This window comes from Homarus americanus, unplaced genomic scaffold (assembly GCF_018991925.1).
Source record: "Homarus americanus isolate GMGI-L3 unplaced genomic scaffold, GMGI_Hamer_2.0 scaffold7626, whole genome shotgun sequence".
Lineage (NCBI taxonomy): Eukaryota > Metazoa > Arthropoda > Malacostraca > Decapoda > Nephropidae > Homarus > Homarus americanus.
Window position 1 is genome coordinate 17,778,192 of NW_024718273.1, and position 72,089 is coordinate 17,850,280.

Consider the following 72,089-nt stretch of genomic DNA (forward strand, 5'->3'; position numbering starts at 1 on the left):
CTAACCTAACCTAACCTTACCTTACCTTACCTTACCTTACCTTACCTTACCTTACCTTACCTTACCTTAACCCCCCCCATAGTGTCAGGGTGGCTAATCTTTAGGTGAAATAAACTGGGGTGGAGATTCTTCAGGTGTAGAGTGAGTGGTGTGAGAGGGAGGGTGTGGCAGGCAGGACTCAACATTCCTGGGTGACTCTTCATAGCATGTTGTTAGCCGTTTTTATAATGTGTGCACGTAAACCTCACCTGTGTGTGTGTGTGTGTGTGTGTGTCTCTGTGTGTGTTTTCCCTTTTCTCCAGGGCGAGACTAGAGGCAGAGAGAGAGAGAGAGAGATAATGATGGGTCAGAGAATGGGTGTGAGAGGCGTGTCTAGTGGGTGGGTGGTCTCGTCCCAGAACAACCAAGGATACCTCCGACCCTCATTCTCTCCCCATTCTCATTCTCTCCTCATTGTCTCCCTCATTCTCTCCCCCCATTCTCATTCTCTCCCCCCATTCTCTCACTTCACCAAACTCACTCCATACCCTTCCTACACTCTCCATACACGCTTCCACACCCTCAACACACACTCTCAACACATACTCACTCCACCCCCACTCTCCCTATTCTTCCACATCCTCTCCACACTCCCACACTCTTCCACACCCTCCCTACACTCTCCATATACTTCCACACCCTAAACACACTCCCACACTCTTCCACACCCTGCCAACACTATTCCACACCCTGTAATAATAATAATAATATTGTCCGGGGAGGTTAGGAGATCGGTTAGAAGGCCAGGAACACTGCTAAGAGGTCAGGAACACTGCTAGGAGGTTAGGAACACTGCTGGGAGGTCAGGAACACTGCTAGGAGGTCAGGATTCGGCTGGGAGGTCAGGAACACTGCTAGGAGGTTAGGAACACTGCTGGGAGGTCAGGAACACTGCTAGGAGGTCAGGATTCGGCTGGGAGGTCAGGAACACTGCTAGGTCAGGATTCGGCTGGGAGGTCAGGAACACTGCTAGGAGGTCAGGAACACTGCTAGGAGGTTAGGAACACTGCTGGGAGGTCAGGAACACTGCTAGGTCAGAATTCGGCTGGGAGGTCAGGAACACTGCTAGGAGGTCAGGATTCGGCTAGGAGGCCAGGGAGAACCGGGAGGACAGCTAGGACGGGCCAGGAGGACGGTTAGGGCGGGCTAGGAGGACGGTTAGGGCGGGCTAGGAGGACGGTTAGGGCGGGCAGGAGGACGGTTAGGGCGGGCTAGGAGGACGGTTAGGGCGGGCTAGGAGGCCGGGAGGAGGGCCAGGAAGCCAGCTAGGAGGTCAGGAAACCAGCTAGGAGGCCAGAAGGACGTCTAGGGAGGACACCTGTGGGACTATCCATATCATTGTCCGTCCCTCCACTAATTAACCTGCGGCGTGTCTCGTGGCTACCTGTTACCTGTAATTACTGGACCAGAGGAACCACCTACCACCCACGCTTACAACCACAACAGTCCTTCCTCCTCCTCCTACCTCTTCTTCCTCTTCCTCATTCCTCTCCTCTTCTCTTCCTCCTCCTACCTTTCCTCTTCCTCATACCTCTCCTCTTCCTCCTCCTACCTTTCCTCTTCCTTATACCTCTCCTCTTCCTCCTCCTCCTCCTACCTTTCCTCTTCCTCTTCTCTACCTCCTCCTCCTCGTAATCTATACCTCTCCACCTTTCTTCCTCTCCTCTTCCTCATTCCTTTCATCCTCCTCCTCCTCCTACCTCTCCTCTTCCTCATTCCTTTCATCATCCTCCTCCTCCTACCTCTCCTCTCCCTCTCCTCCTCACTCCTCTCCCCCTCCTCACTCCTCATTCCTCCACCTCATTCCAAACGTCAGCAAGATTATTGGCGACGGTGTTAACGTTTGGGTATACTGGACTACATAGAGCTCTAGAAACGACAAGTATAGAGCCCTCTCAGTCAGCCGTTCCCTCTCAGCCAACACAATCTGAACAGCGGCGAGTGGTGGAGGTATTGACGGAGTGGGGTCTCGTTAGTGTGGTGTTCCTGTGAGTGGTGGAGGTATGGAGTGGGGTCTCGTTAGTGTGGTGTTCCTGTGAGTGGGATCTCGTTAGTGTGGTGTTCCTGGGAATGGGATCTCGTTAGTGTGGTGTTCCTGTGAGTGGGATCTCGTTAGTGTGGTGTTCCTGTGAGTGGGATCTCGTTAGTGTGGTGTTCCTGTGAGTGGGATCTCTTTAGTGTGGTGTTCCTGTGAGTGGGATCTCGTTAGTGTGGTGTTCCTGTGAGTGGGATCTCGTTAGTGTGGTGTTCCTGTGAGTGGGATCTCGTTAGTGTGGTGTTCCTGTGAGTGGGATCTCGTTAGTGTGGTGTTCCTGTGAGTGGGATCTCGTTAGTGTGGTGTTCCTGTGGGATCTCGTTAGTGTGGTGTTCCTGTGAGTGGGATCTCGTTGGTGTGGTGTTCCTGTGGTGGGATCTCGTTAGTGTGGTGTTCCTGTAGTGGATCTCGTTTCTTAAGGGAGGTAGTGGGCCTGTCTCTCTGTCTGTCTGTCTCTCTGTCTGTCTGGTGGCTATTTCCTCCTTTTATTGTTGGTGTTGTAACCGACCAATACCCTGCAGGCCATGACGACACCCACCACCATCACCACCACCATCACCAACCATCACCATCACCATCACCCCACCACCACCATCACCAACCACCACCATCACCAACTCACCAACCACCAACCATCACCAACCACCAGTACCATCTACCTTTTACCATTTACCTACCATCCCCCACCTCCTCGACTACCATCCCCCATCACCACCATTTTTACTTAACGCTACCACCACTACCACCATACACCATTACCACGTCCTCCTCTACCATACCACCCTTTGTGTATGAGTGGGTGTGGTCATGGGGGGGGTGGTTGTGGGTGAGGGGTGGTTATGGGTGAGTAGAGGAGGGAAGGGAGGAAATTAGACAATGTAGCCAAGAGGAGATGAGAGAGAGAGAGAGAGAGAGAGAGAGAGAGAGAGAGAGTTTACTGTGTCAAGATTACTGTGAATGGACCTATTCTCTCTCTCTCTCTCTCACAGGAAAGGAATGCGATGCTCATTTTCTTCTTTCTTTACCCCGGAAGATGTGTAGTGGAGACGGGGCGTTGGAAGGGACAAGGGGAGGTCAGGATTTTACGAAGATTTGTACAATAAATTTCCTCTTCCTTTACGTGCTAATGTGAGAAGGTATAAGGTTACAGTAGTACAGTATGTCAGGGTAGAGTTACAGTAGTACAGTATGTCAGGGTAGAGTTACAGTAGTACACTATGTCAGGGTAGAGTTACAGTAGTACAGTATGTCAGGGTAGAGTTACAGTAGTACAGTATGTCAGGGTAGAGTTACAGTAGTACAGTATGTCAGGGTAGAGTTACAAACGTTATTTTGGGGTTTAATCTTTGTGGTGTTTTGTGAGAGAGATGTGTGGTGGTGGTGATAGTGGTGGTGGTGATAGTGGTGGTGGTGATAGTGGTTGGTGGTGATAGTGGTGGTGGTGATAGTGGTGGTGGTGATGATGGTGGTTGGTGGTGATAGTGGTGGTGGTGATAGTGGTGGTGGTGATGGTGGTTGGTGGTGATAGTGGTGATGGTGGTTGGTGGTGATAGTGGTGGTGGTGATGAGTGGTTGGTGGTGATGAGTGGTTGGTGGTGATGAGTGGTTGGTGGTGATGGTGGTTGGTGGTGATGGTGTGGTGGTGGTGATGAGTGGTGGTGGTGATGGTGGTGGTGGTGATGGTGGTGGTGGTGATGGTGGTTGGTGGTGATGGTGGTGGTGGTGATAGTGGTGGTGGGTGATAGTGATTGGTGGTGATAGTGGTGGTGTTCTGATGATGGTGGTGGTGGTGATGGTGGTGGTGTTGGTGATAGTGGTGGTGGTGATGAGTGGTGGTGGTGATAGTGGTGGTGGTGATGGTGGTGGTGATGATAGTGGTGGTGGTGATGGTGGTGGTGAGTGGTGGTTGGTGGTGATAGTGGTGGTGGTGATGTGGTGGTGGTGGTGATGGTGGTTTGGTGGTGATGGTGGTGGTGGTGGAAGTAGTGGTGGTGGTGATGGTGGTTGGTGGTGATGAGTGGTGGTGGTGATAGTGGTGGTGGTGATTGTGGTGGTGATGATGGTGGTTGGTGGTGATAGTGGTTGGTGGTGACAGTGGTGGTGGTGATAGTGGTTGGTGGTGATGGTGGTGGTGGTGATAGTGGTTGGTGGTGATAGTGGTTGGTGGTGATAGTGGTTGGTGGTGATAGTGGTGGTGGTGATAGTGGTGGTGGTGATAGTGGTGGTGGTGATAGTGGTGGTGGGGCTGTACGGTGCACATCAGTTCCCGGGGGCTAATTAAGAGGAAACCTGAGACGGAGCCAGACCGCACATCGGGCCATTGAGAGGAGGAGGAAGAGAAGAAGAAGGAAGAGGAAAAGAGGGAGGTGAAAGAAAAGAGGGTGGAGGAGGAGGAAGAAGGAGGAGGAGGAGGAAGAAGCAGAAGAAAAAGAAGAGAAGGAGGAGGAAGAGGGCTAGTATGGTCTCCTCCTTCACCCAGATAATATTTTTACCCTGATGTGATGTGGTGTGGCGTGGTGTGTGTTGTGAGGTGTGGTGTGGTGTGGCGTGGTGTGTTGTGGTGTGGCGTCTTGTGTTGTGGTGTGGGTGTTGTTTGTGGCGTGTTGTGTGTGGCGTGGCGTGTTGTGAGGTGTGGTGTGGTGTGGCGTGGTGTGTTGTGGTGTGGCGTAGTGCGGATTCTTGGTGTATCGTCCATCTGACGGTGAAGGCATCAGCTCCTGGCCCCCACAGATAAGCTACTGAAGGAGGAGCTACTGAAGGTGGTGACAAGTCCTCCACCTCACCACATAAAGGCTGAACTTGTTTGATATGATGATGATGATGATGATGATGATGATGATGATGATGATGAAATATACAGGTTAATGTTTGGTTAAAGTTCATTGTTTGCTCTCTCTCTCTCTCTCTCTCTCTCTCTCTCTCTCTCTCTCTCTCTCTCTCTCTCTCTCTCTCTCTCTCTCTCTGAACACTACCTAGAATGTGTGTTGCCAGGTGTCACTTGTACCTGGATTTAAATAACACTTGTTTCATGGTAAACTAGTAAAAATACCTGGCTTAATTAGGTTATCTTAAGGGGGTTTAACTGGTACCTGTGCTTGTGATACTTGTCTGGTGGTGCGTGGTTAACTTACTTGTAATGAGGTTAACTTGGCATCCACCTCATGTGAGTTAACTATCATACACACCTGGTTAACTGTCATACACACCTGGTTAACTGTCATACACACCTGGTTAACTCATACACACCTGGTTAACTGTCATACATACCTGGTTAACTGTCATACATACCTGGTTAACCGTCATGCACACCTGGTTAACTGTTAATCGTACCTGGTCAAATCTGAGGTGTGTGTGTGTGTGTGTGTGTGTGTGTGTGTGTGTGTGTGTGTGTGTGTGTGTGTGTTACTGTGGCCAGGTAAGTTGGCCTCGGGAACCTAGCACGTGTTCCTTGTCAGGTAACCAAAAATGGCCAGGATGGATGAACCGGCCCCCTGGATGAACCGGCCCCCTGGATGAACCGGCCCTAGTATGTGGTGTTGTAGGGTGTGGTGGAGGGTGATTGGTGGTGGTGAAGGGTGAGTGGTGGTGGTGGAGGGCTAGAGGGATTCCCACCGCCAGCCACACACTCCCACACAACCACACACACTCCCACCACAACCACACACTCCACAACCACACTCCTCACAACCACACTCCACTCCACAACCACACTCCACCACAACCACACACCCACAACCACACCTCACACACACCTCCCACAACCCTCCACACCACAACCACACCACACCACAACCCACACACTCCACACCACAACCCACACTCACAACACACACTCCACACAACCACACCACAACCACACACTCACACCACAACCACTCCACACCACAACCACACACTCCACAACCACACACTCCACAACCACACACTCCACTCCACAACCACACACTCCAGGCGATAACACACTCATAAACAGAACTAACATTCATTATATTCCAAATCACAATAACATTCACGGGTTATAAATCACAATAACATTCACACATAGTAAATCACCAGAACGTGCAGGGTTAGGTTAGGGTTAGGTTAGGTTAGGTTAGCAGCCAGCACATGAGGGAAGAAGACCCAGGGGCACCATCACCACCTCCTGTAGGACGCCGCCAGGGGGATGAGGTAGAGACGGTGTATCGTTAAACAAGCATGGGGCGTGTCGAGGGCTGCTGTCTCCTGGGGTGAGGCTGTGGGGAGGAGAGAGAGGTGGGTGGCATCTGCTTTCCAACCTCTCGTCATCACTAGTCCTTCCGCCTCGTCGTCACTACCTTCTTCCTCCTCGTCGTCACTCCCTCTTCCTCCTCTTCCTGACAACATCTTCCTCCTCCTGGGTTAACGAAAATTAGTGGTGGACGGTTTTCATTACCGTCCTCCTTGTCCTTTTTTCCTTCCCTTCCCCTCCTCCCACCCCTCTCCCCTTTTCATCCTCCTGACCTCTCAAAAGGAAGAAAAAAATATTGACCATTCGGAAATTGAAGACATGAGGAAGGAGGTGGCCATCTTGTTACTAACCAGCTAAGGCAGCGATCAAGTGGGGTGAACGACTGAGCGTAAACATTGGGACGGGTTAAGTGTAGATAAAAGGTGTTGGTGTGTTCCTGTGTCCTCGTGGTCGACTACACCTCGCTACGAACGGGGGTGTAGGTTAGGTTTGGAATGAATGAAAGGTGAATGTAATAATCTAGTGTGTGGTGATGAAGGGACTAGTACTATAGCTGTGTAAGTTTATGCCATATTGGTGTCAACAGAGGACCCACCTGACGAAGTAGGTAGCGAGACTGTTATTTCGTTCATCTGTTGATTTGGTTCATAGTACGAGTAGCCTCCTGCCCCATCCACCCCCAGCCCACCCCACCACCCACCCCAACCACCCCAGCCCACCCCAACTATAATCATCAGTCCTGAATAAACTTAAGTTGGAGGGAGGGATTTCGTCAACTCACCTACTTTGATGGTTGAGCTTTGTCCAGGTGGGGAAATTTTCTCATGTGATTTTTTTCCCCTGGAGCGGGTTGGTGGGGGGAATTTATTGTCCTTGTACCACCGCCGTTATCATCCCCCTTCCCATTCTCCCCCCTCCCCACCAGATGACCCCAGGGAGCACCATCACGCACTCGGCCAGGAGAGGATAACAATGATGCCACTACCCAGCTGATCATGGCGGGGAGGGAGGAGGCGGGGAGGGGCGGTGAGGGGGGCGAGGAGGCCGGGGTGAGGAGGGCTGAGTGAAGAGGCCGAGTGAAGGGCTGAGTGAGTGAGAGGGTTAAGTGAGGTGGGTCAGGCATTGTGGGCCGAGTGAGGTGGGCCGCTGAGGAGGGCCAGGCGAAGGAGGGCCAGGCGAAGGTGGGCCAAGGTGGTGAAATCATACTGCAGTGCTGTCGAAGGTTTACGTTCCCAGACACTCAGACGTATCTAAAGGACAATGAGATGTGAGTGACTTAAGGAACACACACCCATGTAGCTCACGTAACCTGTAACACACACCCATGTTGCTCACGTAACCCGGAACACACACCCATGTTGCTCACGTAACCTGGAACACACACCCATGTTGCTCACGTAACCCGGAACACACACCCATGTTGCTCACGTAACCTGTAACACACACCCATGTTGCTCACGTAACCCAAACACACACCCATGTTGCTCACGTAACCTGAACACACACCCATGTTGCTCACGTAACCTGTAACACACACCCATGTTGCTCACGTAACCTGGAACACACAACCAATGTCACATAACCTGTAACACACACCCATGTTGCTCACGTAACCTGGAACACACACCCATGTTGCCAACCGGAACACACACCATGTTGCTCACGTCCCGTAACAACACCATGTTGCTCACGTAACCTGTAACACACACCCAGTGCTCACGTAACCTGCCCATGTTGCTCACGTACGCAACCTGTTGCTCCGTAACCTGTAACACACACCCATGCTCACGTAACCTGGAACACACACACCCATGTTGTTCACGTAACCTGAACACACACACCCATGTTGCTCACGTAACCTGGAACACACACCCATGTTGCCACGTAACCCGGAACACACACCCATGTTGCCGTAACCCGGAACACACACCCATGTTGCTCACGTACCGTAACACACACCCATGTTGCTCACGTAACCCGGAACACACACCATGTTGCTCACGTAACCCGAACACACACCCATGTTGCTCACGTAACCCGAACACACACCCATGTTGCTCACGTAACCCGGAACACACACCCATGTTGCTCACGTAACCTGGAACACACACCCATGTTGCTCACGTAACCTGTAACACACACCCATGTTGCTCACGTAACCTGGAACACAAAGACGGGAACCACAGTAACGACGACCTTGTTACTGGACTTTATTGTAACATTCTTCTTTAGTCGCTGTAGGGTGGAGGTGATATAGGAGTGTGAGAGTAACTGTAAATAGACTGTTAGTTTGGTTCACTACCTGACTGTTTGAGGGTTATGTTGGCAGCCAGACACTCATACTATCGACAAAATATTATTTCTCCCCTATTGCTTTCCTCCCCTCCTCCCCCTTTCCTCTCTCCTCCCCTCCCCAGTCTCCTCCACCTATTTTACTCCCCCTCTCCCCATAATAACAACAACAGCACACAGGTAAGTCTGAACAGGTTGAGACAGGTGAGGGGTCAGGGGTCAGGTCAATGCTCTATTGTTTACGTCTCTCCGTCCTTCATATCCTCAACAACCTACCACACGTGAGGGGGTTGATGGTAGAGGGGTGATGGTGGTGAGGGGGGGAGTGATGGTGGTGAGGGGAGGACGGGAAGGATGGTGGTGGGAGGTGGTAGGAGGGGAGGGAGGTAGAGGGGGATGGTTATAGGTTTGGAGGGTTAGGTTGGGGGTAGTGGTGGTCTAATCCTTCTGGTGGCCCTTATCTCGTTCCCCCGTGATGGCAGATCAGTACTAATCCCGTTAGATTAAATCACAGTGAACAGTAAGCAGCTTTTGTCCCCGAGGTGATGACTCATCCAGTACAGATGTTTGTTCAGTAGCAGTTCAGTACAGATGTTTGTTCAGTAGCAGTTCAGTCAGTAAGGGTGTTCAGTAGCAGTTCAGCAGCGGTGTTCACTATGTTATAAAGGCCAGCTCCCCAACAGGCGTCGAGTTGTCCTATGCCCAGTGTTCACATTGTAACCCAACCGAACCTAACCAAAACCCAACCTAACCTAACCCAACCTAACCTAACCAAAACCCAACCTAACCCAACCAAAACCCAACCTAATCCTAACCTAACCTAACCTAACCTAACCTATACCTGGTGTCACCACGAGATGAGACAGGTGTGTTTTACCTCGTCAGCAAGGTGGTGGTGGTGGTGGTGCAGAGGTGTGCGGTCAGGGAAGGTGATACAGGGGCGGCCACACCACCACCGCACACACACACCAGGCAACACACACACACACACCCAGGCAACACACACACATACACACACACACCAGGCAACACTCACATACACCAGCAACACACACACACCAGGCAACACTCACATACACAGGCAACACACACACACACCAGGCAACACTCACATATACCAGGCAACACACACACACCAGGCAACACTCCTCACCAGGCAACGCTCACATACACACACACACACACACACCAGGCCACCTACATCACCAGGCAACACACACACACACACACACACACACACACACCAGGCAACACCATACACCAGGCAACACACACATACCACACATCCAGTACCAGGCAACACGTGTTGTCCTATCTGGAGGTGTTATAGTTCTTCGAAGATGTTGTTGATGAAGTGTGGTGCTTTGTGTGAGGTGAGGAGAGTGAGAGGTGAGGAGAGTGAGAGGTGTGAGAGTGAGAGGTGAGGAGAGTGAGAGGTGAGGAGAGTGAGAGGTGGGGAGAGGGAGAGGTGAGGAGAGTGAGATAAGAGGTGAGGTAAAGAATGTGACACGTGGTAGTTGTACATCCATCATCCTGTAAGACGTGAGTGAGTAAGTGGAGTGAGTGAGTAAGGAGTGAGTGAGGAGGAGTGAGTGGGGGTGAGGAGGAGGCGTGAGTGAGTGAGGAGGATGGAGTAGGAGTGTGTGTGTTTGTGTAAGGTGGGGAACCCTTCATATATCATGAGAGAGGGGGAGGGGGGTGTCACACACCACACCCCACAACGCCACACCACACCTCGCTGGCCGTGATTTACCACATGCTGCGTGACAACAACCACTCACAATTACGGTCAATTAGAGAAAGTGTAGTAGTTTAGCTTGAGAACTGTCTGTACTGGTTGTTAAGTAGTGTCAGACGGCTCTCATGGTGTACTCCCCTGACTGTGGGCTGACCGGAACTGACTCGTGATGGTAAATGGGTTGTAATTTTTCGTGGAATTGGTAGTGATTCATACTGGCTGGCTGTCTGTCTGTCTGTCTGTCTGTCTGTCTGTTGTAAATTACTTGTCAGGACACTTAACTGTGTGTGTGTGTGTTATAGCTGTAGAAGTTAATATATCTTCCTTATGTTGACAGTTGAAGGAGGTAGGATAGTGGTTAGGAGAGAGAGAGAGGGAGAGAGAGAGGGCGGGGCCTGACAGTAGTGGATGAGTTCAGCGAGTAGGGGACCGTGGGACACTGGGAGTGGGACGTGGGAGGACCCGGAGGAGGGCAGCCACCACCAGCACCAGGCAGTCAGTCGTTCCTCAGTCGTGGTAGAGAGAGGATGTGTGGCTGGCGCTCCGCTGTGAGGCTGTCTTAGTGTGTCGCGTCACGGTGCTTCTTGCGGTTAACTCCTCTTGTGTTTCGTTAATATAATTTGCATCATGACTCAAGGAAGATGATTGTGTTATCACCGTAATAATGTGGTTAATTAGATAAACATCGAGTCGTAACAAGGATGAATTTATTTTAATAGAGAGGAAGAGTTGTGTGTTGACAATGGATATAACAAAAGGATTCCTGTGATCACGGAACAACAGTTGTGGTAACAGTGTGTGCAATATACTGAGTGGAGTTGTACCAGCGTTATTAATGGACCTCGTTGGCAAGTGAAGGGTTGTGATAAACATGTTAAGTTCAGAGTGTGACTAAAGTGAGTTGTAGTAGTATGGTGTACCTGAGCGAGGGTGGGCAGGGCGGGGGGCGAGTGGTGCTGCCCTCTCCCGGCTCAGAGCCCCGCCTGCCACCATACTCTCCCCCGCGGGTGCCTCATCACCACCACTTCTTCCCTCAGGGCTTCCCCCACCACCATCACCACCACCACTTCTACCACGCCATCTCCGACTATTACGATCTCACATCCTCACAGCCCAGCAGCCTCAATAGTCAGGACACGGCGCCCATCAAAGATCCACCTCCACCCTACCCGCCCACTACTAACCTTAAGGCCGCCCATGCCGCCCTTAACCACGGGCCCTCCAGTGCCTCTCCCCCACCCACTAAGACCATTAAGTACTTACCCCCGCCCTACACGCCCGCAGACACTACCAGCAGCAGTGGTCGTTTGAAGGTTCTCCCGCCCCAGGTCCAGCAGCCGCCCGGACCCCGTGCCCCAGGCAGCAGGGACCTCTCCGGGCACGCCACGGATCCCCGCCACAGGACACGACGTCCACACTCCCACAGACACCAGCCAGAAAAGACCCGCCCTTGGACCATCGCGACGGGAGACAACGTGAGCCGGGGGCAGACCACAGGCCGTCCAGCGGGTCTCGGAGGGTGCAGGCCGGGCCAGACCGTCACAGTAACAGTCACTCCGGCCAGAATGGCTACCTCGGCCCCAGCAGGTGTGTCACGGGAAGCGGCCACCCGCGGGGGCCACTGCTCAGAACAGGCAAAAGCTTGGAGCTGCCCCACGAGCGGTTGTCACAGCATCACCCGCCTCCCACCGCCCACACCCCCCCCCACCCCCGCCACCCTCATCTCAGTCATCATCACACCAAAGACATAAGTCAACATCACCGCACCAAAGAGCCTCTTGGCACCAGTACACGTTCTAAGTCAAACCACTAGCGTATGTGGGTATCCTGCCCTCCAAGCCCTCCCAGGGGCGTGAGAGGCCCCAGAAATCCAGGCCACCCGCAGCCTTGATGACCTCACTGAGCCCCTGTACGAAAATTTTGACATCATCCACGCCCACGCCCGCAGAACACACGAGAGGATCGCCCACAACACCAGCGTACCGGACCTGCTGGATCCACCTCCACGACCTCCCCGTCAGCGCAACAGTTCGCTGTCATCTTTGCTGGACGACATGAGCAGCGGTGGCGCAGCAGCCTTGTCCCGCGGCCCTCAACACGAGTGTACCCGACGTGCTGGAGGGCGGAGGGTTGTCCTGGGGCTCCCCGACCTCCACCCTCCGCTCCTCGGCCTCCACCACCGCCCCAGTCTGTGACCGTGACACTACCAGTGACATCAGCGTCCAATTGCAGAAGATACGGGAGGTGGCGCGGGTGCTGGGGGTTAAATACCGCAGAGGGGAACTATCATCATCTTCCGCCAGCAGTAGTGGTGCTGGCTCCACCCACACCAGCCCCCGCATGCCCTCACGCCCTCAACGTCCTCACTCCCCCCTCACACGCCCCTGGAGTGCCTGCACGTGCTCCCGTCATCCACGACGTACTGAGGGATGGTCGGAAGGTGTCACCCCAGCACCAGCCGCCAGCCACCCACGACACAGACGCCATCAGTCAAGAGAGCGGCTACAGCTCCGTAGACTCGAGGACCTACAGGCAGCAGCAGCATTACCTCCAGCAGTCTCCGCCTCAACCTGGCAAACCCCAACAAGAGCAGAGGCCTAGAGATCACCCGCAGTTAAGTCAAGTTAAACAACCACTCCTGAAAAGTCTTCATCAGTATAAGCCAAGTCAAAAGGAATGTGTGCAGAGTGTATCACAGCTCCAGCAGAAACACTGTCAGAGACTCAGTCAACCCAACACCAAAGGTCAACAACAACAGGCAAGAGACTCCCGCCAGCAGGCTGACGTCTTCCTTCACAACCATTATAACCAACACCAACTTGACAGTCTTCAACAACACAACCGACAACTACAACAACACCAACGCCAACAAAAACAACAACAGCAACCACAACAGAAACTGCATCAACAACAACAGCATCATCATCAACAACAAAAACAGCATCAACAACAGGAGCGGCATCAACAACAACTAAGACAACAGAAACAGCAGCAACTCCAACAGTCTGTTCAACAGCTGGAGCTACAGCAGGTGTGTGAAGCTGTAATGTTTATCTGATAGTAACACTTGGCGTCTCCTGGGTTTCTATAACATTGACCAAGCTGTGTTTCTCCTGCAGCTGGACCGAGGCCTTTGTTGTTACACTTATACTTAGTATTCAAGTAGAGGCAGCGTGTTAAATGGCGGGGCCCAGAAGGTTAGGTTAGGTAAAGGTTAACAGTTCATCACGTCTTGTTTCTCCTGTTCACTCGACCAACATAAGAACAGCGCTGGTGAAGGTAGTGTGTCTCCTAATGTCAGGTGTGTGTGTCTAATGGCAGGTGTGTGTGTGTCCTAACGGCATGTGTGTGTCCTAATGGCAGGTGTGTGTCGGGTATAATATCGTAAGTAAAACACACATAATCCTCCCTAAGTCATTTTTCTTGTATTTCTGATGGAACATGAAGCCACGAGTGTCTTTGCTGACTCCAGTGTGTGTTTTAGATTCGGTTAGGTTAATGTTAGATTACGTTAGGTTAATGTTACCTTACGTTAATGTTACGTTACATTAATGTTACGTTACGTTAATGCCAGGGTGGTTAATCTTCAGATGAAATAAAATGTTTCCCCCTCACACTACACCATTGGTATTTGACATTTCATTTACCATTTACAACGCAAACTCGGCAGCCTACACGAGTCTGTACTGCCCTCTGGTTTAACAGTTAGTCACAGGGAGCATTATGACTGGGCGTGTAGAACCGGTATGGTATTGTGGTCACCGTGCGTCTGACTTGAGAAAGAAGTGATCCCCTGAAGATTAGCCCCCTCCCTGCCTCCCTTAGTTTGTTTTACCTTATGATTAAACACTCTAATGCTACTTGGGGACTACTTTAACGTTGGGGTGGTAATCTCCAGGTGAAATAAACTTGGGGACTAATCTTTAGGTGAAATAAACTTGGGGACTAATCTTCAGGTGTAATAAACTTGGGGACTAATCTTTAGGTGTAATAAACTTGGGGACTAATCTTTAGGTGAAATAAACTGGGGGACTAATCTTCAGGTGAAATAAGGTGAGGTTAGGTTAGTAAACATTGTGTGAAGTGAAGCTGTGTGTTGACGGTGGGGGAGGGCACAAGGTTGTACTGCAGGGTGAAGTTCTGGGTCCTGGCTCAGTTCATTGGAAAGTTGTTGGAGCTTCCAATAACTTGCTTAGACATAAACCATTGACTCTTCAGGCTTCTACGCCATTGACTCTTCAGGCTTCTACGCCTTGACTCTTCAGGCTTCTACGCCCTTGACTCTTCAGGCTTCTACGCCCTTGACTCTTCAGGCTTCTACGCCATTGACTCTTCAGGCTTCTACGCCATTGACTCTTCAGGCTTCTACGCCATTGACTCTTCAGGCTTCTACGCCCTTGACTCTTCAGGCTTCTACGCCATTGACTCTTCAGGCTTCTACGCCCTTGACTCTTCAGGCTTCTACGCCCTTAACTCTTGAACATAAAGGCAAGCATGAACTTAGCATGCTTCCCTGGGCGCTGTAAACGCTTCTGCGCTTCACCTTAACACGAGGATGTTGGGGGGACAATGATAAAAAAAGCTTTAACATGGTGTTGAAGAAGTGCGTGTGTATGTATGTGTGTGTGTGTGTGTGTGTGTGCGTGCGTGTGTCTTAAAGAACTGGCGACATTATTGTGTAAGTGTCATTGTTTTTGTTAAATGGCACCAATGTTGATTCATCTCTCTCTCTCTCTCTGTTTACACACACACACACACACACACACAGAGGATCAACAGGGTAATATTGTATTGAGGTTGATGGCGTAATGGTGGATTGATGTGGGTATCATGTGGGGTGTGGGCTACCCTCACCCTCTGTTACCTCACGCATTGTATATATACGTCTATACATTAGGGTTAACAAGTGAGACAAACACCATGATAGATCCTGTTACTCTGATAAGCACCATGATAGATCCTGTTACTCTGATAAGCACCATGATGGATCCTGTTACTCTGATAAGCACCATGATGGATCCTGTTACTCTGATAAGCACCATGATAGATCCTGTTACTCTGATAAGCACCATGATAGATCCTGTTACTCTGATAAGCACCATGATAGATCCTGTTGACCTCAATTACAGTATGTCTTGCCATTGAGGAGATAGTTAAGGCCTTTGTCGTGACTAACAATACACTTGTTTGGATGTGGCGCAACAGTGACTCACCATAGTGTTATGTACGGCTCTGTGGTGTCGCGGTGGTAATGGATGGCGTAGGTTAGGTTAGTAGTGGATGAGTGGAATACAATTAGAAATCACCCAACAATGTCATTAACTCGAACACGCTGGGAAGCTTCAATTAATAAGTTAGACAGATATATGAGTGATGAGGGTTAGGTGTACACAGGGCTGCTTAGTATGGACCAATAGACCCACTGTAGTTACCTCATGTCTTGTGTTCTTACCGACCCATTACATGCCTCTAACTACCCGGGTATCGTATTTTAATAGTTCTTATTTATTTATTAATCTACGGTAAGGTCGTAAGTGGATAATTGTTTGGCCAGTAGTAGTCATTCATTACCTGTAGGAGACCGGGCTAATTACTCGCGTCACGATGGACACCAGGTGAGGTGTACGTCTGTTTGTGGTGCCTTAGGTGACTGAGTGGAGCTGTGGTGGGTACACGCTTGGCCGCCTACAGCAAGCCAACACGTTCTTTGGTTAATGATGTAAAGGTTACTTAGTCCTGGACCCGTTATAAAAGATCAGATTGCATGTACACACTCTAGCCGCGGGTTACTGTGTACAAGATAACGAAGCATTTACCTTAGGGAAGACCTTAGTGTTTAGGGGAGACCTCAGGTTACGGGTGTTTAGATGAGAGGAGCCATACGATGGTTTATGGCAACAATGGCTCGCTGGCGATGTCTTCAATCGTGGGAAGAGAACTCTGAATTTTATAAGTGCGGGAAGATGAGCCGCTATTAGTTAAGACGTGAGGTGGGTGTTGTAGCGAGTCACGGCGGGAACTGGTGCGCCGGATGGTGTAGGGGGAGGGTGTGTGGTGAGGGGGAGGTTGTGGTAGGGGGTGGGTTTAATGATGCTTATTACCAGCATCCGCCCACCCTCTGCCTCCCCTCCTGGCCTAGACGTCATCGTATTGTTAGTTATCTCTCAATGAAGACAAGATTCAAGGGGATAATTAAAATACTGAATGTTGCAAATTGTCTTTGTCTTACCTGTTCAACATACTTGGCTGGAAACTGATCAAGGTTGTGTTACAGAGAGAGAGAGAGGGGGGGGAGGGCAGGTTGCGGCAGAAAGTTGAAGCATTGCAGGTTGCCATTTGCTGTGTGATGGTATCTGGAGTTAGCGGCCATCTTAGCGACTGGGCTGTAATTAACCTGGGGTTTTTATTGTCCTCACCTTGACGCCTTCCTCCACACGTTCCCACGCCGTCGAGGGCCGCTGGAAAGGAAAGGATAGCGGAGGTGTAGGAGGAGTGAAGGCCTCCTCCCCACTCAACACAGTACAGCACGACACAACACAGTACAAGGCGACACAACACAGATACAGCAAGTGACACAACACAGTACAGCAACACAACACAGTACAGCACGACACAACACAGTACAGCACTGACACAACACAGTACAGCACGACACAACACAGTACAGCACGACACAACACAGTACAGCACGACACAACACAGTACAGCACGACACAAATACAGTACAGCACGACACACATAGTACAGCACGACACAACACAGTACAGCACGACATACAATACAGTACAAAGGACACAACACAGTATGCACACAACACAGTACAGCACGACACAAATACAGTACAGCACGACACAACACAGTACAGCACGACACAACACAGTACAGCACGACACAACACAGTACAGCACGACACAACACAGTACAGCACGACACAACACAGTACAGCACGACACAACACAGTACAGCACGACACAACACAGTACAGCACGACACAACACAGTACAGCACGACACAACGCAATTACAGCACACAACACAGTACAGCACGACACAACACAGTACAGCACGACACAACACAGTACAGCCGACACAACACAGTACAGCACGACACAACACAATTACAGCGACACAACAGTACAGCACGACACAACACAGTACAGCGACACAACGTGGTGCAATACGACACAACACAGTACAGCACGACACAACACAATACAACTGACACAACACAATTACAGCACGACACAACACAGTACAGCATGACACAACACAGTACAGCACGACCTATACTGGTACAGCACTGACACAACACAGTACAGCACGACACAACACAGTACAGCGCGACACAACACAGTACAGCCGACACAACACAGTACAGCACGACACAACACAGTACAGCACGACACAACACAGTACAGCACGACACAACACAGTACAGCACGACACAACACAGTACAGCGCGACACAACACAGTACAGCACGACTAACCTGAAGGACCTTAACAACCTCACATTACTTTTATTCAAGGTGGAGTAACATTTTGTCTTGCGATGAGATTGGTGTGACATGAGGTGTGTGACATGCAGGGAGGTGTGTGGACATGGGGTGTGGTGTGACATCAGGGGGTGTGTGTGACTGAGGAGGTGTGGTGTGACATGCAGGGAGAGTGTGTGTGACCAGGGGGGTGCGGGAGTGTGTGCATGCAGGGAGGTGTGTGTGTGATGCTGAGGGAGGTGTGTGTGACATGCAGGGTGGGAGAGTTGTGTGTGTGACAATGCAGGGAGGTGTTGACATGCAGGGGAGTGTGTGTGACAGGGGGGTGTTGACAGCCAGGGATTGTGTGTGACATGGGGAGGTGTGTGTGACATCAGGGGAGGTGTTGTGTGGACATGCAGGGAGGTGTGTGTGACATGCAAGGTGTGTGTGACATGGGGATGTGTGTTGGTGTGTGTGACATGGGGAGGTGTGTGTGACATGCAGAGGTGTGTGTGACATGCAGGGGAGGTGTGTGTGACATGCAGGGATGTGTGTGTGAGCTGGGCTGTGTGTGTGGGTGTGGGAACAAATAGAGGTATGTGGTAGTGGTGAGTCATGGGCCCCTAGGGTGTGTGTGGGGTGTGGGAGCCGCCCTTTCTGACTCACCCTCACCGCCCTGCACACCACCCTACCCCTCCTTGGTCTCGCGTATGATAATTGGTGAAGTTGACGATTCATCTCTTGTGACGCTGATGACTCTGTAAATGTCTCAGGCTCTTGTGACGTATACCTAGAGAGTGGACAAACAGTGGAAAGTATACAGAGTGGGATATAAACAATGTATACCTAGAGAGTGCGGGTATATAAACAATGTATACCTAGAGAGTGCGGGTATATAAACAATGTATACCTAGAGAGTGCGGGTATATAAACAATGTATACCTAGAGAGTGCGGGTATATAAACAATGGTATACCTAGAGAGTGCGGGTATATAAACAAGGGTAAACAGTTGGTATGTGGATTTGATTGAAGTCTTCCATGAGAGTTAAAAGGTCCCCCATGACGCCCTGCCATCATGGTGTGTGTGTGTGTGTGTGTCCGTCCTTGCATTGTTCCATGTTTATCACGGTGTCGTGGTGTATATTACCACCACTACTGCCAGCCAACACCACCAGCCAACACCACCAGCCAACACCACCACCACCACCAGCCAACACCATCACCACCACCACCAGCCAACTCCATTACTACCACAACCACTGCTACCACTACCCCCAGCCATCACCACCACCACCAGCCAACCCATTATCACCACTATTACTACCACCAACCACCAATACCCAGCCATTACTACCACTACCCATCACCACCACGACTACCACCACCCATCACCACCACGACTACCACCACCCATCACCACCACGACTACCACCACCCATCACCACCACGACTACCACCACGACTACCACCACCCATCACCACCACGACTACCACCAGCCATCACTACCACGACTACCACCACCCAGCCACCACTACCAGTTCTACTACCACCACCACCACAGAGAGTCGGCTTTAACACTGTCCACCTTTGATCAATCACCCGTCCTTACCTGTATCTACACCTAGACTTCCCTGGTCACTCTACCTGGCAGCTCGTGTCCCACACTGAGTAAACTAATGTGTTGTGATCACCTGAAGAATATACACCCCAGCTTATTTCACCTAATTATACGCTGCTAACTAACCACCCACCCCCTTAGTGTTTGTGTGAGCTAGCTGGAGCGTGTCCCAGGAGTGTGTGTGTGGGTTGGGGGGTGTGGGGGCGGTGGTTGGTGTTTGAGCAGGTGGGTGGGTGGGTGTGTGTGTATAGAGGCGGTCTAGCTCGCCCACCTGCGCCCCCCATCACTCCACCTTTTGTTCCTCTGGTCTGGGCTGTTTGTGATCGTGTCTTCCGTAGGGACGTGCGCGCCGCCGACCACCAGCAACTGAGAAAAGTTTACTGGTTGAAAAATACTCTATGTCAGGTCTTCTCCCTCCTTCACCCTACCTTACTGCCCCTTACTCCTACACCCCCAGCCTTCCTTCACTCTCCCTCACTCCTACACACTACACCCCAGCCTTCCTTCACTCTCCCTCACTCCTACACACTACACCCCTAACACCTCCCTCACTCCTACACACTACACCCCTAACACCTCCCTCACTCCTACACACTACACCCCTAACACCTCCCCCACCCTACACACTACACCCCTAACACCTCCCCACTCTCCCTCACTCCTACACACTACACCCCCTAACACTCCCCCCACTCCTACACAACACACCCCCTAGCCTTCCTTCACTCTCCCACCCCTACACACACACCCCCACTCACTCCTACCTCACTCAACTACACACTACACTCCTAACACCTCCCTCACTCCTACACACTACACCCCAGCCTTCCTTCACTCTCCCTCACTCCTACACACTACACCTTCCTCACTCCCTACGCCACCTCCCTCCCTCACTTGGCAAGGCCGAATACCTCTTGAGCATCCTCCACGCCCAACACAAGGACAACACTCAAGTCTTACCTCAGGTGTGAAGACGACAACGGGAGGAGGTGGCGTATGTTATGGGGAGAGGAGAGTGACCCACCAGACTAGTTCTTTGACCCTCGGTGGTTTAGGGTTTGACCTTTGACCCCTGGTGGTATAGTGTTTGATCTTTGACCCCTGATGGTATAAGGTTTGGCTTTGACCCCTGGTGGTATACGGTTTGACCTTTGACCCCTGGTGGTATAGTGTTTGATCTTTGACCCCTGATGGTATAAGGTTTGGCTTTGACCCCTGGTGGTATACGGTTTGACCTTTGACCCCTGGTGGTATAGTGTTTGATCTTTGACCCCTGATGGTATAAGGTTTGGCTTTGACCCCTGGTGGTATACGGTTTGACATTTGACCTCTGGTGGTATAGGGTTTGACCTTTGACCCTTGGTGGTATAGTGTTTGACCTTTGCCCCTGATGGTATAATGTTTGGCTTTGACCCCTCATGGTATAGGGTTTGACTTTGACCCCTGGTGGTATAGGGTTTGACTTTGACCCCTGGTGGTATAGGGGTTTGACATTTGACCTCTGGTGGTATAGTGTTTGACCTTGACCCCTTTGGTGGTATAGGGTTTGACATTTGACCCTCTGGTGGTATAGTGTTTGACCTTTGACCCCTGGTGGTATAGTGTTTGACCTTTGACCCCTGGTGGTATAAGGTTTGACTTTGACCCCTAGTGGTATAGGGTTTGACCTTTGACCCCTGGTGGTATAAGGTTTGTCTTTGACCCCTGGTGGTATAGGGTTTGACATTTGACCTCTGGTGGTATAGGGTTTGACCTTTGAACCCTGGTGGTATAGTGTTTGATCTTTGACCCCTGGTGGTATAGGGTTTGACTTTGACCCCTGATGGTATAGGGTTTGACCTTTGACCTCTGGTGGTATAGTGTTTGACCTTTGACCTCTGCTGGTATGGGGTTTGACCTTGACTCATTACACCAACTATGGACAACAGGTGTATTTGATAAGGAGTCACCTGTAACCCGAGGGAATAATTTAACATAAATTATATTGTACACCTGTGCAGCTCCAGGTTAGGTTAGGTTAGGGAATATTGTTGTTGTTGTTTACGTATATTGAACACAGGTGACACATTGACTCACCTGGAACAGACACAAGATATTAGTGATGATTTGGTGTTGGTATCGGGTAGGAGGGGTAGTGGTGTCGGGTAGGAGGGGTGGTGGTGTCGGGTAGGAGGGGTGGTGGTGTCGGGTAGGAGGGGTGGTGGTGTCGGGTAGGAGGGGTGGTGGTGTCGGGTAGGGGAGGGTGGTGTGTCGGGTAGGAGGGGGGGGTGATGTAGGGTAGGAGGGGGTGTGTTGGGTAGGAGGGGTGGTGGTGTCGGGTAGGAGGGGTGGTGGTGTCGGGTAGGAGGGGTGGTGGTGTCGGGTAGGAGGGGTGGTGGTGTCGGGTAGGAGGGGTGGTGATGTCGGGTAGGAGGGGGGGTGTTGTCGGGTAGGGGAGAGGTTTATAATATACTTTGGTGATATTTTTTCAGTTGTATATTATTGACAGCAGTGGATGGTGGTTGTGGTGGTGATAGTAGATGTTGGTTGTGGTGATTTAGTAGGTTATGGTGATAGTAGGTGGTAGTTGTGGTGATGATAGTACTGTAGGTGGTAGTTGTGGTGATGATAAGAACATAAGAAAATAAGGAGTCTGCAATAGGCCGGTTGGCAGCTCCTGTCGAGAGTTACTACCACTCTCTTATCATCCATGAATTTATCCAGCCTCCTTTTAAAACTTTCGAGCGTTCCAGCACTTACTACAATGTTGCTAAGCTTGTTCCACTCGTCCACCATCCTATTTGTGAACCAGTTCCTTCCTATCTCCCTCCTAAACCTAAACTTATCCAACTTAAATCCGTTGCTACGAGTCCTATCCTGCTCGGATATTATAAGAACTTTATCTATATCCCCTTTATTGATTCCTTTCACTCACTTAAATACTTCTATCATATCTCCCCGCACTCTTCGTCTTTCTAGGGAATGCAAGTTTAGTTACTTTTATCTATCTTGATTTGGAAGGTTTCTAAGTCCCGGAATTATTTTCGTCATTCTTCGCTGCACCGACTCCAGTGAATTGATATCCATTCTATAATAAGGGCACCAGAACATCGAGGTGCGGCCTGACTAGCGCAAGATATAGTTGCAATAAGACCTCTGCACTCTTATTACTTACACTTCTAGATATAAAACCTAATACTCTGTTTGCCTTATTTCGAACATTAACGCCCTGTTTTCTAGGCCGTAGGTCCGGGCTTACAAGTACTCCTAAGTCTCTTTCACAAGTCGACTTCTCTAGGTTGATGTTGTTAAGGCTGTATACATTGACAGTATTTGTTCTTCCAATATTAAGTACGCTGCACTTGCTGGTGCTGAATTTCATTTGCCATTTTTCTGACCACTCCTGCAGTTTATTTAAATCCTCCTGTAGTGCATTTGCATCCTGCCCTGAATTAATCTGCCGCCCTATTTTGGTGTCATGATAGTTGGTGGTAGTTGTGGTGGTGATAGTAGGTGGTAGTTGTGATGATAGTAGGATAACAATAGGTGATGGTTGTAATGAGATTTTAATACCAACCAAACATGTATTTTACCTGTAATTATTTCCTGTAATTACTGGATAACGACCGCCATTACACCATGTATGTATTAATAACCTATAATGGTTTCTGTTAATGGTGATAACTTGGTGTAGTGATGACGTCCCAGTTTGTTATCATGTATGTCCTGTTGGTGTCCTGTATGATGACGTGTGTATGATGACGTATGTATGACGTGTGTATCATGACGTATGTATAATGTGTTTATGATGTTAACAATGACGTGTTAGTAATGCGTGTATAATGACGTGTTTATGATAACGTATATGCTGTGTGTATGATGACGTGTTTATGATAACGTATATGCTGTGTGTATGATGACGTGTGTATAATGTGTTTATGATGACGTATGTATTTGTGTATGATGAGGTGTGATGTTACAGTGTGTTTGTGTTGTTGGTTCGTCTGTATCTCGTTGTTTAACTATACAGCACAATGGTCAACTGGTATCAATCGTGGAATGTTGGAGAGAGTAAGAGGACTTTCATAACTTTCACTGGGCTGAAAAGAAATGGCGTGGTATACCAAGAGAGAGAGAGAGAGAGACTCTATTGTCAGGCCAGGTATCGCGGCCTTGATCTGTGTGTTCCCCCGAAGGCTCGTCCTCTCCTCACAACTAATATACCCCTCATCACCCACGTGTGTAGACTAGGGGTGCCCCGGGCAGTATTGTGAAGGTGTGGGTGCACACTTTGGTTCATCAGTGTGGCAGGACAACCTTCCGTTTATGGGTCAGCGGCTGCACAACTTGTTCTGCCTCTCCCGCCGCCTCAACCAAGGTGTCCGTGTTGTGTTGTCATTGTGTGTGACGTGTTGTCGGCTCTTACACGCTTGGCGACGCTCTGAAATTATCTTTAAGACAATGGAATGAGGGTAGATGAATGTATTATCTCGCTATTGTGACATATATACGCAGTGATGCACAGTGTGGCCGTGAAACAGCCGTATCTTTGTGTGTGTTGTGGCGGCGCTGCGCCAGTGTGGAGGCGTGAGGCTGGCCGGAGTGGGCGACTCCTCCTTCGTCCTACACCACTTGTTCTATAATTTGCCACAAGTTTGTGTTGACTCCTGCCGTACTCCCTCACCTTATCCATGCTGGTAAATACCCTCTTGATATATGGAAATGCCTTTCTTATAACACATAATGTTTGTGGACAATTCTTAGTGCATTGGTGAAAGTGGATTACGGTCGTGAGTGGAGAATTTTGCAAAGTTTGGCGGATGCAAACGAAACAGGCCACCTTTGTCCGGGCAGGTCGGGAGGTGCGCACCGTGCGCCTCAGTGTGGAGGGGCGTGCCAGTGTGTGTGGTCAGTGAGTCTGCTTGTGCCCACCGGTGTTATAATAACGTCCTCCAGTAGAAACTCGTACTACTGCTGCTGCTGGTCCTCCTACAGGTGGTTCCTTAACGTGTGTTGTTGTGCAGCTCTCAGCGTCGGTAATTTATATAGTCATCCCGACCTTGTTGTCCACCATATGGGCATCATCTTGCACCAAGCTCTCAGTATTTACACTCACAACACACGACCACCTCCATACCTTGTTTACCTGTGTTGAAGTTGTTGGTTTACCTCAACAGAAGCACAGGTTGGTCACTAGTGTTTGTTTACATAACGTTACCTGGCGGTACTTGGCTGCCTTCCTGAGAGCGAGTACTCCTTCACCTCTGGCAGAGAGAGTTGTCGGTGCCTGGCGAAAGAATGTCGCTGCGTGTAGGATTATGCCCTACGGTAAATATGTTTAGTGTGAGGATGAGCGACCTGTGGGAGGTGGTAGTAGGTCGACGTGGCCAGTTGGTGCTACGCCCTCCCCGCCCCTGGCAGCACACCTGGTATGTCCAGAAACAGGTAAGAGGCAACAAGCGGCTGTGTTTGTTACGTTGTGTAGGTTAATGTCCAGTGTTTGTTGTGGTGGGTAAAGTGTTAGTGAGCGTAGGTGGCTGATCACTTACACCTACACTTCATCTACGCCAGGATCAAGTGGAAGGTGGTAACTAAAGGCTCAAGGCAGGTGGCTCCAGTTAGCATGTTTTTTGTACCGTGTGTGTGTGCGTGTGGGTGGGTGGGTGGTGTACATGACCCAGTGAATAATAACAACATTCATGGCGTGTTTTACGAACTATATAAAGGTGAACAAAATATAATTATTCATCATAGTTCATTTTCTACAGAATTATTAACATGACGTGCGAAAATCTTGTACGATAATATTTGATTAATTACTTATTTTACCGACTTTATGTTTAATAGCTTGTTGTGACGCGCCAGTTGTGTGTTAAGAAGTTCCAACACTACAGGTACAATAATGTTGTTTGGTCGGAAATAATTGTTAAAACGGGCGGGAAGGGGAGGGGGGTGAAGTATGGGAACGTGTTATTATTTACAACAAAAAGTAATAATAAATTAACAAAAAGATTCGAGGCGAAACATTAGTTGTAATAATGAACAGTAAATGTGGGAACTTGGCCTGCTGATCGTTCCTCCCCTCCCGTGTTGGCTGTGAAGGTGAAAGGCGTTTGTTTTACTGTCACACTTGTACTGAGTCTCGTGTTTGTTACTTAAGGGAGAAACAACAATAATTTATTACGTTTTATGATCGTATGCGAAGAACATCATTAGCGGACATAGTTACCAGTGTTTACTATATACTGTACCTTATAATTGGCTTATGCATTGTAAAGAATATGTTGTTTGAAGATAATTTTAATCATTTAATACAAGAGTACGAGTTGTTGTTTTTGTTATTATTGTTGTTGTTATTATTATTATTATTATTATTATTATTATTATTATTATTATTATTATTTATCCCCGTCAGCATATCCCCCTCTCAACCCATCCCCCTATCAGCTCAAACCCGTCAGCCCATCCCCTTCCCATCCGTCTTTCAACCCACGCCCCTGTCAACCCACGCCCCTGTCAATTCAACCCCTGTTTATTGATCTGGAAACTAGACCTTATAGATCAGATTGCCCCGGAGGGGGCTAGTTTATTGGGCACCTTGAAAAAAATATGTTCTTAGGTCCTTTGGGGGTCAGGGGGTACATGGGAGTCGGGGACGAGGGTGGGGGGGGTCATGAATTCATTGTTAAGAACTGCAGTACTCCACTCGCCCATGACCACACACACACACACACACACACACACACACACACTCACACTCGCGGAAACACTTAAGCGCTGGGAATTATGAATCATTCCCGCTTAGTTTTAAAGGGAGTTTTAATGACAGTGTATTAAGGTAACACCATTTGGTTTTGTGTGTGTGTGTGTGTGTGTGTGCGCGCGCGCGCCTTACATGTTTCCTCCCGGTGTGGTTTCCTGTGTGGTAGTTTCCGCCTCCTCCGTCCTCGCACCCTTATCCTGATGTGGCCCCCTGAGTCACTGTGACCACACACACACACACACACACACACACATATCAAGATTACCAAGGCATCTTATTTCTGTGTGGTGGAGGAGGTGGTGGTGATGATGATGTGTGGTGGTGGAGGAGGTGGTGGTGGTGGTGGTGATGATGTGTGGTGGAGGAGGTGATGGTGATGATGTGTGGTGGAGGAGGTGGTGGTGGTGGAGGAGGTGGTGGTGGTAGTCAGCGTGTAGCTTAGGATGGAGGTGGACCATGAGTGAGATTCACTCCCAGGTGAGTTCCGTCTTACCTGCTAATTATAAGTGGTGACACCAGATCACATCCGGGGCCAGGTGTAACGCCCATGCTCACCCCACACACACCTGTCTCTCCCCCCACACCCGCCCCTGTCCCACACACACCTGTCCCTCCCCACACCCTGTCCCACACACACCCGTCCCTCTCTCACACCCACCCCTGTCCCACACACACCTGTCCCTCCCCACACACCCCCCTCCCCCACACACCTGTCCCTCCCCACACACCTGTCCCCCTCCTCCACACACCCTGTCCCTCCTCCACACACACCTGTCCCTCCTCCACACACCTGTCCCTCCCCACACACACACCCGTCCTCCCCACACACACCCGTCCCCCCCACACACCTGTCCTTCCTCCACACACACACACACACACACGTCCTTCCTCCACACACCTGTCCCTCCTCCACACCTGCGACGACAATGGTGTATATAAAATATTTGAATTATTGCTGATCAAAATTTCAGACGTATAATAATTTTTCTTCCCCTGTGTCTGTCTGTCTGTCTGTCTGTCTGTCTGTCTGTCCTCTGTTTTAATTGGAACTTTTAAGGTGACAACATTAACCTATCCTGGCAACGTTAACTTATCCTGACGACATTAACTTATCCACATAAAGTCAGATAATATTCCTCATCTTTTGCTAAATTTATTACTGAGTGAGTTAGGTTGAGTTAGGTTAAGTACTGGATGAGTTAAGTTAGGTTAGGTTAAGTACTGGATGAGTTAAGTTAGGTTAGGTTAAGTACTGGATGAGTTAAGTTAGGTTAGGTTAAGTACTGGATGAGTTAAGTTAGGTTAGGTTAAGTACTGGATGAGTTAGGTTAGGTTAAGTACTGGATGAGTTAAGTTAGGTTAGGTTAAGTACTGGATGAGTTAAGTTAGGTTAGGTTAAGTACTGGATGAGTTAGGTTAGGTTAAGTACTGGATGAGTTAAGTTAGGTTAGGTACTGGATGAGTTATGCACTTCAATTAGATCTTCCCGGCACAAGGGCTGTGTGTGGTGAGTGGGTCATGGGGCCTTAACTATCCCTCCCTCCACCCCTCTTTCATTCCTTCCCTCCCTACTTCCCTCCTTCCCTCCATCCATCAGTCGGGTCACAGCTGGAGGGAGAGTACGTGTGGCTGAGATAGAGATGTACTCAAGCTGTGTGTGTGTGTGTTGTGAGGCGAGTGTGTTGTGAGGCGAGTGTGTTGTGAGGCGAGTGTGTTGTGAGGTGAGTGTGTTGTGAGGTGAGTGTGTTGTGAGGTGAGTGTGTTGTGAGAGGAGAGGAGTGTGAGTGCTGCAGGTGAGAGTCGTGGGAATAAGTTGTGGCCGGATATTCTTGGCCACAACCGCAGTGATCACCACCACAATCGCCAACCTCTGCCCTCCCTACCTGTAACCTCCTCCCTACCCATCCTCCCAGCAGCAACCTCCTCCAACCCTCCTCCCTTGGCCTCCAACCTCCCTACCTCCAACCCTCCCAACCCTCCAACCCTCCCTACCTCCAACCCTCCCCAACCTCCAACCTCCCTACCTCCAACCCTCCCACCTCCAATCCTCCCAACCCTCCAACCTCCCTACCTCCAACCCTCCCTACCTCCAACCCTCCAACCCTCCTCTCTACCTCCAACCTCCTCACCTCCAACCCTCCCAACCTCCAACCTCCTCACTCCAACCCTCCCTACCTCCAACCCTCCCAACCTCCAACCCTCCTCTCTCTTACCTCCAACCTCCTACTCTGAACTCTCCTCCAACCCTCCCCAACCTCCTTAACCCTCCCTACCTCCAACCTCCAACCCTCCTCCTACCCAACCCTCCTTCCCTCCAACCCCTCCCAACCCTCCAACCCTCCCAACCCTCCAACCCTCCTACCTCCAACCCTCCTCTCTCCCTCCAACCCTCCCAACCTCCAACCCTCCCTACCTCCAACCTCCCTACCTCCAACCTCCTCACCTCCAATCCAACCTCCCTCCCAACCTCCAACCTCCCTACCTCCACCCTCCCTCCAACCTCCAACCCTCCCTACCTCCATGTAACCCTCCTACCTCCAAGCAACCTCCCAACCTCCAACCCTCCCAACCCTCCAACCCTCCTCCTCTACCTCCAACCTCCCTACCTCTGCCAACCTCCTCCCTCCAACCCTCCTCCATCCCTCCCAACCCTCCAACCCTCCCTACCTCCAACCCTCCCTACCTCCAACCCTCCCTACCTCCAACCCTCCCTCCAACACTTCATGGCTCTACAGTATCTTATCCCGGGTGTTCATAGTTGCCTTCTCCCAGTAACAACACGAACCACCCTTTTTCTTTATTTATTTTTACTTTTAAAGCACTTATTATTATTATTATTGAATTGATATTGAAACAGTTTATTAAGCCAGAAGAACACAGATACAGAGTGGATAATAATAACAATAATAACAGTTGAGAACCTGAGCTGCACCTGATATATACTATACATTTATCTCAAGGAAGTATTATGTAACATTTAGTATCATCTGGAATAGTACAATAGCATGGTGGTAATAACAACATGTTACCACGGTTATCACTTCCATATTTATTTAGTTATTTATATTATAAGTATATACATACTTTACAGTGGAGTTGATATACATAAATATGATAAGGGAGGGAAGCAGTACAACACGGGTTGTATTAAGGTGGAACAAGAGGACAGAGCTGTCAGTATTATGTCTGGTTGGCAAATATGTTTATAGCAATGGTAATTTCTATCTACCTACTTGATAATTTCTGATAAACGGTTTTGGTGGTACAATAAAAGCAGGAAGATAAAGTAGGTATTACAAAAATATTAATACTTAGACAATATATATTTTTTAAGAGATGATTTAAAGGAAGGGAGCGTAGTCTTTGCTTTGTATTACCAAGGTTACAGGGGGTCCAAGTCTGGGGGTAAGTTTTTCCTTCTGTGATAGATCGTGTAGTGGGTTTTCTCAAGGTTTAAGGTCAGTAGTAGTAGTAGTAGTAGTAGAAGTAATAGTAATAGTATAAGTCAAGTCACTACTAACACTACACGGCTACACCTTGGTGGTAATTAACCTGTTATACCAGACCCGTGGCTACCTGTAAACACAAGTATGTTATTAAGTCGTAAACACAGGTGGTGGTGACTGCTTCAGATCACTCTTGTACACACGTTTGTCTGTCTGTCTGTGAGGTACAGTAGGTGTATATTTTGCTGTAGAGTTGAGGATGTTAGTGAAGCAATTAGCGATCTACCTTGAGTGTGTGTGTGTGGGGGGAGTGGTTGAGTGTGTGTGGGGGGGGAGGAGGAAGAGTGTGGGGAGGAGGAGTGTAGAGGAAGTAGGAGTGTGATGTGAGGAGGGTGGGCCAGGAAGAGAGGTGGTTTCAGGAAGTACACCTCCTTTCACTATAGGATTCTTGTTTATTGTTTCCCCTAAAGGACTGACTCCCCTCCTCCTGGCTGCCCCTCCCTACCCCCCATGTCCCTCCATAACTCTGCTTTATTGTGCGACTTACGGTAAGGGCTGTACCGTACACCTGGGTTCTACTACCTCTACTTACATCAGCATTGATTTTCCACACAGGTAGAGACGGTTAGGTTAGGTTATTTTTGGAGGTATAGGATCACCTGAAGAATCTGCACCCCAGGATATTTCACCTGAAGATTAACCACCCTAGCGCTATTTGGGGGGATTAAGTTAGGTTAGATTAAGTTAGGTTAAGTTAGGTTAGGTTAATTTAATGTTTTAGGGGCAATAAGCTTGGGTGTAGGGACTAGATAGTTTGGCTAGATGATAAGAGTACAGGAGCTAGATCAGTGTTGTGTTAGGTGGGGAGGGGGGGTGAGGGCATGGTGGCCACGCGCTGCGCCACGCTCCTCACCTCTGGCCTGGCCTATAACACCTGCCGCCCCTCACTACACCACCACCACAACTACCACCACCACAACTACCACCACCACTACAACTACCACCACCACAACTACCACCACCACAACTACCACCATCATCACCACCACTACAACTGCCACCACCACAACTACCACCATCACCACCACAACTACTACTACTACCACAACTATCACCACTACCACCATCACCACCACAACTACTACTACTACCACAACTATCACCACTACCACCACCATCTACTGCTCTGATCACACACCTTCAGTATCCTCCAGGAGAGTTAAGTAATTAAAAAAAAAGACATTGAATTCCACTTTTACGCTGCTGTTAACCCATGCCCTGGTATCGAGGGCAGGGCATGGGTACCGTTATGTGAGGGAGTGGGCACAGCACAGGTAGGGGTGGGTGGGTAGAGGTGGTGGCCGGGGACGGTAGTGCACCTGGTCCCCCCTGGTCTTTGTTACGTCACGCCCTCTTGACCAAACCCCCCCGGTCTTTGTTACGTCACGCCCTCTTGACCAAACACCGGATATGACGTCACGCCCTTTCCTCCTCTCCTATAGCCGTCCTCACAACACCTTCACATTCTTGTTGTTTTCTTTTTCTAATATATTTTTGGGATCACTGTCTACCATAATGTTTACACTCGAGGCTTTGTGTTTACCGCGGCCATGCTTGAGGTACACACACACACACACACACACACACACACACCTCTTCACCCCTGCTACATTGTTCTCTGGCCCCATTAAGTATTAGGGAGTTATCTCATATTAGGAACTCGCCTATTTGTATACTAGGGGAGAGTAGGAGGAGGAGGAGTAGTAGGGGTAGGAGTAGTAGTAGTAGTAGTAGTAGTAGTAGTAGTAGTAGTAGTAGTAGAAGTGTGGCTCTTCCTATGACGGTGATCACGCCATGGTGTGCAAGAAGGGGGGCTTCATATGCATGAGGCATGACGAAGTAAGGGACCTCACAGCAAATATGTTGAAGGAAATCTGCGGGATGTCATGGTAGAACCGACCCTCCTTCCATTGGATGGTGAGATCTTCCAACATAGGACTTCAAACACATCTAACGAAGCCCGTGTGGACGTCAGTGCTCGAGGATTCTGGACGCGAGGACAGCGAGCTTTCTTCGACATCAGGATTTTTGATCCCATGGCCGCATGTCACCGTAACCTAGCTCTCGATGCTGCACATAGGAGGAACGAGAACGACAAGATAAGGGCATATGGGGAGAGAATCCAAAACGTTGATCAAGGCAGCTTCACTCCTCTAGTGTTCACAACCTCGGGTGGGATGGGACCAAGTACAAGATGTTTCTACGCCAGACTCGCGGAGGTGATCTCCGAACAGAAGCAGCAGCCCAGAAGTTTCGTTACAGCCTGAATGAGATGTCGACTGTCTTTCTCTCTCCTTCGGTCGGCTTTGCTCTGCCTCAGGGGAACGAGAGCTTCTGCCCCAACTCCGACAACTGCTGCAGATATTGACTATGAGGCTACAGTCACTGAATGCCGCATAGATCTGCGGCTCATCTAATTTAACACAGATAGGATAGCTACTTATGTATTAGGATATTTAATATTAAGGTAATTAAATGGTGGCGAAGGTATGGCTATTGGGGGAGGCTGGAGGCCACGTTATTATAAAAAAAAAAAAGTCGTAGTAGTAGTAGTAGTAGTAGTAGGCGCCATGAGGTGTAAAGCAGCGCCTCTCTCATTAGCTCACCACCACCACCTTACTGTGACCTCCCCTACACCTTGAACCTGTTACTGTGTGTGTCTTCTCCTCCTCTTCCTCCCACGTTCTCCTCTTCCTCCCACGGTCTCCTCCTCTTCCTCCCACGTCCTCCTCCTCTTCCTCCCACGGTCTCCTCTTCCTCCCACGGTCTCCTCTTCCTCCCCCAGTCTCCTCTTCCTCCCCGGTCTCCTCTTCTTCTCCCCAGTCTCCTCTTCTTCCTCCCGGTCTCTTCTTCCTCCCGGCTTCCTCTTCCTCCCCCGGTCTCCTTCTCCCCAGTCTCTCTTCCTCGGCCTCCTCTTCCTCCCCGGTCTCCTCTTCCTCCCCGGCTCCTCTTCCTCCCGGTCTCCCTCTTCCCACAAGCGATACAAAACGCCTCGTAATCCTCACTGAATAAATTAACAACATTGTCCAGATGCGTAAACTTGGTCCCCCCTCCCCTCTCCTCCCCTCCCCCTCGTCTCCCCCCCCCTCTCCCCCATCCTCTTAATTTCAAGGTGAATTTCAAACCAATTACCGTTTACCTGAGTTCCGACCGCGTCATCATGGTACCGTCTGATATACCAGGTACCGGTAGCGGGTATTTAGTTCGTGGTACCTACCGGGGTATTGCCCTCGTGCCCCTGACCGTCCATAGCACCGTACTTTCTCTACCCCCCCCCCTCGCCTCTCTCTCTCTCTCCTTATCAGATAAAATCCCGTTTGACTTCCACTATCAGAGTTAAAAAGTAGACAAAATCCCGTTTGACTTCCACTAGCAGAGTTAAAAAGTAGACAAAATCCCGTTTGACTTCCACTAGCAGAGTTAAAAAGTAGACAAAATCCCGTTTGACTTCCACTAGCAGAGTTCAAAAGTAGACAAAATCCCGTTTGACTTCCACTAGCAGAGTTAAAAAGTAGACAAAATCCCGTTTGACTTCCACTAGCAGAGTTAAAAAAGTAGACAAAATTCCGTTTGACTTCCACTTCAGAGTTAAAAAGTAGACAAAAATCCCGTTTGACTTCCACTAGCAGTTAAAAAGTAGATAAAATCCCGTTTGACTTCCACTATCAGAGTTAAAAAGTAGACAAAATCCCGTTTGACTTCCACTAGCAGAGTTAAAAAGTAGACAAAATCCCGCTTGACTTCCACTATCAGAGTTAAAAAGTAGACAAAATCCCGTTTGACTTCCACTATCAGAGTAAAAAAGTAGACAAAATCCCACGATCAAATTACAATATATCCATTTGCTGACTTAATTAAAAAAAAAAGTTTAGATTGAATGAGATTTTGTCTTAAGAATTCAATACCGCAACAAAAAAACGAACAAATAAAATAATATTTGTAATTGTTTGTGTTAATTTGTTATAGTACTGATAAGAGTGTGTGTGTGTGTGTGTGTGTGTGTGTGTGTGTGTGTGTGTGTGTGTGTGTGTGTGTGTGTGTGTGTGTGTGTGTGTGTGTTACCCTGCTCAGTACGGTGTGGCGGTAGTGAGTGGTGATAGTATATGATGGTATAGTGATGTGTGATAGTGTATGGGGGGATGTAAGGAGTATTGTAGTCGTGGTGTATGGTGAAGTATGAGGGAATGTGAGTATGGTGCTAGTGTATAAGGGAATGTATGTGATGTGGTGGCTTGGTGTCGTAGTGTCGTGGTGGTATGGTGTCGTAGTGTCGTGGTGGCATAGTGACATGGTGCCGTGGTGTTATGGTAGGGCATGAGTTAGGGTAGCACCACCACCACCCCCTCACAACACCGTAACAAAGGCTGGGTAGGAAACCTGAACGGGAGTGGGTGGTGGCCGCTCCCCCAACACTGCCAGAGAGAGAGAGAGAGAGAGAGAGAGAGAGAATCTATTTACCTAATCCAAACTAACCTACTTAACTTAACCTAACCTACTTAACTTAGCCTACTTAACTTAACCTAATCTACTTAACTTAACCTAATCTACTTAACTTAACCTAACCTACTTAACTTAACCTACTTAACTTAACCTAATCTACTTAATAACTACTCCTAAACTAGCACACTTAACCTAAATTATGCCGCCAATATGTATACGGCTCTTGGTACTGCTAAGGTCGTCTTTCATCTCAGTTTAATTAGGTAGAGATTTCAGAATGATTAGGACATGTTATAAAATTATTGGAGGAGATTTGAAAAGGGTTGGTATAGAGATTTCAGATTATTATGATATAGATTTCAAAATGAGTAGGAGCTGTTCAAAACGACTGGGCCATGTTTCAAAATGATTCGGGACAGTTCAGCATGATTGGGAAGGTCTCAGAATGTTCAGGTACAAAACTAATAATGGTTAAGTTGAAGAATGTGTGTGGTAGTGGTGAGAGGACGGACGTGAGGAGAGGTGGGCGGCAGCTTGGATGTTTGTAAGGCAGCCATCCATCTATCCAGGTACCGCACAGTGACGTGAACTTGATGGCCTCTTGACAGATGCTTTGTTGCGGGACAGTGGCCGGCGGGGCGAGGAGCCTGCCCCGCTCCCCTGTCCTGCCCTGGGCAAAGTGGGTCCCCGCGAGCTGAAGTACTTTCTCCCACCCACTTGTTTATCCCGGGCGGCGAGTGGGAGGGTGACACACACACACACACACACACACACCATAAACACACGCATCGCTTACCTGAGTCGTACGCCCAGGATGATGTGATACCCTATGTTGAGGAGACAGACAGACAGACAGACAGACTAATGAAGGGTGACAGAGACTCGTGTAGTGTTTATGACAGACATCTTCATTAGTTCTGTGTATTATACTTTTGGGTTTATTCAGAACATTAAGATAGAACCTGCTGATCGTTTTAACAGGTGTCAAAGGTAAACAGATTTTTACATTGATGTTACCAAGTGTGTGTGTGTGTGTGTGTGTGTGTGGAAGAGAATATACTTTTGTGGTTCACTTGCCTTGTGGTTGTTATATTTTACTCTAAATATCTTATCATCTCGGCCTAACTACCTATAAGGTTATTGGACCATCAATCAACAGTGCTGCATTAAGTTATGTTTAAAAGACTATTAGGTGCCATTGTGATTAAAAGATAACGCGTGAGTTTTGACTGATACGAAGTTATAGTGAAGTGGAATGATATGAGTAATGTGTACAGTGGGCCTCATTGTTCACAGGATGAGGTACCGAACTGAACTACTGTGTGTGTACTGTACTAACTTAATATGTACACTGAGTGGGTGAGGAACATGGAGGGGGGTTAAGGGGGGAAGCGTGCGGTGCCTGGTGCTGGTAGGGACGGAGGGCGACAGTAGTGGTGGAGCGACACAGAGAAAGTGTGATACCGTCCTGGCCAGCGTCCATCTCCGGGTGCCGACACTCTCACCCCAACTCTCTCTTATCATGGATGCTGCCCCACACCTCTTGGTTATCTCACACCCTTAACCTCTTAACTCTTTAATCTTTGACAGTAATTATTAGAATGTTATTTAACCTTTGTCTTTTTAAATGTGTAATACCTGTAAACAAGACTTTTGTTAGTTGAGGACTGATGGCAGGCGGAGGAGAAAGATCATAGGTGGGGTCATGTTTTTCAAGCAGCGACACAATAAGTCCATAGACCGGTAGTGACCAGTGTTCGGACCCTAGTTCTTCATCCTGTCGAACTTCCGGCGTCCGCTTGATGTGTGGCGTTGATGGTGAGAGACAGACAGACTCAGTATGGACCATTATAAGGTGCTATGTCGAGGATGATGCTCGGGTACCTGTGGCCCTCCATCTCACTTGATCAGCTATTGATACACCGTAAATATGACCCACACTCCTTGACCACCAATCGTTCCAAACAATCACGAGGGACAAAACGTAGTGACCTTGTCTACCCTCTGCCAGGTGAGGTGAGGTCAACGATGACTATCAGACAAAGGGTGAACTTATCAGGGTCACGGGGCTATCAGATCATATACACACAAGGACCGCTATGGAAACACTGGACCACCCTGCTGTACACTGGAGCCTTGGGGACCATCTCACAGGATTTATTAAACAAATAAAATGTAATTTTGTATGAATATATATACATATATTACTGCACAGGGCCGCTGTGATAGTGGTTGGTGCTCCTCTGCCCGTGACAGTTACACACGACACGTTGGCCTTGTGTGACAACATCTAGGGATGTGTTGCGAATATACTGTGGTGAGTGAGGCGTGTAGCGATGGATTGTGGTGGTGATTGTGCAACACCGCCAGTTGATCTTGTACACAGTGTATGAAAACTCACGGTACACAACCCAAGAGCTTGTGTGTTCTTGGGCTGGGTGAGTGAAGGTTACGTTGATAAAGGTATTCTGTCTGCAGTATAACTACACAGCGGAAAGAACTAGTGTTCATACTGGGTTTATATTATGTAGTATGTACCATGTAACTCTCGAAGTTGCTGTGTATTGGGGATCAAAAACTCGGCAGACAAACTCATATTTTTTTGAAGGACACCAACTCACTCTGTACGTTACTTTGCACCCTACTCGAGTACAGTCTAGTTGTTATTGTTATTATTAGTAATTGTAATATCACTTGTTATCTTTATCCAGATCATTCCTATCAAAACTATTCTTATCATTATTATTTATATTCCTGCACCAGCTCTGGCCTTGACACGGAGTTTCTTGTATGGCGCGTGACTCACTCTGTTCACCGCACTTTAACAATCCACTTTTTCTTCCTCCTCTTCCATGGTCACTGTAACACACTGTCTCTTCTTACACCCGCTCCATAATAGGAAGGCAAATGTTCGTCTGGTTGTAGCGTCCTAAACAGGGTACATTATCATTGAGGGAAGGGAAGAAACAGTACGACAGGCGCTGCTGAGTGTTCGTGCTGGGGCTTAATTTATACAATCCTCAACCCAGGACGACGGTTCCACTCGGCATAGTACAACAACTTTTGGTAGATTCACAACTTTGTTTTCAGACCTGTATGAGTGTCTATGTATGGACGTCTCGATTGATATTCTGGATTGTTTATACACCGATATGCTGGACTGCTTATACACCGTAGCCTAGCAGATGGAACTAGTACCCGGTAGATATTTTGGATGAACGTAACCACTCATGTACACTAGATTATTGTATCTGGTTAAAATCGCCTTGTAAAACGTAATGCATCTCACATATTACACGAGATTATATATGTACTGTATATGTGACAAAGTGTATCATGCTTATATATTAATTTTTGTTTTGTTCTTTACAGGGCGTGAATCAAGACAAGTTGGGTATCTACATCAAGAGTGTTGTTCCCGGAGGAGCTGCAGACCAGGTCAGTGGTATTAAATTGTCTTAATTATCTCGGCTGCAGTCCAGAGTATTAAAGGAATGTAAGGAAGAGCTTAGTATGCCCTTAGCAAAGTTGTTTAACATGTCCTTAAAAACAGGTGTAGTACCAGAATCCTGGAGGATAGCGAATGTAATACCGATTTTCAAGAAGGGGGATAGATCACTATCCTCTAACTACCTCCCAATCAGTCTAACATCAATAGTAGGCAAATTACTGGAAGCAATCATTTTAAACTCTATTCGAAATCACCTGGAGAAGCACCGATTGATCAATGATTCCCAGCATGGCTTCACAAGCGGACGTTCTTGTCTAACTAATCTATTAACATTCTTTTCATCAGTTTTCGAATCGGTGACGAGGGCACAATTATGATGTGGTATATCTCGACTTTAGCAAAGCCTTCGACAGAGTCCCCCACGAAAGACTAATTAGAAAGGTAGAAGCTCATGGCATCAAAGGTAACATCCTTAAATGGATTAGGGCGTGGTTACAGGACAGGAAACAGCGAGTGAGCATTGACGGCACTAAGTCCCATTGGAGCAACGTCACAAGTGGAGTTCCCCAAGGCTCAGTACTTGGACCATTATTATTTATTATATACATAAACGACATAGATATCGGCATAGACAGCAACATAAGTAAATTTGCTGATGACACTAAAATAGGACGTGTTATTAAATCTGACGAGGACTCAGCAAAACTACAGGAAGATCTAAACAAATTTTTCGAATGGTCTGAAAAATGGCAGATGACATTCAACGTGGACAAATGTAAAGTACTCAGTATAGGAGATGTAAACAGGGAAACCAGATACCAGATGAACAACGATGCCATAGAGAAATCCGACTGCGAGAGAGATTTAGGAGTAATGATAAGTAGGAACCTTAAGCCAAGTAAACAATGTGTTTCTGCTCGTAACAAGGCTAATAAAGTACTTGGGTTCATACAAAGGAGTGTTAGTTACAAGACTAGCGAGGTCATCCTAAAACTGTATCTTGCTCTTGTGAGACCACACCTGGATTACGCAGTTCAGTTCTTGTCACCGTATTACTGGATGGATATAGAATCATTGGGGAGAATGACAAGACTAATCCCGGGCATTAGGAACCTTGAGTATAGAGACAGGTTAAAGCATCTTAATTTGCACTCCCTCGAGAGACGTAGAGCGAGGGGCGACCTGATAGAGGTGTATAAGTGGAAGTCAGGGCTAAACAAAGGGGACATTACAAAGGTACTTAAACTATCCAACCAGGATCGAACTCGTAACAATGGTTTTAAATTAGACAAATTTAGATTTAGGCGTGAAATAGGTAAACACTGGTTTGGAAACAGAGAAGTGGATGAATGGAACAAGTTACCAAAATCATCATTAACTTGAATTCGCTGGATAGCTTCAAACATAGGTTGGATGCTTATATGAGCAATAGGGGTTGGGTGTAAACGGGACTGCCCAGTATGGGCCAATAGGCCCGCTGCAGTTTCCTCCATTCTTATGTGCTTATGTTCTTATGTATTCAAAGAGTGGATCACTTGAAGAATCTCCACCCGTTTATTTTCTCTTACCCTATCCCAACCTAACCTCTTCCCTACAAATAGTGTTACTTTAATTAATCTCTAAGTTATCCCAAAGACGTTTTAAAGCACGTATACTTATTGTTGGCTTGTAAATTGGGTAGTGAACTGATGGTATCACGAATGTCAACAACCAGACTTTATTTGACCTTAATACATAGGATATTACTTATGTCAGCCAAGAGTTCAGAATTTGTTTCGTAGTTGAAGATGTAAGACTACATTTTACTGTTGTACTTCAACTTAATCTGAAATATTCAGAATTAGCATCAAAATATCGGGCGTTCAGCAGTTACAGACCATCTTATTGTTACGAGGAATATTCATCATGTGATCCGTTAAGACTCTAAAGCCAGGGACCCGTTTGTGATGTCACTTTGACTGGGAGTGAATCTGATATTTCTGTGAACAAGTTGATCAGCACAGCACTGTTGCATATTTGTTGCATCGTTCTATTTATGGATTGTAATACCACTGTGTTAGCATTTATGTGTAGTGTTGAGGTCTTAATTTCCTATGGATTTTTTCTGTGGATATCAGTACAGTGAAATTAAATGTATTAATAATGGGATAATTAAATATTATTGTTTGCGTGGAGAATTAGATGTACTGGTGTGGTAGGAGGCAGAAAGTGATTCGTGGTGACAAGCTAAGTAACCAGCTCCTGTGTTCTGTTCCCCATGTTCCCACGCCGCCCCTTAGTCACCACTGGTCGCTCACGCACCCTTTGTGGCCTTCATCCTTCACTTACACTGCAATTATCCCCATTACCACTTTGTTCCTATAATTCAGAGGTTTGTTGCCCATAAGGTAGTCAGCCAGCCAGTCTTCTCTCGATTATCTGGAGACGAATTCTTGACGGATATAAGTTGTTACCTGTGTACTTCCACCTTTTTTTTTATTTGCCAAGTGCTGTTTGTTGCGCACACACAACAGTTTCCACGTTATCCACACATCAACCCAGCCTTGTATTCGCTTCATGCATCTACCGTCTCCCTCATTGCTCACGAACAATTCTACCTGTTGATAGCTTTACGCCTCAACATCCGCTTGCCAAGGCCGCCGCCAATTTATCGTCACACGCAGTCGTGGTCACTGCTATATCAACACTGCTAACCTGACTTACAGACCTACACGTATTTTCAAAGTCCCAGGTTTTTATTGCATTCTGGCTATAACCCATTTCCTCTGTTACAAAATATTATACCGTGTCAACGTGTAGTTTTTATTGACTATGTTTGTATTGTCTGAGGTTTTCGTTGCGTGTCGCTAAGTGAAGTGGTCCACACCCTTGGTTTTGAAAATTGTTCCCGCACCCACCTGGCTCCATTGTCCGGTCGTGTGTGTATATATCTGGTCTTTTGTCCACACTTACATATACACACATTGTGACGTGTTCCATTGTCCCTGCAGATACACACAAGGCCAGATACCTGTATTCAGTTGCCCACACAGAAGGGACACCCCAGACGAAGTGTACAAAAATATACAGCAGGACACTTGAACAGCGTCTTAAATTATAATAATATAACGAATACATGAATACACGATCATGTCCAAGTACATGAACATTTCACCAGAGGATCTTCCTTGAACATGAACACGACTAGATGGTCAAATGCAAGAAAACTTGACCCAGGGCTAAAGGACATGAACACACGACCACACGCAAAATCCACGCCCATGCCATTCACTTAAATACGTGACCAAGTGTTTTCACATGCAACTTTATATGGAAATGTTCACTTGTGTGCTGAGTAAGTTTGTACTGGGGACACGGGGTGGATTGATTTTTTTATTTTGCCGCTTGCAGCGGCTACTTTATTGTGCACCCCACACTCATCCTTGTGAGCGGTAGCGCAAAAGGATTACAGAGTAGGGTTTACAAAGGGTCATAATAATTAACCCCCGTTCTCAGGATATTATGCACTGAATGTTACACAGTATTTCATTTACATTATTTGTTTAGTTCTATACATAAAGGGTAACTTATTCACAAATGCGTGAGTACAGGCGTGTGAGGCAGTATGTCTGGCCTCACATTTTGTTATTCACATTTACGTGGGAGGTATTCAAGCACATTGCGTATTTGGTTCTGTACATGAGAATTGATATAGTTACTAAGTGCAAAAAAGTGGATACAATCTTAATATGTCGGCTGTCTTGCCATTAGAGATGAAGTGTTGTGCCATTTCACACACAGTGTGCTTGGACCTGTCCCTAAAAGGTTCTATCTTCACACAGTCGAGGACGTAGTGTTCAAGTGTGTGGCCATATGTATGGCCACACACTTTACATTTAGTTTTGTTTACATCTGCTTGAGGAACATACTGCCAAAGGTACTTATATCCTTACCTTAATCTAGCGGTTACAACATCTTGTAATCTAGTGATCGTGTTACTTGCTCCATATACATGTTTCACTTGATACATCTCATCATGGTAACCTATGGATCGACTAGTGCCTGTTTGCACTTGTCTACTTGCGTCAAACTCATCAATAAGTTATTTCCTAATTACAGTTTTAAGGGTTCTTTTTGACAGACCCAAATTGTATTCAACGGTGTCTTTGTTAGACGCGAGTTTGGCGAGGGCATCAACTCTGTCATGTTTTATGAGGCCTATGTGAGAGGGGATCCACAACAGTTTGACCTTGACACCCCGGTCAACAAGGCACGCATATTTGTGTCTGGCTTCAGAGACAAGAGCGTGACAACCTGAGTCGAGGGTACCAAGGGCAAGTAGTGAGGATAGAGAGTCAGTGATGATGAGACTGTCAGTAACAGTGGTTTCAATGAATTTAATAGCTGTGAGTATGGCAACTAATTCAGTTTGTAGAGTGGATGCCCAGTTGTTAATTCTAACTAGAAGAGTGCGTGTGTGTGTGTGGTGTTGGAGGCAGGGTGAGCCACGGCTGCAGACTGGGTCAGTGGTCCGCACCACTGTACCTTCACACAAGGCTCTGGGCACTAGTACTGTGTAGGATGGTCAACCCTTAAGTGAGAGACGAAACAAACAAAGCTGACGTCAATCTGGGGTTTCACGATTAATTAATGATGGAGAAAACGTGGGTGAGGGAGAATTGCAGGAAGAAGCCTAGTGCGGAAAGCGTGGGCACCGAGGTCCACTACATCTGGACTTGGCGCCCCGCCAGCTACCAACCTGTTCATCCCAGTGTTCTTCCTCCTTTGTATTTTGTTATTAATATCCATAGTAGACGCGTTCTCTAATAAACTCCCTTCAAATTAGTGTAACCAGTTTACATCCAATTTTGTCAAGTTAGAGATCGGTAATGGTGGTCATGTTACCTAGGCGTGTGTGGGGTAGGTAGGGAAACAGGTGTTTGTGCTTAAATGTTTGACACAAATTTTTCTGAATTAACACAGTATTGACATTACTCGGATGAATTTTAGAGGGCACTGTCCGGACTTCTCACAGGATGTTCCTTAGTACTGTTACTCTAACCTAACTGAAACAGGGAAGTGCCCCGGCTCGTCTTACCTCACTATTACCCGCACACCCTGCAGGCCAGTGTACCGCCCTCCATGTTAGCTTAATGACACTCTCCAAGTGTAGGTACTACTTAATTATGGTAAGAATTGAAATATTATTGAATTGTCTATAGAAACTGTTATTTTAGACAATATTTACCTTTAAGTAGCAGGTTATTACTGAACGTAGAAGAAAATTGTTACGATATTCCTGTAGGCTATGATGATGATTGGGACCGTGTGAATAACATTTATAAGATGAACAAACACAACCATTGTTTGTGGCAGGTCCTGAGGTCGAGGGGTTCAAATTAAATTATCCCTTCAGGGCACGTGGGAAGAGGCAGAGAGCAGGACTACTAAAGAAGCCAGTGTAAAAAGTAGTAAAGTTACAATAATAGGGGGGAAGAAGCCTCTTAAACTGTTCTGTAGGAATCTGGAGATGGCAAGATCACCAGACCCATGTTTCGCTGTAGACCGTGTTAGTGTAGTAGTTGCCATGCCAACAGTGTTATCAGTGTAGTGTTGGACTTGGGACCCCAAAATAATATGTAGTATTGTTCTTTAAGTTGAGTCTGGCGGCGCCTGTAGTAAAGCTTATTCTACGTCTCCCATTCTTTAACTCAGGAACCATAATTGTAGGCTGGGGGCCGCCTTAACCCATGGGGAGTTTAATTCAGCTTTAGAATATTGAAAAAATCTCAGACAGAACACAAAGAATTAAGCACTACCTTGTAAACTGTTCTTTCAGTGGGTTGGTGGGGTCTGAGGTTCGCACCTGGTTTTCACCCGGTAATTAAACATCTCAACACTATTTACGTTGTTAGAATAATTGTATCATATATTGAAGTCTTCATATTTCTCCCTAGAGATAGAAACTATCGAAGTACCATTCAATTGGCCAGTATTTCACGGTTCTGTACAGTTTGCGTGCGTGACGTGGATTTTTTTTTTTTTTTGGTGGTGGTTGGTGGTGTGGTTAGGTATTTCCCGTTATTATGTGGTATTATGTGGTGCAGTGCTGAGTTATCCTTGGCAGAGTGGCGTCCATGGACCTCACCTCACCCTCCAGCCAGTTGATGTCTTCTCAACATCACCCTTCAAGGATAGATCCAATTCTCGCTTTTCGTTTATCACATTTCGACGTGAGGTTTTCGATAGTTGTTAATAAAGAATTCCTTTGATAATAGTAGTACTGGTTGATAACCCTTTATCCGAAATTCCAAAAACCGAAAAGCTCTGGGGGTTTTTTTTTACGGGGGAGGGGGGGGGGGCAATTTTTTTAAACCAGGATTAGCCCACCCAGGCATAGGTCACTGACCCACATCGGGGGTCTGGGGGGGGGGAGAATGTAATAGTAATAATAATAATAATAATAATAATAATAATAATAATAATAATAATTATAAATAGTAAATAAAAATTTTAATAAAAATACACCAAAATAAAATAATAATAATAATAATAATAAAATATAAGAATAAAATTAATAATAATAATAATAATAATAATAATACTGTAATAATAAAATAATAAAAATACAGGGTGGGCTAATACACGTTAAAAAAATAAATAAAAAAATACAATATAAAATAAAATTCTGAAAACCGAAAAATTCCGAAAACCGAAAAATTCCGAAAACCGAAATGCCTGTGGCCTCAAGGATTGTCAACCCGTAGCAGAAACTCAATACTGTACTGTACAGTATTTGTCATGTACTCCATGTTAGATAGTGTTTGTCTCTGAGAAAGGTAATGTACACTGAAAGAAAAAAAGAATAAATTACATGCAGGCAATAAAAGGTTTCAGCAGTTCAGTGAAAGTGTAGCAAATTACAAAAACACACACGTTGATACTTATCATAAACTTAACACTTAAATGGCCTAAGTAAACAATTCACAAGTGTACAGTACTGTGCAGTCTTTCCTTGCCGTTTTGTCTCCATACCCTAAAGACCTGGCTAAGCTTAAAAGATGCATTAACAGCCCTTATACAGAGTCGCCCTGTGGCCGTGGTTCACAGTTAACATACCGTAGATAGGCAGTTATAGTATGAACCATTGTTACTGTAAACTACTGGTAGGGTATAACAGTGCATGAATGTTTGAATGGTATTGAAAAATGTAAGATATGGAGGAAAACTATGATGATAATTTAGACGACTAAGAAAATAGTTCATTGTATACACGCAGTACAGTACAGTACAGTATATGAAGTTTGTAGAGCAAGACTTCAGAGTCAAAAACTGCAAACTTTTTTATAATTCATTTGTAGCCTCAAGTAAGAAGACAGACTACTCTGGGTACAGATACTGTACAGTACAAGCTTAGTAAGGTCTGATGTGCTTATTTGTTAAAGACATAATGAGGTGAGGACTGCTTATTTAGACGATGGAGGTGATTAAAGTTACAATATTGTACCTAGAGTGATTATAAAGGACTGAGAGATAATATTAAGGAGCCAGACTGCATTAGTGAGTGTTTTCAGAGGTGTGGATGATGCGGCAGGTGCAAAGGAATGAACTTGTGTCATGTTTGGATTACATTCCTGTACAACACTGTGTGTTGGTTTGAATTGTGCCAAGAGAATGAATATACTGTACTGTACAGTACTGTAGAGGGAAGACAGTAAAACTATGAACAGTCTTAGATTACCGGTGTAGTACAGGTATTGCAATCTGTGGTAACATAAATAAAGAAATACAAACAATAGAATTTAGGTAAAATAAAAGATAATAGTAATGGTACAAATGCATAGATTTAGTGCAGTTCAGTATAGCAGTTATTACCTAATATACTGTACAGTACCTGCTTAACATAGAAAACTACTGTACTGTACAGTGAAAATACTGAGTACTCACCTGAACTTCTTTTACAGGATGGGCGACTACAGGCAGGTGATCAGCTTCTATCAGTAGATGGGAAGTCTCTGATTGGCATCACTCAGGAACATGCAGCTGAGTACATGATGGAAACTGGCCCAGTAGTGACCTTGGAAGTGGCTCGGCAGGGAGCCATTTACCATGGACTGGCTACAATCCTATCACAGCCATCACCACATGCTAATCGAGGTGAGATGAGTTCTGTAATTATTCTTTATTACACTGGTTTCAGAAATTCAATTTCCTCCAACTGTTAAAGTGAAAGGAGCACTTATTTATATAATATTTTTGATTTTCAGATAAATTAGAGTAGATGGCATGTGTATAAGTTCAAGAGAAAGTGTTGCTTTTACTAACATAGTCTTATTTAGCAGTGCTTCTTTGTAATAGCATAAAGTTTGTCCAGGTTACAAACTGTACTAGATTATGAAGATCTGGGTGTATCATGTACTGTACCGTATATAAATTGAAGTGTGTCACTTTTGCTCTTGTTCTTGTTATTCTTATGTGTAATCTGTTGGGGAAAATACATGAAATGATTTACTGTTAGGATTATATTTTTATTATCTAAGAAATAGATTAAATGATATTTAGAATCTCACTCCTAATGATACTCACTTAAATTTGCATGATGAACATGGTCACATGTGGATATAAGTCAGATAAAATTCCTGCATGTAAACTGATTACAGTACTGTACTGTATACAGAAAATTATCATCTAACATAAATGTTCAAACAATTGTACCAGTTTGTTAATGCATGGCAAAAAAAAACTTAGCAGGACCACACAGTTATAAGAATATTTATAATATTGTATCTCAATATGGTTACTACATTTGGTGTTTATTATAAAAAATAAGTGTCTAGAAAAAGTTTATTTTATACATTATAAGTGTTAAGATTTATGTAAGGCATGTGTAAGCGTGTGTTGCTTTGCCAAAGGTATATTGCTAACGAGTCTGTGATGCTAAGCTAGCCACTAACTGTTCTAGCATCCCTGCGGAAGATGCGTCCTCGAGCAGAGGAGGCTCCTCGTGCGGCCATGACTAACAGCCAGTCCACGCCTAACATGGGCGGGTACAACGAGCGGCTGGTGGACTGGAATCAGCCTCCTCGCCAGCACCCCCTCCCCCCAACCTCCTCCCACAGCTCTCTGATGGCCAGGTCTAGCCCCAATCTGGCAGCTCCAGCTGAAGGTACAGATGTGAACCATTCGGCCTCGGCCCCCACTAACAAGCCAGCCTACGCTCAGTCCAAGCTGTCCCCATTGCGTACCTCCTTACCTAATTTGGGACCTCATACTCCTCCCCTTTACCCTCCTCCACTAATTTCTGTCATTCCCTCTGAACGGGTAGAGGTTGGCATTGAACACCGCACGATGAATCACACCCGCAATAATCCTAATTTACCAAAATATACTTTTACCCCTTCATCAGATACAAGTTCTTCCTCTTGTAATATATCCACCTCCTCATCCTCATCCACGTCTTCCTCGTGGAGACTACAACAACGAGATGTAGGCCATGGAGCTGGGTGTGCTGCCATCAGAAGGGGCTCTGGTCCACCTAACTTGATAGCTGATAGTGGCATAGACCTCAGTTGTCACATGCATGATGATGCTAAACCCTGGCGCAGCTTAGTTGATGTTTCTCTCAAGGAGGATGTTGACGGTGCCGTGGACTATCATTGTGAGAAACCCGGTACAACTAGTACTGCAACGGCCACAGACCCTTTACCCCCTCAGTTGGTCTCCCGTATCTCTTGTCCTCTCCTTCCATCTCGTCCAGTTTTAGGTCCCTCCACTGAGAATAATTCAAACAGGCGCCGTCCTACCCTTCGTCAACAAATGAGCTTAGCTCCTTCCATAGCACAGTCATCTCCTTCCCTCCTGTTAGTCCACTCCCCCCCTTCTTCCCCCTCTCCATCGCAGGCGTATCCTCTGCAGCTGCAGCAAGCATCTAGTGCCGCCCCCATCGGTAACTGAGTGAGCCCCCGTGGCACAGTGAGAACCTTCTGCTTCTCTCTGTCAGGCACTCTGTGTGAACCTTGCATGTTTCCACCTGCCCCAGTGCTCATGCATCATCAGCAACATACAGCTGCATCCTGACACATTTCCCTTATATGACAGATACAGAACATTCTGTACTGACACAATTAAATCATGTACTGTACTGTACCAGTAGTTTTTCTAGTTTGGAACGATATTAGTTTGTCATAAAAACATGTTATGGCTAAATAAACTAACTTGAATTTTAGCTGAGAGTTACCTGTAGATAAGTACGTTTTAGTTCGTAGATGTTGCTTCAGAAAATGTACAGAAATATTGTAGGAATTGGTCTGACATATAAGAGAATCCTTGTTTAGTATTAGTATAATCCTTGAGGCATGATACACAAGTTAGTCAAGTCAGATTATAGAGTTCTTGTCATCTTAATAGTACTGAAATAGATTACTGTAATATGTTACTTATATTACAGTACAGTACATAATTATGACATGAAGTCTTACACACACACACACACACACACACACACACACACACACACACACACACACACACACACACATTCACACTGACTCGAACCTTGTTTTATGATTACAGTGTTGTCTCAGATCAAACTATATTTAAACAACTGTATTTAATATTTTAAAAACTGATGACCACAGAACATTAAAATGATAAGTGTAAAAATTATGAAAAACTATATACAGTGAAGGAGTCAGGCCAGACATGCATATAATTTTGGGGGTGAAAGTTCTTAAATATTTCAAACTAAACTTTTATGGGGAGTTATCCATTGAAGTCTTAATTGCTCATCAAAAATTACTATATTTCACAATCTTTCAAAACACAACACAGAAATATCACGTAGAAATTTATGACGAGACAAAACTCGGTAACTGGCTGTTGTATGGTGCAGGGGCAGGACCGGATGACCACCTTGCACGGTTTTGCATGCACAGTACTTAGCACATCCCTACTAACTCAAACCCACCGATAATTTTATATTTCTTTCCAGATTTTTTTTATTTTTATTTGTTTATATGCCCTCACTGTGTTCTTCCTAATGTTCATGACTGTACTGTATTTCTGTCCCACTCAGAGTAACTATACTACAGTACCATAACTTAGAACAGTGAAATATTTAAGATCTCTGTTTATTTCACATCCCTGAAGTTCTTGATTATTTCAATTTTAAGTTTTCATGGGTTTAAATATATCAGTGAGTGCATATTGTTTATTTCAGAAACACAATATGTTCAATTTTATTTTGATGTATGAGTTTCGTGTTTGTATTTTTTTTTTTTTTTAAGAATTTCATGTACTGTAGTGACCAATTTGTTTTCTTTATGTTTGATTTTAGACAATATATGTTTGTAGTTTTTTCCTATACAATATTTACAATAAACAATTTTGAGTGACTTGCCGTTGTGTGTGTGTGTAAAACTGTAGAGATACTAGGCTGTAGATATACTCCTATTTTAAAAGGAATTTGTATGTGACAAGACTGATGCTGGGAGTTGATTTGAACTTGAAAATGTTATACTCCACTGGGATATTATTGGCAATATTAAAAATAGTCAAATTATATCAAATCAGACTTTGCATTTAAACAGCTACTGTATTAAGTACTAAAAAAGTGTGTGTGCATAGTATAGACAGTTATAATCAGATCATTTAGAGAAAATTAAAGTTGCTATGACATAGTTGTTGCATTTCACAAGTGGACTTAAAAATGCTAAATTAGAGTAGGTTGAAATAAGATTATGTACAGAAGTTTACAAAAGATTTAGTTTCAGTAGGGAGTGAAATGGAGGCTTGTGCATATATCAGAGAGACTGAATGTATACAGTAATTGGGAGTGTCTTATTTATTAATGAATTTTACACTGAGATGAATGTGTTAGGAAGCCAAGAGTATTGTAAATAAAGCACATTACTGAAACTGTATGTAGTAGTGATAGAAAAATAACAAAGTTCTTACACTCCTCAGTAATGTTGAAGTTGGGTTGGGTTGGGTTGAGTTGGGTTAATTGATTCTCTTCAGATCCTTGAGTGTGGTTAAGAGAAAATGAAAAAATAAGATAGATGGGAAAGGAAAAGCAGAGGAAGTACAGTGCAGTATTAAAATGGCCATGGTTGACAACATAATGGTGAAGAAAGATGGAGGAATGAGATGGTGTTAGGCTGACAACTGATGGAAGTGAGAAATGGTTAACAAAAAAAGTATACTATAAGATTAAGGTGGATGACATACAGTAGGTAGAAGAGAAGGTTCCATGAGCAGTACAGTGTATGGACAGCTTAACCCCTTGTGTATGGGGTCTCTCTGCTGAATAAAATTGTGTGATATTAGCCAAATAAAATATTAAAAGTGGCATCCTCATCATGAAGGGTTAAGGAATGAATGTGTTGAGATCTAGTGAGGATTCGGCTCTGTTTATATATTAGTCCTAAATTAAATATTCAGTTTAGGCAGAAGAAAAATGCTCCATTCTATCTGATACTTGTTCAGAAGTTATCTCTTTGATCTTGTCAATTCCTGTGGAGTTAACATTTTCTGAAGCTGTTTACTATAATGATGAACTAAAATGTTATAAACATCTTTACAAAAGAACTTTACTGTAATACTTAAATACTTTGGTTTTATAAGAGGTAATGGATTTAATGCCTATACAGGACTGTACTACTAATGTTCTTTTGGAGAGCTACAGTGGGTTAACACATGAATTATTACTATACCATTTGCATAATACTGTACTGTATGCCACCATATCCCAGGGCTCCTGCAGAAATATATTACATGATATTCATTTTCTAATGCTACCAAATTCGGTCACTGATCTAAAGTTTTCCTTTAAAAACTCCCACCAGTTTTATGCATGTTTATCAGGGGGGTGTATCCTTCCGCACTTGGATGGGAGCCGTCCTTTATCCCACCTCTTTACATGTAAAATTTATAATCTTGGCACCAGTCGTTGTCATTAGTTTTTGTGATATTCATTGTTATTAGTGTTTGATTATACATTGTGTGTGTGTGTGTGTGTATATATATATATATATATATATATATATATATATATATATATATATATATATATATATATATATATATATATATATATATATATATGCATCACTGCATGCTGATAACCACAAGGAAAGAAGAGAACACGAAGTTCCCAAGCGCTTTCGTGTAATTCACATCTTCAGGGGTGAGTACAGACTAAAGAGAAATACAAACCAAGGTGTATATATACAGAGGAGGGTGAGACCAGGTCCACAATGGTCAGGTATTAGGTAATGACCCTACTAATCTTTAAATAGCACACAAAGGTTGGTGGTCAGGTCAGAGGGTAAGGTGACCCAACTTTCTCACCTGGTTACAAATCTTCTTAATTACAAAATTGTCCAGTTTGTACAGGCCATTACTCAAATTCATGTTGAATGCTTCGGTATGTTTAATAAGACTAGATTCTATGATGTTCAATTGGACAATGGACAATTTTGTAATTAAGAAGATTTGTAACCAGGTGAGAAAGTTGGGTCACCTTACCCTCTGACCTGACCACCAACCGGTGTGTGTTATTTAAAGATTAGTAGGGTCATTACCTAATACCTGACCATTGTGGACCTGGTCTCACCCTCCTCTGTATATATACACCTTGGTTTGTATTTCTCTTTAGTCTGTACTCACCCCTGAAGATGTGAATTGTGGTTGTTTTCTTCTTTCCTTGCAAATATATATATATATATATATATATATATATATATATATATATATATATATATATATATATATATATATATATATATATATATATATATATATATACACACACACACACAGTGTATACCACATAGATGTGCTACTATAGTCTGTGCAAGAATATAGAATAACACAGGATTAATTAGCTCTGTTAATGTTATAAATCTGTAGTATTTTTTATGTTTATCAAACTTATATATAACCATCAGCAAGGTGTGTAATAATTCTATCCAGTATTCACATAACTAAATTCAACAAATAAAAAACAAAACATGGTACATATCTTCCTGTTTAAAAAATAATTGAAGTAGTATTTATAAGTCAGATACTGTATATATATATTTCAGTTTTGTAACTGTTCTATTAATTGTTCAGGTTACCCTGGTGGTCGACATTTGAGTGAGCGCGACCTTCCATCAAAAGTACTCGGTGAACACAATCAGGACCCCCCAGCACCCTCTCACCTCCACCAGGCTCCTCGTATGCAAGCATCTAAGTCTGTCCCTTCACTTAACAGTAAGTTCCACTCTGTCTTGTATCCTATTAAGACTGAAGTTTCTTTTCTGTACTGTATTAAAATGCAGTCGTCTATTTTTTCAAGCTATAAGTTAAAATAATTAAAGTTTTGTATATATATTCTGTACTATAATTCAGCTAACTTATGAGACACTGAACATGGTAATATACAGAAGGTGATGCTTTTAGTGGTGATTATTTTAAAAGAATTATGAGAGGATAAAGCATTATTTATTTATAGTTATTATGATAGTTCGGCCATTTCTGTATGAATATACAGTATGGTTATGTTAAAAGGAGTAAAAAATACAGGGTGATCCAAAAATTTCTGTTCACCTGCAATAATTAAAAATGTAGTTATTTACCTTGTTCTACTTACACTAAATATTGGAAATTGTTACAATAAATGTTGTATGTGGATGACATTCTAAGTATTTACTGTAATTAGAGCAAGGTATATATAAGTATAACAATAAATAACTATATTGATAATTTTTGCAGGCACAGAGGGACTGTTAGATCACCTTGTGTTACAATATTTAATGGTAGACAGCTGCCAAGTGGTAAGAGTATATTAGTAATATTTATGGAACTATCCTGCTGAATATTAACTAGATAAAATGTTAATTAGTGATGAGTGTAATTTTTTGTTTGTGCTGTTTGTATAAAGTTACTTTAGAAATAATAATATTAACTGAACTATATCATTAAATTTTTGCAGGTGAAGCAGGTAATAGTGTAGGAGGGAAGCCAGCTTCTCTTGAGGTGTTCAACCCTTCATACTCCCGCACCTCATCCAACACTTCACTCTCCCAGCCTCCTAACCCTCACTTTCCTCACCACCCCCATCACCATCACCAACAACAACCACAGCAACCACCACCACAACAACAACCACAGCAACAACAACCACAGCAACAACAACCACAGCAACAGCAACCACAGCAACAGCAACCTCCAGTCCGTTCCAGGTCAGTAACTTGTCCTGCTGTACAGTTATTATATAGTGTCTGGCAAAATTAAGTGTTGTTTTGTGTGGTCTTAAGTATTTCTCTACATTAGGTTCTTGTAGTGATAGGAGTAAAATCTTCAAGATACTAAGACAAAAATGAACTGCCTTCAAAAGAGTCAGGGTCTCTCTGTTAGTTTTCTGTTTAACCTAAATTTTGATCAATTTTCTTCCATTTTAAGGGTAATTATTTATTATTATCTGCAGTGAAAGCCCATGACAAATATTCAAGTACTGTACTTTTATTTTTTTATTCTCTTTTATCCAGTAAATCTTTTTAGAGCAGAAATTCATGGCAGAGGAGAGATTATGACAGAAGATTTATGACAGCAAAGTTGAAGGCATGAGAGTGAGAAGAAGATAAAGAATAGAGTGGAAATGTTAAATAGGTGAATTAGGGAGATTAGGAGTTCACATTTTATACAGTAGTGTCAAAGTAAACAAAGAAAAGTAACAGGTGAGGGGGAGGTGAGATTGACTGTGTATATGTAGACTTAAATATTGGGAAAAATTTTTCTAGACTTTCTTCATCATTCACTGAAACTCGCTCAAAATGTTTTTCAATTCATGCGACATTTTCAGGTCCACTCAAAATTTGAGTGATGGGGGTTATCCAGGTCCTGTTGGTCGTCATCCAAGTAATCCAAGCCTCGTGGTAGAAGAAGAACGTTACTACCAGAATGTAAACTTTCATCAAGGCCCACAGGACTCTCGCATGGGTTCCATGCGTACTCGTCCAGGCCAGGCACTACCAATGGGCTCTCCAGCATCACAAGACTCTTCAGAACACCTGCGATCTGATATTCGGCCAGACCATCGCCCAGACCATCGCCCAGCTTCAGCTTTTATGCAGCGTGAGGATATGATACCTCACCGATCAGAATTACAACGCCCGGCCTCCCAGCGGGATCTTCGTGCTGATGCAAAGATGTTAGAAATGACAGAAGAAGTGCGAAGGAGAGAGGAAAGGGCACGTCACAATGGTCACCCACCAACTACCCTACCACTAAGATCAGGTCAACACCATCCACCTCACCGTGTGCCAAATGCCTTCTCTCCAGGAAGTGCCCCCTTCTCACCTGAAGGCTACAGTGGGTCACAAGGCTTCCCAGGTCAACACATTGGTTACCACCATACTTCATCACAGCCACTTAGTCCTCAGGGGACAATGGCAGGACTTCAGCAAACACCTCAGCATGCCCATCCACAATATAGTGGCCCGGGGCAAAATATGTCCAATAAACTTCCTCCTCCAACAGCCCCAAAGCCAAAATCACAGAGTGGACCCCAGGGTCCTATATTGTCTGATGCCCCGGAGAAACCATCTCGACAGTATGGCTATGAAGGAAGTAATACAGCTGATGGGCCCCCCAGACCGCCCCCACCAGAGGATGGGTATCGGGACTCACCCCCACCTCCTCCACCCCCTACATCTACTCATCCACTTCTCCAGGGTAACCGGCCAGCATCTAGTGTAGGCCACTCTAGCCAGTTACCTAGTAAATCTGCTTTCAACAAGACAAGTCCATGGGATAGAGAACAAAAGGAACTGGTAAGAATGTGCTGCACTAGCATGTGCGTATTGTCATTGTCATAAGTAAAAGCAGAATTCACTGTTACTGTACTTAATTGGTCATTTTTTATATCAACCATCTCTTGGTATGGTAGATTGTTGCTTAATATTTATTATTTAAACTTGAGCTTTAATTTTTCAACATGACCATCTTTCCTTTCAGACTGAATCAAAGTTATTTCATAATTCAGAATTTCAGTTTGTTGATGCATCTCTTGTAGTAGGCTTGATTCTATGGATACAGTATTTCCATTGAAATTACAAAGTTTTCTAGATACACTACTATTATCCTCCATACTAGCACAGTTGACAAGAAATTTTTTCAGAGCACAACAAAATGAGAAGGACTTTTTGCCCTGGGCTAACATAAACAAACTATTTACTAACTATGCATGCACATTAAATCACTTCATATTTGAAGGGTAGATAAAACATTAAATAAATGTCAGAGAAATCATTCACACACACACACACACACACACACACACACACACACACACACACTACCACATGCAGTTGTTTACTGGTGTAATCATACTGTATTTATCTAGTTTAAGAACATTTTATTTTAAAAGTAGTTTTGCTCGAGTACAGTACATGTATTCTGTAATATTGGAGCAAAAACCTGTTGTGAAAACATAAAGTTTGTGGGATACGAGTATGTACAAGACAACCGTAAGTTTGTGTAACACTGAGTGTTACACATCGTGAGTGAGAAATATGATTCAAGTATGAGTTTAAAATTATTTTTATTGTTTAATTGAGTAATAGTAGAAGGACCAGGTGTAAATTAAATCCTGTTAACTGGTTGTTCATTAAGTGGGAACTTACTGTAGTAGTCATGTGCTTCTCTGGTCTGGTTATCTTCATCAAAGCAAAAGATCACAGTATAATTATCTTAACCAACGTATTGAGACCCATGATGTGGAGAGTGGTATTGCTACAGTTGTTTGATCAACATTGTCTAGCTTTAGAAGTGTGTGTAAGTAAATATTGTGTCTGTACCGAAATTGATTTTTTTTTTCACACCAGCATGATCGCCGTCGTCGTGAGGCTGCACGACACTGGCGTGATGAACAGATTTCGTCACTGGAAAATCTTGATGTACGTACATCTCAGCAGGATGAAAGACTTAGAACACTTCGCTTAGAAAAGGAGTTTCAGCGACGAGCAGAGGAAGCTCTTACAAATGATGATGATGATGATGACGATGACGACGATGATGATGACGATGATGATAATAATGAAGCTGTGGAGGTTGGAAATGATAATGACATTAATCTTAGACGAGGTCCAGAGAACATTGTCATTAGAGAATATAATAAACCTCCAAATACTACCACAGTCATCACTCCAGGACAAGAGTCACGAATGAATGGTGGAGGTCCTACTGATGAAGAGCGAGCAAGGAAGGTTGATGAGATTCGCAGGAAACAACAAGAATTAGAGGCTGCGAGGGAGGTTGAAGAGCGTCTGCTGCGGGAGGCTCAGCGCCGACAACAAGAGGAACAGATGCGTCGTTTCCAGGAGCAGCAGCAGCAGCAGCATCAACAACTTCAGCAGGCTGCTCCTCAACATCCACAATACCAACATCAACATCATGCAACCCAAAGGCTTGATTCACTTGTTGCCACTCCATTCCATTCTCAGTATAGCAATGGTCCTGTAAATGGGATGCGAGGACCTCATAACAGTTATCCAGACCAATCAGGAGTCAGTGAGAGCAACCTTCGCCCAGATACTATAACAACTGCAGCACAACACAGTCCAATTCCACCTGAGCGAGGTTCTTCCTACTCCATAATGCAACAGCAAACAGTCCCTCCTACACAGCCAGGACCTAACAATCGTTACAAAGGTCCTGATGCTCCACCGGCAACTATCAAACGTGTGCAGTTCTCAGAGACTACAACTGTTGATGCACATATAACCTATGATAATAATGCCAACCAAGAGAAGACACCACGACAGGACCCAAATGTATGTTAAGTTATATTGTAAAGTATTTCTTTGTACTATGTAATAATCCCATTTTTTCTGTATTTTGGTCAAAACTTGCATGGCACTTCTTTCTGTAAATGTTATCTTACCTTATGACTTCTTCATTTCAAGCATATCAGACCCTACTTTCACAAGGCAAGTAAAAGTGCATGATAATGTCACCTAATTCATCTATAATAGCCGAGATATTTGCATCAACAAAGATTTATTTAATTTTAATAATTTTTCATCCCATAAGTTTGTTTGATTACCAGCTGCAGATTAAATTTGTCAATTATTGTGTTGGTTAATTAATAGTACATAATATTACTGCACTTATATAATAACCAAACAACATTTTAAATTGTTACTGCTCCTCTTTATCAGTCTCCAGGCAGGACTGTGTAACTTATCCAGGTCTCTAGAAAACTTAGTACTCTTTTCCCTATTTCTGACCATATTTTTCCCTTGCAAAATACACATTTATATAACAAACATTTCTTCCCTGTACTCACACTTTAGGAGATGTATCTCACTTGTTCTTAGTCCACCTTGAGTAAAATACAGTACTGTACTGTACAGTATACTGTTATGTGCATTACCTATGATAAAACTCTCAGTCAGTTACCCTCTGGTTCTCATCCACCATCCTGTGTCCTCCCTTCATTATTCTACATTTGCTTGGCACTTTTCGGTTCATTACACATGCTTGCCAAGTTATAATTCATTGTACAGTATTGTTAAAAGAATAGTAAGTTATTCTTTTTAATGGAAGCAGGTGACAACTGCCTAAGTGAAAGCTGCACCAAAATGCTTTCACTAGTACAGTAGTAAGAAGTGCAAAAAACTTGAAGTGGCCTTTTGCATATACTGTACAGTAATATACAGTGCTATAGAATTATGTATATTTTATGGGATTAGTATTTATTGTAGTGCTAGAAATTAGTTTTAATGATATCTAAATAAGATTGTATTTTATTTCACAGAACTTTATAAATGAGGCTGAAACTATATTAAACTCATCGCCAACACGCAGTGCTGGAGGCAGCACCCCAGGTGTGATAGGCGCTCAGGAGGTGTATAGGTAAGGCAATTTATTGTACTGTATTAAAAAAATACAATGAAATGCCTCATAAAATCTCATCTGAATTTTTCGTATTTTATGTGCAATAGGTATGTGTATTGTGGATGAAAGACTTGAGGTAGATCATCCAATTTTAAATTTAAACAATAAAAATATCTTGTTAATACATGTCATATCGTTAAAACTGAAGAAAAAAAATTTACTGTGTCAGAGGCTACTGAGAGATCCAGGAGAGAGGACTTTCTTGTGCAAGTGTTTATTACCAAGTCGTCGTGAATTTTACATAAGGCAGTCTCAGTTGAATGGTGCTTCCTATAAGCTGACTGAACTAGAGGGATCGCTCCATTTTTCTCTTAACAGAGGAAATAACTGATCCAACATTGCATGTTTGATGACCTTTGATAAGTATGAGAGATTGGAGACCGGACGAGAATTAATTTGACATATTTTTAGTATCATGACCAAGTTCTGAGAAATATGCTTTATTGCATATAAAGCATATTTCTCAGAATGCAAATTATATGTCTGTCAGGTTCTACTGTGCCAACTGGTTAACCAGCAGATGTGTGCTGCTCCTCTTTGTACAGTATTCCAGGAACAGTACCCTTGTGATTGGCAAGGGCTTACTTTATTGCCATGAGAGGTAAAGAATGTGAGATAATATTGAAGTGAGACACGTTTTAAAAATTACTGCCGAGGGTTTTGTTTAAGTAGAGAAACTCGTTCATAATAACCCTCTGTCATCTTTCGACACAGATTGCATTGCTAAGCACTCCAGTGCTGGCTGACCCCTCCTGCTCAGCCATATCTCACACTGAGAGCACCCTTCCCATAAGCAGATATGCTGGAACAGTGGACCGGCCCTATCAACCAATTAAGTTCCTCCCACTGGCCTAATGGGCTGACAGATGCATCTCTAAGAGTGCAATTTATGTCTGGATCTCTCTACCCAATGTTTACTAAAATGGAAAAACCGTGCCGGTTTCCGACGCAACCTGTCGAAAGTCTGCAAGGGGGTGAGGTATCTGACCATGACCAGGAGTACCAGGGGATTAACACTGAGAAGAAGGAAGAGTCAAAATCACAAGAAAAAACAATGAATACATGAACAGTATAGTAAATCTTGGCAGTTATTATTTTAACGTCTTTTGTCTTTACAGGGATCCCCGCATGCGACGTCTGCAACAAAAGCAAGCCGAGCAAGCAGCTGCTAAAAATCCTGGACCTGAGAAGCTCACTTTTAAGGAGAAAATGAAAATGTTTGCCATGGAAACTGGGGAGGCAGAGACTCCAAAAGACAAGGTGAAAATTAGCCGAGCTCAGAGAGATATTGAGCACTGAGGTCAAATGAATTGAGGCTTTGATTATTTCAAGTTATTACGTACTAACTACCATTGCAAGATGCAATTTCTGTAAGCCATAGTGGTCCTCAATTTAAAATTTATATACCATTAGCTGTCAAAATTGTTTACAGTATTTTTAAAAAACCAATAGTTAAATGCTCTAGCCATTGTTACAGCTGGTGGATTTCATATGAATTCAATGAACATATTGTGCTTTATTTGCATAGCTTACAGCTGGCATTTATCAACAGTTTATATGGTACAATATTTTTTTTAATTTGCTGCAGTTTTTAAATCTCAAATTGATGAAATATTTGAACCTACTAATATTATTGGCAGCTTGATGGAGAGGCTAAGACCATTTGTGTTCCTGTAAAATATAGTAGCTAGCATTTCATTTCATACTCACATATCAGCACTAGTACAAAGTGTACAAAAGTGGAGCATCTCCCTCCAGCAACTGAAATAGGTCTGCTGGCAAGGAACTTAATGATAATGAGTCATTGCCTCCCCTGACTAATGTGGACCAGATGGAGTGCCTGTGTTTTATTTATATTTTTTTCTTAAACTGAACTAGCATGCTGTAGGTATGAGCAGTTGGTGACTTGCTCTCCACAATGGCCAATTATTCACTCGCTTTCATATAAATTGGAATTTTAGATTAGTAGGCACATTTCCATACACTTAGTTTTGGCTGTCCCCTTGTACATATGTAAAGTGTGGGGTAAGGAGTGTGGTCACCACTGCATACTCACAGGAATGTGCACTTTTGCTTCAGTATTTGTGATGAATAATGTAGGAGTCTTGAAAAATTTCTCAAGGGTTCATTTCCCATGTTCCACATAGGAAATTTACTAATGACCCTGTGAGGGTTCATTTTATGGAATCTTGTCACAATTACTAGTTAGTGCAGGCAGTGCCGGCTCTTAATAATGTTTGTCATATTGGAGGAAGATTATATATGTACATTTATCGGTTATTTTACGATTACTATGGAGCATAGTGCGGTAGGCTGGGGTAATGTGGATAGAAGATTAGTCGTGTCTGTGATAAAGGTAGACCCCAGCCCTTCCTCACTCATTTTACACAATACATAAACCCAGAAACAAAGATTTTTATTATACCTAATTTTCCATTTCAGTGACAGCTTGCAGGAAGGAAGATGAGAAAGAAAATTTCCTTTCCTCATAGTTTATTTTGGAATGGCAAAGTGATGGTAGAACAGAGGCTATGGCAGGTGAAACCACACTTTAGAAAACTCTCTGGATCCTCAAGTAACTTGGCACCAAGTTTCTACTAATGAGTGTAGTCCTCCATAAATACATATCACCTGCCTGGGAGTAAAGTGGTAGGAAGTTGTCATGGTGTCTTTCATGTTCCCACCACAGTCACTGCTAGACTGATGCACACATCACAGTATCTTACATAAATGCACTTTCATTTGATGAATAAAATTCATATCTTCAGAGTGCAGGCAATATGAGAGTACTGCAGGTATCCCTTGATTTATAATATTTCACTTTGATGTTGTTGATGTTTTACTTCCACCTCCCTATTTACGATAAGAAAATTGCATGAACGATCGCCATCATCCAGCCACAGTTGCTGATGCGCAGAATACTGTACAGGCATCCCTTCTTAACAATTGATATTGAAACAGTTTATTTAGCCAGAAGAACACAGATACAGAGTGGATAATAATAACAATATTAACATGGCTGAGTCAGTTGAGAACCTGAGCTGCACCTGATGTATACTATACATTTATCTCAAGGAAGTATTATGTAACATTTAGTATCATCTGGAATGGTACAATAGCATGGTGGTAATAACAACATGTTACCACGGTTATCACTTTGATTTTTTTTTTTTTTACATTTATATTATAAGTATATACATACTATGCAGTGGAGTTGGTATACATAAATATGATAAGGGAGGGAAGCAGTACAACATGGGTTGTATTAAGTGGGTGTATTCCAGAAAACCCATCATTAATACTAAATTATCGAAAATTGAAGATAACAAGAAATAACATAATAAACGAGGGATAACAAGGAATTATATCCTTGATGATGGCACATAATTGTGTAGCTGTCTCGCCACCCAGTAGCACTCGGAGCAGGTGAGGCTGATCTGTGAGTTATGTTATTGTTTAACCCATAGTTTTGGGAAGTTACAGTATATGTAATATAGTTTTTTCATTTGTATTACTCTGTTACATGTACACACAATTGTTCATACAGAATTTGCAAAAAAAAATAAAATGAATGATTATCATAAAATAAAAAAAATAAAAAAAATAAACATTTCTTACGTCCTTGGGAGTTAAGTGTCGGATCTTGGGATGGGAAGGGGTATGGTGCCTGAAATATTAGCCTTCCCCTACCAAGCCAAGCTGCAAACTGCATTATTGTTCATTTTCAACTCGTTATTTCGGGTAGATACAGGTATGCATAATTTTCTTCAAATATTTTACTGTTACATGTACACAGAATCGTTTGTACAGAATGTGCAAAAAAATATAATAATTATCATGAAGAGCTTCAGAACCTAAAATCACAAAACACAGTGTATGTGTGTGCATTTCCACACCCTTTTTAAATATGAGCTACCTTAGTAGGTCCTCTGTTATCTTTGTGGTTATGTTCTTGTAAACTGCAACGTTATGTGAAACAACGTAAAGTGGATCAAATTTTCCGATAAGAAACTTAAGAAATATGTACATTCCTAGCCTCCAGTCACCCCGATAACATGCATCACAATTAAGACAATGTAAACATGATTGTAAATACCTGTATATTTTGCACTGTAAATACATATAGATATAAACTATAATAATGTTTAATTAAAATTTAGTCTGATATATTGTACTCGCCATTGATCAAAGGTGAAGCAAGATAATGCTGGTGGTTTTGAAGCCATTTCAGTGAGACACATCTACACTTGGCAGAGGCGGAAGTGAGACTGATGCTCCGCCACGGTAACGTTGTACAACATCACTAGACGGGCGAGGGAAAGTGTTGCATGGAGCAAAGTACTGAAGACCCATTTGACCGACAATGTAATATTGATTTTACACAATGGTATGTGGAGTCTTGGTATAGAAATACAGTAGTATGAATGTAATAACGAAACAACGTTAACCGGGACAATGTTAGGTGAGGACTTACAGAGTATACTCTATTAGCAAATATATGAAATGAAAAAAGTGGCTGTCACAGGTACACTAAAAACTAAGACTGTTAAGCTGGGTACCCATTCAGCACCTGCATCAACCAGGGACACCCCTCTCAGTAGCTGGCCACAGAGATTGAAACCATAGTCTTTGGGTCATGAGATAAGTGCAATATACAGTCATTCACTATTCCCTCTAAGGGCCCCAGAGGGCGCTGCTGCCCTTGGGAGGGCCCCCTAGAGGCACTGTCGCTCTTGGGAGGGCCCCCTAGGGTTGCTGCCGCCCCTGTGAGATCCCCTAGGGATGCCCCCTGGGAGAACCCCTGGTTGCAGTGCTGCCCCTTGGAAGGGCCCCTGGAGTTCCTCTGGGGTTGCTGCCGCCCGTGGAAGGTCCCCTGGAGGTGCCGGCACCCTTGGGAGGGTCCTTGGTGGTGCCATCACCCCTGCAAGGGTCCCTAGGGGTGTAGGGTCCCTGGGGACTCCTTTGCCCCTGGGGACTCCTCTGCCCCTGGGAGAGCCCCTGGGGGTGCCACTGCCCTTAAGAGAGCACTGCCACCCCTATGGAGGGCCCTTGGGGGCACCACCACCCTTAGGAGGGCCCTTTGAGGCATTGCCCCTGTGAGGGCCCCCAGGGGTAGCTGCCACCCATGGGAGAACCATTTGAACAAGTAATAATCCAGATATCAAATTTTGGTCAACAGATCCTTAATCAGCATGTTCAGGAGTACCTATACTGAGATTTTGAACATTATCTATTTTTTGGCCGAAAATGACAAAAATTGTAAGTTTTATGCCTTACAGGATTTTTGGCCAAAAAATAGATTTTGTTCAAAATCTCAGTATAGGTACTCCTGAACATGCTGATTAAGGGTCTGTTAACCAAAATTTGATATGTGCATTATTACTTATTCAAATGACTTGCAAATGTAATTAAAATTTTCAAAAAAGTGCAGTTTGATTGTTGGTCAGTGTTAAATGTAGCCATTGTGTTTCAGTGATGAAAGCGGTGTCTGTACTAACTGTTATAACTTAACATGTCTTTTAACCTACATCCTCCTTACCCTTCCTCCCGCCCCGCCCCGCAAAGTCCCAGCCTGGCCCGATCAACCACGCCTCGGCTCCTCCCCACCTCACCCGCAACGCACCGGCCTGGCTTGGCCTGGCCAGCCTCGCCCCACCCCACTCGTGTGACCTCACGTCCTTCTGACCCGCCCCGCCTCGCTTGACCACACTAATCCCCCGTCTTTTGTCCCGTAAGCTATGTGTTGATGATGATGGTTAATATAAAGTAATATTGCGATGAATGTAGAGCTTCACTCGGTGTATTTTTATGCCATTATGATTTGTGATGTACTCTTTGACGCGTAGTCATAAATGATATTCAGTGCAGTGCACAGAGCTTCACTCCCCGACCCAGCCTGATGAGAACATTGTCGTGACGGAAATAATAGTTGCCAAACATTGACATAACGTATAAAGTAAACATTTTTTTTGCGAATGCACTTCCAACTAATACATCATCCCTTTAGGATTGTTTCTCTGTCAAATGTCACACACAGTACCACCCATGGCCAGCCGGCCGTCAACCACAGTACATACGAGCAGAGAAGAAGCAGCATGATGAATGCAGCGTGATGAATGCAGCACACAACCCACCACACACCACTCCACTTCTTTCAAGTCCTACCTGGTCTAGGATTAAGAAGATTTTATATTTTTCTACTTTAGGAAGTTAAGGAGTGTGGAATGCAGCCCACACATCAAAACCCTGGCAAGCCGAACCAGGGAGGGGATTTCCGCTGTGGGGGCATGGGACAGGACGGTCAAGGATCCAGCCGATACTCGTGTACAGAGGGCGAAACCAGGACTGCAGAGACTGCCCCACACGTCGTCCTGAGCGATGGCATTCCCCCCAGTGTGACCGGCTATCCCCGGCCGGACTGGCGGAAAGATATGTGACAGAGAAGAACCACAGATGGAGCAGAAAAATTCATCTGGAATATGACGGAAAACAAAGATGTATAAAGAAACTCAGATGAGCAGAAAAATTCGTCTGGAATATGAAAATGAAGATGTATAAAGAAACGCAGGTGAACAGAAAAATCGTCTGGAATATGAAAATGAAGATTATAAAGAAACACAGATGAACAGAAAAATCATCTGGAATATTATAGAAACCAGGAGGAAGTGAGAAGTCAGATGATGTGGTGACAAGGCCTACAAAGTGTGGTATTGAAGAAAGAAAAACGTGCTATGTGAAGAAAGAAGACAGAAGACGCGCTGTGCTGACATCAGAAGAAAGTCGACGATGACAAGGTGGATCATCAGAAGGACCAACCGACTACCGCTGTTGTGCTGCCGGCATTCCCTATTTTCAGATACCATCTGGATGGAGGACTTGAGCCATGCTGGACCCAACTAATGTACTGATGTTGATGTTGTTGATGTTGTCGATGTGTAATACCCTAATATGTGAAGTAGGAACATTTTTTGTGTATTTTGAAGTATTTTCTCTGATTTTTGTTGATGTTTACTACAAAGAATGTCTTTTTTTAGTCTCACTTTTTTCTATGAGTTCATTTGATCAATGTTTTGGACTATGAAACACGATGTTGTAGCCATATTACTGACTGACAGATAAATTATTATTTTGACAGGCTGATAAGGAGATGTAACACCTGTTATTGTTTTGATTTGCAAGTTGTCTCGGATACAAATCTAGATATGAAGGATTTTTTCATTCTATGTTCACTTGCTATGTTTCCTTTTTCTCCTGGCATAGAGCTTTGATCTTGGCGGGAGGTATAGTGAGCTTTGTCAGATCAAACTAGTGCCAGTAGAAAAACATAAACCTATGAGATTGTTGTTTGTAAATGTGAGACTATGTTATCGCCCCAGGGATTATCTTTGATACCACACTTGATGTTGCTGTCTATATGTGACATCAGTCTCTGTGATGAAGCATTCGTCTTGGCGGGAGGTGTAATGATTGTCAGACCAAAGCTTACAGCCCAGAATTATGTCACATATAACAGCAAGTACACTACAGACCTCGAGGTACCACCACATTCCGGGTTGACACACCTCAGGTCGACCCTAGGGACTTGACCTCGCCCGCTAATGACGTGAGTTCGCCGGGTGACCTACAACCGCACCTAACCAAGACACCTGGGCAGGACCACACCTGCACACTCCTGTCCAAATCTAACCAGTTTAGTGATAATTGGTTAGAGGTCAAAAGCCAGCTGGGCCGACCCCATTTTAAGGCACTACAGTCCCGTCCACGATCATTCCATTCTCATTATCATTCTGGTTCTCATTATCATTCTGATCCTGGTTGCCATTCGAACATCACTCTGGAGATTCTCAGAGTCACGCCTGTCCTCTCCCCAGGTCGGGAGGGGGACTTCCCGACCAGACCCCAGCTAAGCAGAAGCCTCCCATAGGAGGCAGCCTAGCCAAGCATCCACTGGGCCTACGTCAGGGTACACGTGAGTCTTGTCAGAATGATTCCTAGGGTGAGTTACCTACTGTGGGAAGTGTATTCATTCAGGTGTGTCCGAGAGTCAGTGTCGAGTAACGTAAAACATAATGTGTTAGTACCCCGATATAATAGTGATATTAATGTGTCCATGTCATTGAGTGAATTACTAATAGTCCCTTTAAGAAGTAATATATGTGTATTGACATACTAGATAAGATAAGCGTATTGACGCTGAGTAAATAACACCCCAGCCATGCTACCAAGTTTCCTATCTTTACATTCCTACTCTCTATACTTTCCCTATATATGTCTTCTTCTCTCATTGTGGTTTTTCTCATTATATTGGTGGTAGCGGTTTGTCTCATTATACTTACAATTTTGTCATTTTCGGCCAAAAAATAGATTTTGTTCAAAATCTCAGTATAGGTACTCCTGAACATGCTGATTAAGGGTCTGTTAACCAAAATTTGATATCTGCATTATTACTTATTCAAATGACTTGCAAATGTAATTAAAATTTTCTTAAAAGCCATTTAACAAGTACCGTAATAATCCAGTTATCAAATTTTGGTCAACAGATCCTTAATCAGCATGTTCAGGAGTACCTGAAAGGAAGAGAACAATGTTAAACTTACTGTAAAGCAAATATTCCTGGACATCATCACCAAGAATAATGAGAGATTATACAAGTTTCTCAATTGTCTTGTAAACTATGCAACCATTTGGTAATCATGTTTAATACAGTGACTCTAACTTCCTTGTTCTAATTACTGTATCGACCATATTTCACCCTCACTTACATAACAGAGTACAGAGTTATTAGTTATCATGGGTTACAGTAGATAAGAAAGGTTGGGAGGTTGAATGAAGATGGTTGCTGGGTTCCTGTAGAAGGGGTCTCGTTACTGCAGACGAGGATCACTGACGAGGAGACACAACGGGGTGTGTTTGTTTTGACACTCCTCGTCACTTAAGTAAAAGGAGAGGTTGTGGTTCACGATAGCACACCTGTGGAGGTTAATGGGGGTCAGTCTCTGGCTTACAGTTACGTTGTATGTAAGTTAGTTATTATAAGAAGATAAGGTCAACATCCCTAAATAGTGTGACATTGTTAGTGAGGTAAATATAATTATATAGACTTCCTTATACACCAACACTGACAACCAGAATGCAATCAAACAAACACCAAAGAGAATTGAACAGTGTTACCAGCCCAGAATGACAGTATAGTACAGTATTACCAGCCCAGAATGACAGTATAGTACAGTATTACCAGACCAGAATGACAGTATATTACAGTATTACCAGACCAGAATGTCAGCATATTACAGTGTTACCAGCCCAGAACGTCAGTATAGTATAGAATTACCAGCCAGTTGACTGTCGTATGGGTGCCTGGACATATCTGTAGCAGGAGCTAGAGGGTATTGGGTTGACCTGGTCATTGAGAGAACTGAATTTAAGTGGCGGAGGTTCTTCACAGGTGCTGCTGAACCTGTAATGGTCAAGGTGTGTTTCTTTAAAGGTTTCGAATGGCACTTATCATAAATTCGTCTTTAAGTAATAAGTTATATTTATTTTTTTTTCATTTTGATATTAAAAACAATTACACCCTCTACACCTACACCTGACTACATCATCTACATCTACACCTCAGGGAGAAGGAGACTTACCTGGGTGCCCAATAAGGGAAGCCCAGGGGCATGGCATTGTTAGGTAGATCGTCTCGGATAGGGGCGTCATGGTTTGAGTCACCAGGTTGGATGAAAGCCCAAGCTGATTGCTGCTGATCGTAGTAACCACCAATCCACAGGTCAAAGGTTACGTCTGTAGAGGATGAGCATTATAAGGAGGTAAGTAAGTAACTATGTGTGGGGAGGGGGGATAAAATGAGCAGGTAAACCCACAGGCGAATGTAATACAAAACACAACACACATGTAACTTAATAAATACTTCAACCAATTTTGATTATAAGATAAAATAAATAAACTCCAACTGAACGACAGAAAAAATAAGAATTGTTAACATCTTTTAACAACCATATAACAAGAGTCACAGGCAAGAATCAAAGGTCGCAGTGTGTGTCAGTGACCTTCAATATGAAATTAAACCTTAGTGTGTGTGCTTGTCTACCATGGATATCCTTGCCCATATAATCTTCCTGCATGAATTGACAGGTGGGAAGAATCAAGAGAACACGACAATGAACAACGAAGGTCATAAAGGAACAGATTCAAACTGATAAGTGGTAAAAATTTAAGTTTAAAAACATAAAATTAAAAACAAAAAACAAAAACTATTTTTAATAAGTGATTCAACAAGTTTTAAACAAATCAATATATAACAAAATTAACAAATCACAAAAACTAATGCAATGACTTATATAATTTTTGAGTAATCACAATACATGTGTGGTCAGAGGAATAAGGATTTCAACCATTTAAAAAGGATATTGTTACGTTTTAAATGCAGGAAAGTGGCTTTCTTACCGTAGAACTCGGATACCTTCACACTGGTTACTCACCCAAGAGATTATGGTGTATCACTACGTAGAATTTTGCTCTGCTTCCGGCATTCAATGCGTTATGTACTTGATAAATGATGATTTAATGAATTCCACTAACTTCCAACATCCATCTAAGTTATTGGTTATACTTTGTCATAACCAATCAGTCATTACCCTTGGTAATAATAATAATAGAGGGGTCACAGATACGGGCAGATGATTGCACTTACGTTTATTTATTTGGCACAATTCCATACACTGGACTTATAATTTGCATGGATAGGTCAGTCACTCACATTCACGCCACAGTACCGTAAGTTATAAGGGAGAGTTTGTCAACCTGGAGAATTAATCGTTTAGATCTATTAGGCCGGCCTGGAGTGCTCGTGTAGCAAACAGGTCCTCACCATTGATCACTTCCTTACAGGATGTGTTAACTTGTCGCTGGACTTAACAAAAATCTCGGGGATTTGCACACACAGACCCGTAGCACTGGTAGGACTGTATGGCCCCTGTTCTTAAGTCCGCGGAGCAGGAGGTCTTCTCTAACCCAAGGTCTAAAGCCCACTGGCTAAATTGGTTTTTTGAGGCGTGAAGTGATGAACAGTACACCACTGTCTCACTGGCCTGCCCCCCCCTACATGTCCCAGTCATGGCTGGCCGGGTACCTTATCTCTACCGTTAACAAACATTTGGGATGGGTTGTGCGGGAGGCCCAACGCAACCCATGACAGATATTAATCACAGTGTATGAATGGTCAAAGAAATGTGCAATTAAAGTAAAGACAACAAGAGAGACAGAAAAGAGGAACAAGTCTTAGAAGAATGGCAGAAGGAAGATGGGGTAGTGTACTCACTGTTGTTGCGGATAAATTGGTACATGGCAAGGAAGGAGGTCGGGTCACTGAAGGTCCACAGGTCACTGTAGATGGACTTGCAGAACTGTCTCGCCTCTGGCCACGGCACCTGCAGGGGATATTATCTCCTCAGAGCACTGGTGATGGACCATTGCACAACCCATGTAAGTAGAAACAGGGGAGGGTCTAGGATCTTCAGAAGCGGAGTCCAAGCATAGAAAGGGGGGTCCAAACAATGTGATTGGGACTTAACAGGTAGTACACACTCAGGGTCTTAAAATGTAGAACTTAAAGAAAAAAATCTTAAACGAGAGAGAGATAACAAAGATTACATGGCAGCTGAACTGACCTTGGCGGTGGGTAAGAAGGAGACGCACTGATCGCCAAGCTTTGTGTACAGTGAAGGACAGTCAGCAAGTTTTAGCTGTGGCTTAGGGTCCTTAGGGGCTGTAAGGACAAGAAATTAAAAAATGAAACATTGGTTATATTCAATGTTCAGAAACGTTACTTTATTATATAAAAAAAACTGTAAAGGCTAATTAGCAAGGCCCATATTATGAATCATTTAATGAGGGCTTATTATACCAGGTAACTGGAGATGAATGAACAGTTGAACAAAATATATTGCCACTAAAATTCAAAGTAAAAAACAATAACTCCAGGAAGTAATAAGCAATTGAAAGACAACACATAATTGATTGTATAGCTTCAATTACACCTCCCAAGCTAACACAAGTTACAGTACATGTAATAAGCCGGACAGATTACAAAAATGAAAATGTAGATCAATTTCAGCATACACTGCAACTTAAATGTATGAAATATGTGTAATAAAACTCATGGTACGGTGTTGATGTAAGAGTATTTTGAATTATTGATGGTTTTAAAAAAATTGTCCTCTATATTGTAACACTGTAGAAGCAACCTGGGGTGATGAATGTGGCCACAACACTCACCCTCCACCACGTCCTCCAGCTTACCGAGGAGCAGCTTCTGCATCTTCATCATCTGTATTGAGAGAGGGAAATGTATATACAGTCTGATATAAGAATACAGTTATAGCTCCATTAGCAGGAACACTTGGTACAGAGCACTTCTGGGAATGAGAGATTTCCTGGGTAACAACTCGACTCTCTCAAACCCGGAAAAAATCCTCTATTCCCGGAATTTTCCAGGTACCTGTGCCGGGAAAATTTTCTCGGAATTTCACGAAATTGAGATTAACATCATCTCCCAAACCCGGAAAAAATCTCCCATCCCTAGAATTTTTTCCGGGTACTGTACCAGAATTTTCATGGACTTTTCCAGAATGACGCATCATTTCATCTCTCAAACCCGGGAAAAATCCCCCATCCCTTGGAAAATCGTTCCCACATCCAGAATTTTCCGTAAAATTTTTCCAAGCAAATTTCAATTCTGGCTAATGGAGAGTTCCAGCTAAGAGCGATTCCAGCTAACAGAGATATTGCTGTACTACCCTACAATGACAAAAGAAAACAAGTAACAAGTTGTACGAGGGGTGATCAAAAGGTTTGGTGAATGGTACAGTGACCAAGGAATGAGTGAATGGTGGTTAGACCTGTGGGCCTCCTAGTTGCCACCATTACAGCAGCTGCCAGTGCACTGTGTCACGGCTTTGAATGAAGACGAGTCTGTGGCATCTGGTGCATTTATAGAAATGTCACAGTTTGAGCAACATTCAAACATGAAATTTACTTTATGCTCAGCAAAACAGAGACAGAAACACACAACATACTTTAACAGGTTATACAGATGGAGCTGTGATTTCACTACTTTCGGGAAGGAAATGAGTCACTGGACGGTGAGTCAAGAAGTGGTCTCCTTGACACGGTGCACTGGCAGCTACTGTAATGGTGGCAACTAGGATTCCCACAGGTCTAACCACCATTCACTCATTCCTTGGTCACTGTACCATTCATTGTACTTTTTGATCACCCCTCATAGACTTACTACTATCAGTGAGAGTCTGTCTTTTCCCTGGCTCTTCGCACTATTAAATTAATGATACTGTACAGCATTGTACTGTAATTTAAAAAATAGTGTTTTATCAGGTTTCAAAATACTGTACAGCTGCTAATGTTTTATCCTGTCTGTTTCAGAATACAACTGATATTGTTGTATTTAGGAAAGACTGGCCCTTAATAGAGTGACTGAAATGCCTCGCTAACTATAATAAAGGATTTGCTTACTGAGTGCATTATAAATATTGATACATCAGTCTTTACCTTTACCTGTACCTGTACCAATACATTAAGCAACAATTTACCTTTCCATATCTCTCTTTTTTCCCCAATATTTAGTTGGGTGGATATGCATAATAAAATATACTGTATCAGACTAATTACAACTTTATAAGAATTTTCAGCATACAGTACCAGTAAAATCACTTGGGCCCTATCATAAAAGCTGTGAAAATTAAATGATACACAAAAACAAATATGAAATAAGAAAAAGAATCAAAGGAATAAGAAGGACTGTAAAAAAATAATAATTATGTTAAGAAGCAGAATAAATTAGATAATTTGTAAGAATTTAAATATAAACAGAAATAAAAAAAAATAATAAAAATAATCTTCCTGAAATGCTTCTTCTTTTACTAATGGTATGACTTGTTGCCTGAAATCAGACCTCACCTTACAGAGCCTGGGGTCCTTGGTGGCAGCACAATCAAGGTTTCTACAGAATTTGTGGGGTGAGTAACAGGTGCCATTACATAAGATTTTCCCTCCTTGACAGTCATACTTCCAGAACTAAAACACAGGAAAACAATTAAATGTTTGTATGTGTCTGTTGCATTGTTTACAGGTGTGTGTACCTGTCTGGTGTATTGTATATGCGTGTGCCTCTGTTGTATTGTTTCTGTGTGTGTACCTGTTGCATCGTTTATATGTACCTCTGATTTATACATGAAGATCTATGATGACTAATATGTGAATATGTAACAAAATTATACCCAGATGGAAAGCTAAGACCAAGTTTGCATATAATGTTCACTGAAATACAAAATTCCTCACAGAAACATGCTAATAACCCAGTTCATTGAGAAGAGCTACATTAAAAACAGTGCAAATGAACCTAATAATTAAAAATACACGGTTCTAAATATTTCAATCTTCATACTTGCAATATCTGGAAGTCTGCTGGTGCCATGTCCAAATGGAAGATTATACAGCACAACACTAATAAATTATAATATCCGTCAGTTTCTCCATGACATGATGAGTAATTACCTTGACCATGAAACACTTCACCTCACCTCACATATTTCAGG

The 72,089-nt window shown here is 44.3% G+C and overlaps 3 protein-coding genes across 3 annotated transcripts in view; 2 read left to right on the forward strand and 1 right to left on the reverse strand.

The window, feature by feature from the left end:
* The first annotated feature begins 11,225 nt into the window (after nt 1–11,225).
* On the forward strand, nt 11,226–12,065 carry LOC121859601 (extensin-like). The gene is made up of 2 exons (XM_042356539.1): nt 11,226–11,321; nt 11,427–12,065. Exons 1-2 carry the CDS (start codon nt 11,226–11,228, stop codon nt 12,063–12,065), a joined length of 735 nt encoding a protein of 244 aa, XP_042212473.1.
* A 174-nt stretch (nt 12,066–12,239) lies between these two features.
* On the forward strand, nt 12,240–60,301 carry LOC121859504 (mediator of RNA polymerase II transcription subunit 15-like). The gene is made up of 12 exons (XM_042356360.1): nt 12,240–13,345; nt 37,470–37,535; nt 45,492–45,684; nt 46,490–46,693; nt 51,643–51,783; nt 52,505–52,754; nt 53,375–54,344; nt 55,398–56,345; nt 56,478–56,501; nt 57,332–57,429; nt 58,590–58,731; nt 59,914–60,301. The coding sequence occupies exons 3-12, from the start codon at nt 45,579–45,581 to the stop codon at nt 59,914–59,916; spliced, it is 2,886 nt and encodes a 961-aa protein (XP_042212294.1). The 5' UTR covers nt 12,240–13,345; nt 37,470–37,535; nt 45,492–45,578; the 3' UTR covers nt 59,917–60,301.
* Nucleotides 60,302–66,152: 5,851 nt separating this feature from the next.
* Nucleotides 66,153–72,089, reverse strand: part of LOC121859505 — a 10,335-nt gene continuing 4,398 nt past the window's right edge. Inside the window, exons 3-10 of the mRNA XM_042356361.1 lie at nt 72,075–72,089; nt 71,452–71,568; nt 69,754–69,805; nt 69,147–69,244; nt 68,798–68,906; nt 67,107–67,260; nt 66,803–66,928; nt 66,153–66,441 (exon numbers count right to left, since the gene is read on the reverse strand). The exon at nt 72,075–72,089 is cut by the window's right edge and continues 122 nt beyond it. Coding sequence (XP_042212295.1) covers nt 66,336–66,441; nt 66,803–66,928; nt 67,107–67,260; nt 68,798–68,906; nt 69,147–69,244; nt 69,754–69,805; nt 71,452–71,568; nt 72,075–72,089 — 777 coding nt within the window. The 3' untranslated portion in view covers nt 66,153–66,335. The remainder of the gene's footprint in view (nt 66,442–66,802; nt 66,929–67,106; nt 67,261–68,797; nt 68,907–69,146; nt 69,245–69,753; nt 69,806–71,451; nt 71,569–72,074) is intronic.

Coding starts and splice junctions, on each gene's coding strand:
- LOC121859601 (XM_042356539.1), top strand. CDS start 11,226: ATGGTGTACCTGAGCGAGGGTGGGCAGGGCGGGGGGCGAGTGGTGCTG. Junction 11,322..11,426: donor CACCATACTCTCCCCCGCGG/GTGCCTCATCAC, acceptor ACATCCTCACAG/CCCAGCAGCCTCAATAGTCA.
- LOC121859504 (XM_042356360.1), top strand. CDS start 45,579: ATGATGGAAACTGGCCCAGTAGTGACCTTGGAAGTGGCTCGGCAGGGA. Junction 52,755..53,374: donor CAACCTCCAGTCCGTTCCAG/GTCAGTAACTTG, acceptor CGACATTTTCAG/GTCCACTCAAAATTTGAGTG. Junction 56,502..57,331: donor TCAGACCCTACTTTCACAAG/GCAAGTAAAAGT, acceptor TTTATTTCACAG/AACTTTATAAATGAGGCTGA.